Genomic DNA, 72089 nt, shown 5'->3' on the forward strand with positions numbered 1-72089 from the left:
CTGACAATGGATAGGATTCTTGTTTCCACCATGATGCAGCCTCAAAACGCAAGAACCAAGTGGCTGTCTTGACCCATCTGTCCTCTGAAAGATTTCCCTGTCACTATATCACTTGAAAGGTTTTCTCAACATGATCGAGCCAACGCTCAACTCCCTTGGACCCCCTCCTTGCCAAAGAAATCCTTTAGCTTCAAGTTATATACAATCTCCAAGGGGGTCCTCTAGGGAGGACGGAGTGAGGACTGAATAGCACTAGCAATAGCTGCACCAAGTTGTCTAATATCTGGAAAATTAGACTTAAAGAAAATACGTGGCTCTCTACGAAGTGGCACAGTTCTGACATAAGAGACCAAAATGATTAGGACTTAAGCAAAAATACAGGACTGCCTAATCTAGGCTCTGATACCAAACTGATGCACACCGACCGGAGTCGAGGCATGATGGCCATCATGTGAGGGTGATGTAGCCAAGTGCACAACAAAAGTGATAATGATAAGAAAAATGTGAATAAATAAAAACCAAAACTAAACTTATTTAACTAGAGATACTATGTAAGTATGTGAAGGTGATCAATTATAAGATACACGCATATCAGAGCATAGTTAAAAAGAAAGTGCAGTCAAACTAACTAAGTACTAATTATACAAACCGGGAGAACATCCCTACTTTTATTTATGGAACCGTGAGAACCACCGTGTAGTCCTCGTGAGCCACCAAAGATGATCAGCTACCTAGAACCTAGAGGGGCGCAAAACAGAAGGGTGAGTGGGCAAAAACAAAGCGTTGGAAAACATGTTTAGCTTTATGAACATAATAACCTCTCTCCGTAAAACCGTATAGTTTCTAGAATATACTACTACGTAGGTACGAAAAATCAATGCACAAGGCCAACGAAAACTAAAGTATGCCATGTCATAATATTTCGGCACTAACAGATGTAAGCCAGGAGTAAAACCAATATAAAGTAGTATGCTAGTCAAAGTCACCTAACGTGATCGGTATGACTGGGCCTATAGCTCATCAACATATGTCTGCACAAGAGTCAGAGTCACCTATTGTGACCTGTACAACAGGCTGGGTGTAAATAAATACGTTAAAGTGCTAAGATCAAGTGAAAGCTGTGCGATAGATCGCGGGTCACCTACAAGTTGGAACCACCTATTGTGGTCTGTACGACAGGCTAGCACCAAAACTTGGATCCAAGGTGAGCATGCGGTGCAGGAGGTGAACAATCACATGAAAGTTGTGCCCTGGCCTCGGGCGGGAGCACTAACACCGGGGTGCAGCATAATAAGCTCTAAATGCATAAATGCATAGCAACATGCAATGCAACAAGACCAATCACATGCTAACTCACATGAAGCTTACCTGAGCCTCCGCAACATCAATTAGTATAATTCACAATTCATACTAATGCAACAATATAGTAATAAGCGATATAGAGATGGCATACAAGGCATAAATTCATTTAAAAACGTTTTCTGGAAATCATAATATATATATATATATATATATATATAAAACAAATGCCCACTGACTGATAAGTAGCAAGATCGTAGCCCCCTTGCTTCGCTTGTCCACGCTCGTCCTCTGGGTACGTCTCACCTATATGTGATACAACTATTTTAATGTTAATTCGATAGCACATAAACAAGGCCTAGGATTAAGTCCTCATACATTGCTCAAATGGGATGTTTGAATATACCAACGTGATCTACTCGACAACACAAACATCCCCATATTTTTACAAAAAATTTTGGATGTCGAACGCACCGGCCACGCGTAGGTATGTGCCTGGCACACAAGACAGAAACCCTAACGCCGTTAGGGATATTCTGTTAAAATAGAAGAATATTCCGTTAAATTCTAACGATGTTACCTGACACCATTAGGATATTCCGTCAACTTTGACAGAATATTCTTCTTCTTCTTCTTCTCCGGTGGACCTAGTCAGACTCCGCCGTCTGGTTCGCCGGTTTCTGAAAATTTTTCAAAGCTTAATATCTACTTCATTTCTCAACCAAAATCCATGAAATCTATATGAATTTGAAGGTCTTGAAGAGTATAACACATTCATAATATTAGAAGTCCAAAATCCAACGAAAGATGGTCGGAAAATCCCTCGACAACTCCAGCCAAAACTGGAGTTCCTCGAAACCGTGTGATCCAATGTCAACGCAACCTCAAACCTACACTAGAGTGCTAGGGAAGTTGTGTGGGAACCTTTCCAAGTCCTAAAACCTCTTAATCTTAATGGGATCACGTCAAAGAAACTTTGCTCCTTGTCAGATCTCGCGAGTTAACGGGTTACAGCTCACCAACTCGGAAACTAAGGGTACCACTGGGTTTGTGAAGTCGAAAGGATAGTGATGGTGGTGATTTCCAATTCGATCCGTGTTGATTCGAGGTGTAAGTGAGTTGGGGGTGTCTCGGGTGCAAGAAGAAGAAGGAAAATGAAGTCTCGAGAAGGGGAGAGAGAAGGAAAAGTGAGTGTGTGTGTGTGTGTGGGGGGGGGGGGGGTGTTCTGATTGGCGAAGAGAGAGAGAGAGAGAGAGCTAATTTTATTTGGCACAAAAGAAGAAAAATAAATTATCTGATTGAGCTAAAAGAAATAGGAGCCCATATAATTGGTCCACAATTTGCCCATTTACACACCTAAATAATCGTAACTTTTTCGTTACATATCCGATTCAGCCCTAACTCGCGTCGACGTGCTCGTGACGTCAAGTACGATTTAATTATGACGGCGAGGAAATAATTTAAATCTACATATGTACATCCACGTCACTAAACCAATGAGGGCAATATCGTTACTTTACACACTAGGGAGAAAATATATATATATAATAATTTGGGATGGGTCACAGTTGGAATAGATAAGTTTATTCTTGAGTTCATCTCCTACCTCTAAGTTGGTCACAATTTTTTATTTCTTCTTTAAACATGCCTTAAAAATAGTGTCTTATCCATTATAATACAGTCATATATACCAAACAAGCCCTAAGTAATAAGAACTTATATTGGCATTTCAAAATGTTTCATACTGCACTCCTATGTTATTAAAGTATAAAAGAGAAATGACAACTACACACATTTTTTCTCTTTTACACACGTCTTTAGATTTGACATTTAGATTGAATAATTAAATGGAAACAACAAACTAGATTTAACATAAGTGAGCAAGAGAGGATGTGTGGTTATCATTTCTCCTTGTATACCATAACATTATGATACCTTCATGAACGTTGCCCGATATAACTTTGATAATACAATTTAAAATTAAATTGGTTTTTTTTTTTTTTTTTGAATTAGATATACAAATTCGTATAGGTGACTTTTTGTTGAATAATTATAGATTGCTGTTTTGTTTTTGAACAACTTATTATAAAATACTGTTTTGTGTTTGAATTTGATCAACTTCAGTATAAGTCATACTCACAAATATATCTAGAAATGTAATTAATAAATATTGCGTGCATGTCTTCTCTTTTCTAAAAATAGCTAAAGGAAGGGAAAAAGTCAAGAGAGGCATGCATATATCCATTTTGTAATAGTTTGAATGAAGTCAATTTTGCTCCATGCATATTGACAAAAATGAACTCCAAGTGGGAGGAAAGGATGGTTTACTTTTCCTTGTGTTCAACTCAACTACTCCCATGCTGAGCTTGAGCCAGTTGATAATTTCCCTCTTTTTCTGAACGATAATTTGGTTTTTTGCTTTCGTTTTCAATAAGTTGATATATAGTGTAATGATCAAGAAAGCAGAATGATTGACTAAATCCTTTGACAGCCCAAAAAATCATTGTTCGTATACGGCCAGTACCCAAAAAAAAAAAAAAAACCTTATTGATTTTTGCCAACGAAACATTCATCGGATAAGCTTTATAAACCAAAAAATATATAAATTTAAAAACTTAACCCGACGATTTAATTTGTCTGGCAAAGTGTAATTATTATTAAAAATATATATTAAAACATGTTTATATTTAATTAATTAATTTTTATTACATTAATCTCATTATATTAAACAAATTTATTTCATCAATAAAACCACAATGTTCGTACAATTATATTGAAATTGAAAAGAAATTTATTCTCAATGGGAAACTACTTCACCCATTTAACTGCTTCATCCTGAAAAACGTCCATTTCCATAATTTATAAATTCTGAAAATAACCATAGAGCCAGTGCTACTTGTCCATCCTATGCTTAAATTCAGTGGGCGGATATGTCAAAGCTTCTTCATGACTTTCAAAGGGTTGTGCAACTTGTACTTCCACTCCCTGAACCAATAATTTAACAATCGGGTTATGTATTGTACTTCCACTCCCTGAACCAATAATTTAACAATCGGGTTATGTATTGTACTTCCACTCCCTGAACCAATAATTTAACAATCGGGTTATGTAGTCTGACAAACCCGGCTCTGGCATGTTGATCTCGAAGTTATTTGAAAAAAAAAAAAAAAAAAAAAAAAAGTGTTAGTTATACAAATACATTATGTAAGATCCCACATCGACCAACGGAGAGGGGGTGATGTGCCTTATATGTACATGCTCCCCTCCCTGTAACACGAGGCCTTTTGGGAACTTATTGGCTCCAGATCCCATAAAATCTCCGAAGTTAAGCAAGTTTGGGCGAAAGCAGTACTAGGATGGCTGACCCCCCTGAGAAGTTCTCATGACGAAACCCAAAAGCAAAACCGTGAGGGATGGTAAGCCCAGAGCAGACAATATCGTGCTACGGCAGAGTCAAGCTAGAATGTGACAATTTGGTATCAAAGCCATTCTGCTGTTCGATGCGGATGTGCCAGCGAGGATGTCGGGTTCCCCTTAAGTGGGGTGGATTGTAAGATCCCACATTGACCAACGGAGAGAGGGTAATGTGCTTTTTATGTACATGCTCCCCTCCCTATAGCACCAAGCCTTTTGGGAACTCACTGACTCCGAATCCCATAAGATCTCCAAAGTTAAACGAGTTTGGGCAAGAGCAGTCCTAGGATGGGTGACCCCTTGGGAAGTTCTTGTGCTGAAACTCAAAAACAAATCCATGAGGGCGTGGCCCAAAACGGACAATATCGTGCTACAACGAAGTCGAGCTGGGATGTGACAATTTGGTATTAGAGTCACTATGTCATTCGGTGCGAATGTGTCAGCGAGGACGCTAGGTTCTCCTTAAGTGGGGCGGATTGTAAGATCCCACATCGACCAACGGAGAGATGGTGATGTGCCTTATATGTACATGCTCCCTTCCTTATAGCACCAAGCCTTTTGGGAACTCACTGGCTTCGGATCCCATAAGATCTCCAAAGTTAAGCGAGTTTGGGCGAAAGTAGTCCTAGGATGGGTGACCCCCGGGGAAGTTCTCGTGCCAAAACCCAAAAACAAAACCGTGAGGGATTGGTAAGCTCAAAGCGGACAATATCGTGTTACGGCAGAGTCGAGCTGGGATGTGACAATTTGGTATTAGAGCCACTATGCCATTCGGTGCAGATGTGCCGGCAAGGACGCCAGGTTCCCCTTAAGTGGGGTGGATTGTAAGATCGCACATTGACCAACGAAGAGATGGTGATGTGCCTTATATGTACATGCTCCCCTCCTTATAGCACCAAGCCTTTTGGGAACTCACTGGCTCCGGATCCTATAAGATCTTCAAAGTTAAGCAAGTCTGGGTGGGAGCAGTCCTAGGATGGGTGACCTCACTGGGAAGTTCTCGTGCCGAAACCCAAAAACAAATCCGTGAGGGCGTTGCCCAAAGTGGACAATATGGTGCTACGACAGAGTCGAGCTGGGATGTGACAATTTGGTATCAAAGTCACTCTACCGTTTGGTGCGGATGTGCCGACGGGGACACTAGGTTCCCCTTAAGTGGGGTGGATTGTAAGATCCCACATCGACCAACGGAGAGGGGGTGATGTGCCTTATATGTACATGCTCCCCTCCCTATAGCACTAGGCCTTTTGGAAACTCACTGGCTCTGGATCCCATAAGATCTCCAAAGTTAAGCGAGTTTGTGCAAGAGCAGCCCTAGGATGGGTGACCCCCCTGGGAGGTTCTCGTGCCAAAACCCAAAAACAAATCCGTGAGGATGTGACCCAAAGCGGACAATATCGTGCTACAGCAGAGTTGAGCTGGGATGTGACACATTAAGTAATTATCTAGGATAATTAAATTATTAGAAATATTAAACTAAAAAAAAAAACCACATGTATTGATAACTCTGCCATCAGCGCCTGCTTCACTTCGAAGGGGATATTCCTCCTTCTATCTATAGTCATGGGGCACCTCATGCGGATGAGGGCTCCTATCAAGTGATTCAATATTGCATGAACTGATACACATGTTCTTTAGTTGTATTCAACATTCATTCTTTCGTCATCCCTTATGCGGTAGTCATCAAGCGATCTAGGCACCTATGGAAAAAAAATTGTAAACATTATTATATTTTATACTAATTTATAATATATCTAAAAATTATAATTTAATATTTTTTAAAAGTTTGTATTAGTCCTTCCAACTAAGTATGGCAATTCAAACCGTTAAACTCGATAACAATATATAACCACCTAAACAGATTTGAGGATGAAAATTCGGTTATATTTAGGATTGGGGAAAACCATAAATATTATTCGGATATGGTTGTAAGGGTCCCCGATCTATATTCATTCCATATTTGACCCCAATAGTACATATTATAGATATAATATAATTTATATAACGAATATAGTGTGTGTGCGCGCGCGCGTTTTGGACTTTTAAAGTTTAGGTAGGTAGATACTAATGTATTGACAACTTTGTATATAAATACAGAGTTAGTATTAATGTTTTTCATTTTATTATTTATTGAAGTAAAATATACTTTCTTTAACGGGTAGTGGATTGTTTCATACTACCCATTAAATTTAACAGATCAAGTTCGGGTCAGGTAGCAAGTTCCTAGTGACGAATGAGGACCCGTCTCGCCTCCACGTTTTCCATATAGTCACAGAACATTATTGCATTTACACAGAGGAGTATGCTGAACATCCTCGTCCAAATCGAGAAGTTGCGATAATGTGCCGCACATCAAAATCATGGAACATCTATTTTAGAAGATTGCAACGGTAAAATTTATACAAATAAATAACGAAGAGAATTCAAAAAATAAAAAAAAAAATCAAAAAAAAAAACACATTGCAGGGAAACACGAAGATCGTGATGATGTGAAGCAGTAGAGCGAAATGCCATTTGCAAAAACACTCGGACGACTTGCAGATTCACGGAAACCCGTCAATCTAGTATTCCAATTTAGTCAATCCACATCCCGCTCCGAGAGAGACAAGGAGAGCCGTCGCTACCTAAAAGAGTAAAAGACTAACAGAGTAAATGCTGAACCTTTTGAGCTTGGTTGGAAATGTCAACAAATCACGTCACTTAAGCCTTGAGGTGCACTTTATTGTAGTGATCTGCAGCTTTGGACAATGACTGTATTGAAACCGGGAATCCTGGACCCATCTGCACATAATAATGGACTGGATTAGTTTCAATTTTACAAGACCGCATTTAACTAAAGTATACAAAAACAAGGGTTAAGAGCTCACCGTGCTACATATATGGAACGAGTTAATATACCCCGCATATTTGGAAGCTGCGAAAATGAAAATTGTGAATGATTTTAATAAACGTGAAAAGAATATGTATATATTTAAGCAAAAGAAAAAGTCCAATCCGATACTCAGTGAAAAGCTTGCAACAAAAATTCTCGTCAATTCATTAAAAGTGCACAATCTAGTAAACAGAGGGACGTCCTTCCACAACTATTATTTGCAGTGTCCTAAACATCTCTTCAATTTTCTTCTTAATGATACATAGGTGGGCATAACGGAAAATATTATATACAGCTAACACATTGAGCTAATTATCTTCCATCCAGGATTTCACAGAATATGCTATAATTAGATTTAATCAAGATCATAAGTGTACCCTGGAGTTAACACTGCAATTGCTTGCGCAGAATGTATAGGTTAACGGTTGAGCTAAGCCAAACTGAGCTCTAAGATTTTCTAGATTGAATAGGGAAGTTATGTGGATTCAAGTGGCTCAGAGGCTTAACCTAGCTGAACAAAGTTGAGCTCAGGTCTGGCTCAGCGGTGGGCGACAGATATAAGGCCATTCTCAGCTTGGCCTTAAAAGAAACGACTATAATACTACAAGGTGCTTCATGCGATCAAAGGGTGACAAACAAATTTTACCGCATAACCATGAAGGTGGGTCAAAGACTCAAATGCAACACAAAGATTTGTTATGCATAGTAGAGTTAACAAAACACAATTATGCAGAGTCATGCACCTGCACTTCATTTATGGAAATTGATCATTTACAACTCCTAGCAAAGTATTGCGCTTTCAACAACTTAGGTCATCAACGACATATATCAAAGCTAATACGACACCCTTTAACACGTGCACCATGATCCTCCTATAAGTGGAGAAATATATAGGTGAAGTGCACCATGCAAGTGAACTAAAAATCAGAGAGTTGGAGGAGAGGGTTCAAAACTAAGATCTCCTGGAACAATTCAATGAAATCTCAGATACCATGTTAGACAATCATTTTATGCCAAAAACTTATATTATTAGGGTAGAGCCCACCAATATGGATCAGGATAACACCATTCATCTGAAAAAAAATAAATAATCGATAGAATTCTATAAGATAATACTGCCACCTTGAGTGGCCTTTTAAAAGCATGAGGATTTTCATTTTTTGGGACCTGAACTGACTATCAAGTTTGGTTAATATATGAAACAAGAAAATCGAGCTGAACTGCTAGTTGAGTAGAGCCAAATATTTCATAAATGGTTCAGCAATCAACATGGCTAAAAAGGCTCAACCCTCAGCGATACTGAGAGGTGTATCTAATTGCACAGATGCCAGATAAAAAAACCAATGTGTAAAATTATAGGTGAACATCCAGATCAAACTTCACCTTTACTTAGTTTAGCCCAAAAACAACAATATAGGAAACACACGAGTCATTTGTGCCACTTACACTTTTTTAAACCTGTAGGCTTTGCCAGCAAAAGAGAACTCATAAATGCACCAATGTTCTCTTGCAGATACTCCCCCGTGAAGCTCACCTGAAAAGAAAGAAAGAAAGTGATATCCATGTCTCCAGCAAACAAACATTTGAAGAAATGAAAACGTTGTGTTTGTAATTATGGTACCTTTCCAAGTCCCACATGTACAATTGATGTTCTGTCCATTCTATACTCAATATGACCTTGTCTTACGTTCTGCAGTGCTCCAGTAATGTCATTGGTGACAGTACCTAGCTATACAATACATAGTATAACAAAAATTAGTAATTTTCCCATAGATCTGCAAACTGAATAAAAATTATAACAATATAAACTCACTTTACGGTCAGGCATCAAACCACGCTCTCTAAGAATTCTTGCAATCTGTCAAACATCAAATATCCACTTTTGATTAAAAACACAATAAAGTTGACTAATCCCACAAGTGAAGAATTACAACTCAAAAACCTTTGCCAGGCGCATAATCATTTCATTTGTAGCAAAACACTTGTCAACATTGAGCTTATGACTGCCTGCATGATAAAAGGCAGACGATAAATTGTTTGATTTCTTTGAACTCAATCAATGCAAGATTCACATAAACCCATATAAACACAAATTTAAAATACAAACTTCTTTTTTTTTTTTTTTTTTTTTTTTTTTTTTTTTTTTTTTTTTTGTTGCAAAACCACAACTCAAAAAAGTTAGAATGGCAATATCATTGCATAGTATATCTAGTGGACAGGAGTTTCTTTTTCAGCATATTATTTAATAGCAACAATGGTTAGCTCATTACTTGCAATTTCCTCAACCAGTTCAACACCGCCAACAATATCTGCTCCTGCAGCTCTAGCTTCTTCTGCATCTGAGCCTTCAGCAAAGAAAGCAACCCTGACAACCTGAAAAATGACATAATACAGTAACCAACTAGAAAGTTGATGAGAAAGATTGATTTACCAAAGTAAAGATAACTACCTTCCCACTACCATGCGGCAAAGTCATGTTACCACGAACCGCCTGCACTTCAATCAGGTAGTCCATGTAAATTGAATCTTTTAAACAGGAGTTTGGAATATTAAAAATAATTGTGCCATAAGAAATTTGAAGCATAAAGTAGAAAGCAGAAACAATATCTTCTTTATCACTCTTTTGAGAAGCATTCCATGACAACCCTACTGAAAACATGCAATTAATACACTAAAATGAGCAACGTTATGCTCACAAAGTACAGTAAAAAAAGTGACAATATTTCTCAGTCAAGGCTAACCATATTTGGGTGCATGGAAGGTGTGCATTGATAATTCTTCAAACAACAAATACAAGGAACTTACGAATAATGGTTACAGCTTAGTCACGTAATAACTTTTTTCAAAGAATAACATCTGGAGTCCAAACCATTGAGTTGATTCAAATCCTGAAATGCCAATGAAACATCTTGGGTCCAACCTTTATAAGCATTTGTTAATATTTCCTTTACGTCATTGTTTCAAGAATTCTGCCCTACAGTTAATACCCAACAGCCATCTCACACTCACTCACACAAATGATTTCACCTTATTCAAAACGGACATGACTAGCTAGAAACACATGTGGGCATCGTTTAAATCTAGATGCTGTTGGACTGTGAAATGAAATGAAAATCTAAACTCAGGACTTGCTATTATATATTCAAATATCTAAAGTAAAAGTCAACATATCTATATTGACACACAAAAACATATGCTTGAGATAAGAGAAGATTTTACTCAGATGAGTTGACAAATTACATTTCGCTTCGCATCAATACCCAATTGTACATGAGCTTCAACAGTTTCATCAAATTTGCACTGGGCATTAGCCTGTAAAACAACTAACCATGTGAAAAAGAGATTAGAAATGAGAAATACTTTGAAATAAAACATAACACTTCTAAGTAAACAATAACAAAACAAAGTCCTTTCGGGGGGGGGGGGGGGGGGGGGGGGGGGGGGGGGGGGGGGCATCCAACTATATTAAAAGAGCAAGAACACCGGTTAGCACAATATGCATGTGAAAAACAAGCATGATCTCTATATGCTCCTACTTAACTTAGTCTTAAAACTCGATCACAATCACAGCTCGTAAGATAAATTTAAAAAGATAAACTTCATTTTGCTTATTAATAACCTACATTTTGTTCTGCCAATCAACACATTACTACCTTTTAATCTCTGAGAAACAAAATCAAAACAGAGAAGGAAAGCGCATTGCAACCAAGCCAAATAAACAGTATATTAGTTCGATTAAGTAGAAGTAATTTGATATCCCAAATTCAAAATTATCTAACAAAACAGTAAAACTTAAATTCCTTTAACTTTCCCACATTTTCTCAGCAACCAAACAGCAATCAGTTTATCAGAGAGAGGAAACGTTACACTGACCTTGACTTGGCGAATTGCGTCCATGACCTCGAGAATAGATTTGCTCTCCTTCTTCTCAACCTTAATCAACGCGGGAAAAGGAACCACCACCTCCTCCTCAGGAACCCTAAAAAGCCTCCTCCTCATCCGACCATCGGCCTCGATCCTCCTCTTCTCTCTCTCCAAGTCCTTCACGCCATCCACATCCTTTTCAGCTCCGCCTTCGCCACCTCCGCTCTCCTCCGCGACCCTATCTTCCGGTAAGGGAGCAACTTTCACCGGGTACGATACCGGACATATAGATGGAACGTCCCTGATGAAACGCGCCTCTTCACGGGTCCAGGTGGCGCGAGTGTCCTGACTCGATGAGTTGGGCGAGTCACCGGGGCTTTGTGGAGGCGGCGGTAATGTTGGTGCTGCTTGGGGAGTCGCATCTGGATCGGGTAGGGATTGCTCTTTGGGTTTGAGAGTGTAAGAAACGGGTTCGACCGGCACGGGTTGGCGTCTAGGAGGCTGCGGAGGGTTCTGATTCGGGTTTGGGTCGGATTCGGAGCTTAGGGATCTGTGGTAGCTTAGAAATGGAGATGGGTGGAGACGGGAGTGAGGGTTTGAGAGGCAGTGACGGCGAGCGGAGGAGAGGAGGAGCTTCAGGGCGGCCATGGAAAGGGTTTACGAGGTTTAAGCCTTAAGCCAAACACCGTTTTCTTCAGAAAAATGTGCCCCGCTTTCAGTTTGCACGAGTAAGCTGTAACCAGTAAGTACAACCCAAAAATCAAAAAATGGTTAATGGCATTTTTCATTTATTTATTTATTTTTATTTATATAACGACATACTCAGTAACTAAACTAGTTGCGAATTTTCTATTTTTAAGATTCAAATACAAGAGTTATTCAGTAGTACAGTCTAGCGGTATTTTCTTTATTTAGAAGTAAGATGTTTTAAGTTCAAACTCATGCATGACGAATTTGATACTAAATTAGGTTGTTCATTGTATGATGAGTTAAACTCTCTCTCCTCCTAGTGTAAAAATTTCGATGTATTAAAATAAAAAACAAAAAAAAGATTCAAACATAAGATGGAATAATAATGGACTAGCGTTCAAATGCAAGTTTTAACCACATTATTGCTAACTCATTATTATTATGAGACTAAACTCACATCCTCCTTTTTAATGTACATACTATCACTTGTTCAAAAAAGAGAATGGACTAACGGTCAAGATTAATAAGATGTTTATGAATCAATAACATCCGCCTAGATTGAGAGACGTGTAAAAAATGTTTATAACATACACTTCGAATAAATTAGTTGACGCCGATTTTTTCAAAGATGAAAAAACAAGTTTTTTGAATTATTTAAAAATATGAAGAAAAAAAAACTGAGGTGGTGTACGCCCACTTTAATTTTTGAGGTTAAATTTATAAATTTGAAAAAAAAACAATTGCCAAGAAAACAATCCTTGTTGTGGCTTATTTTAATCTGTCAAGAGAAAGGGAGGTACAGAGAAAGATCAGAGAGATATATGTTTGTAGGGTTGTGTAAGGAATGTGTTTGTAGGTTTGTGTAGAGAATGTATTCAAAAATGATGAAACATTCATAATATCAAAATTGCCCTCTCCCATTAAATTTTCAAATAAATTCAGTTCTTTTTGTTTGAGATATATTATTATTTTTTTGAGATATATTATTATTTTATTTTTCTGTTCTTTTTGTTTTTTCAAATAATAAAAGAGAGGGAAAATATTATTCTCCTCCAAGAAATACAAGTCTTAATAGCGAAGAATAACAAGTATCAAATCTAATCTAGGGTTTACACAATCACAGTTTAATACAATGTTTATAACACTCTTCCTTGTGTGTGTAAATACTCAAGTAGATTCGGCATCATATAGAGTTGAGGAAGCTGACTCGTCGACGCTGATTCTGGGAACACGTTAGTCTCAAAGTAAAGAAGGAACTTGCAAATGGAACTAAGTCTCACAAAAATCCCAATGGCTAGAGCAAAGTCAGATGAATCGTTTGTGGGATGTCATCAAGGGTATGATCAAACCAAGGTGGGTGCCTCGTTAAAATCTCATTACGTAGCAAAAACTCAGTGGAAAAAATGCTCCTAATTGTAGGAAAAATAGTACATTAAGATCAAGCAAGTATACTTCAAGATACTCCCCCAGAGTTTGACATAATTCCAAAGAGAACTAACAATGTTATAACTCAGAAAGTTTACCCATACCTATTCCTTGAACAAGCTTCTAAAATGTTGCCTTCGGTAGTGGTTTGATGAAAAGAACTTCGGCGCAATGTGCTTGGTGTTGTCTCCTTTAATGTAACCCTTCTTGAGTTGTTCAATGCATGCTGCATTATCTTCATAGATAGTCGTCGAGAGGTCAACGACAGGGTAAAGATTGCAAGAGCTTCGAATATGACCCACAACTGGCCTCGCCCAGAAGCATTCCCGAGTAGCTTCGTGTAAGGCGAGTATTTCAACATGGTTAAACGAAGTGGCAATTAAGGCATGTTTAGTTTATCTCTAAGATATTGCAATGCCTTCAACAGTAAAGACATAACATGTTTAAGAGCGTGCTTTGTGTGGGTCAGATAAGTGACCTGCATCGGCATAACCAACAAGGCGAGAATCGACTCGAGAATCGAGGGGGGTTACGGCATCACTCGAGGATTCATAAGGATAGAACAAGCCCAAATTCGTAGTACCCTTAAGGTAAGGAAGATGTCTTTAACGCTAGTCTAATGTCTACGTGTCAGTGCATTACTGTATCTTGCCAAAAGATTAATAGTGAATCAAATGTCAGGTCTAGTGCATTAAGTTAAGTACAATAAAGTATCTATCGTACTTAGATAAGGAACTTCAGGTTCCAAAGTCTCTTCATCATCCTTATTCGAATGGAAGGGATCTCGTTTTGCATATAGCGATCGTACAACCATAGAAGTACTCGAAGGCTTCACTTTATCTTCGTTAAAGCGGCGCAACACCTTCTGGGTGTAGTTCGATTGATGTACTAAGATTCCATCCAAATGGTATTTTATCTCGAGACCAAGACGGTATCAAGTCTTTCTCAGATCTTTCATCTCAAATTTTGACTTCAGGTGTGCAGCAGTTCTCTTGATCTCTTGAGGAGTTCCAATGAGGTTCATGTCGTCGATATAAACGGCAACAATTGCAAAACCGAAATGTGACTTCTTAATGAACACGCAAGGGCATAGTTCGTTGTTCACATATCCCTGACTAGTCAAATACTCGCTCAAGTGGTTATACCACATTCTTCTAGATTGCTTCAAACTGTATAGTGAACGCCTCAGCTGAATTGAGAGCATGTTCCGAGGTTTGGAACTTTTTAATCCAGTCAAAGTAAGTCTTTCAGGAACTTTCATATAAATTTCCGTATCAAGATCCTCATAGAGATATGCAGTTACTACATCCATCAGCTACATACTCAGTTTTTCAGAAACTACCAAACTGATAAAGTCGTGAAAAGTAATCACATCCATAATGGATGAATAAGTTTCGTCATAGTCGATCTCGCAGCGATATGAGAAGCCTTGCGCAACAAGACAAGCTTTGTAACGCACAATTTCATTCTTCTCATTATGCTTCCGAAACAAAAACCCACTTATAGTCAACGAGCTTTATATGTGTAGGAGTAGAAGCTACAAGTCCAAACACCTTACTTTTCACAAATGAATCGATTTTGACTTAGATTGCTTGTTTCTAGTTTGACCACTCAGTTCTACGTCAACATTTATCAACGGAATAGAGTTTAATGTCATTGCACAACATAATCTCAGTAGCTATTGCATATGCTAATGCATCGTCAATTATCATCTCATTTCTACACCAGACATCATCCAAACTTGCATAATGGACTGAAATCTCATGATTCTTGGGAGGTGGATTCGCCTATTCAAGAACGGTTCCGTAATCTAGAATTTACCTCATGAGTTAGATAGAATGAGTAGGCGACAATTGGATTCATGGTAAGCTCAACAGCCTGTGCCGTGGGTTTCTTCTTCTAGAGGTTTGGATCCTTTGAACCAAGAGGTATGCCACGCTATTGTGTAGGGACAGAGGATTGGCTAGTCGCTAATGTAAATGGATTGGCCAAAGTGACATCCCGGGCTTCCAAGAGGGAAGTTCATCGTACATTTGCTACATCCATCTTTACAGGCACATTTGCAGCTAGAATATGTCATCTTGTCACTCGTACTAAATTTGTGAAAGCATTTGGCATGCTTTGAGCTACACTCTAAAGATCTAATATGCATTGCACTTCAGTTTCAGATTAAGCAGTGAATGATCTAAATGAGACAAAGTGTGAGTCGTCCACAATAATTTGTGTCATTCTACAGGAACGGTGACGTTCTTATTTCCTCTATCGATGGGAAAGTTGTCTCATAGAAGTGACAATCTGTGAAACGAGCAGTAAAAAGATCGTCTGTCAAAGGTTCTAAGTAACGAATAATTGAAAAAAAATCATATTCCGACGTAGATTCTCATCCTTCGTCGAGGCCCCATTTTTGTACGCAATGGCGGTGAAATAAGCATATAGACCGCACAACCAAAAACACGCAAATGCGATATGTCAGGTTCGTATCTGGTAACCAACTGAATGACGCTATATGGTTGGGTTGTAACAGGCCTCAAGCGAACCAACATGGTTGCGTGCAATATTGCATGGCCCTAAGCAGTGATCGGAAGCTTGGTACGAATGACCAACGATCAAGCAATCATTTGTAAGCTCTTAATGAATGCCTCTGCTAGGCCATTCTAGGTGTGACCATAAGGTACATGATGTTCAACTTCAACCCCGACCGACATGTAATAGTCATCAAAAGTTTTAGATGTGAATTCTCTAGCATTATCCAATTGAAATAGATTTGATCGGATAATTATGGTGGCGAGCCCTAAACTTGATAACTTGAGCCAATAGTTTGGAAAAGGTAGCGTTCCTTGTGGACAACAAGCACATGTGTGACCAACGTGTGGAAGCGTCAACCAATACCATAAAATATCTAAATGGTCCGCATAAAGGGTGAATTGGTCCACAAATGTCCCCTGAATTCTTTATAGAAAAATATGAGGATTCGAACGATTTTTTTTCATAAGAAGGCTTAATAATAAGTTTTCCTATAGAACAAGTTGGACATGCAATTCCTTGAATCGAACCTAAACTTTGGGTTAGTGGATGCCCGTGTGAAGATTTGAGGATACGACACATCGCTGTTCATCCAAGGTGTCCCAAACGATCATGTCAAAGTGTAACTTCGTGCCCAGTCCCTTAGGTAGGGCTGGCCATGTAGTGGCTCTCTATAGGGTGCATGGTTGTAGTATACACACCACTCAAGATACGTTCCATCTTCTCTAAAATACGCTTCTGGCCATATTTGTAGAAAGTGATGCACAAAAATTCAACTCCGTTTTCTATATAGGTTTCAGTGTGGTAATTATTGTCTTGAATGTCCTTGAAACTCAACAACGTTCTTCCGGAACATGGAGAATAAAGTGCCTCATCAATGATCACGATTGTACCATTGGACAACATTATACGTGTCTTATTACGTCCTTCAATCAGGTTGGATGGGCCTGAGAAGGTTGTCGAAGGTGCATTCGTGGGTACGAAGTTAGTGAAATAGATGTGTTCACACAAAACGATGTGTGTGGTTGCACTATCTACCAGACAACTAATTTTCCCGCTAGTCACACCTAAAAATAAAAATTAATTTGAATCAGTCACATGCAAAAAAGTTCTAAAAAACAAATATCTGTTCACAATAATTTGAGTATTCGAGGATGGTAATTAAAAAAACTTCATATCCAAAAATAAATTGCCAACAAATAATCCAAACATAAAAGGAAAATTGTTCAAACTTAAACAAAAAACAAAGGGGGTTCGCCCACTTAGTGGAATTCAGCCCTAGGGGTCTAAAATTCAAATAAAAATAATTTATGTCTAAGATTCTAATCTTCCATAAAGTTAATGGCCTTTTGAAATTCAAAAACATCCATCTTGGTACTCTCCGGTTCATCCACTTGCATAAAGTTTGATTCAAACTTCTTACGATGAGAATGATATTCATCTACAACCTTTAGGGAAGCACGACAAACACGGGACCAATGGTCATTTGAACCACAGCGATAACACATTTCTACATCCATGGTATCAGGTGCTTCGCCTTTATTCTTGAAGTTTGAGGCCTTGGGAGCGAGGTTAGAATGCTTATGAGCTCGGTTTCCTCCTTTAGATAAGCCTTGGCTTTGTTGACCTTGATAGGGTGGCTTTTAGCCGCCCCTACCATGCCTATGTTGGCATTTTGGGCGTTTGTTTATGCTATGATGTGTTTCAAGAACATCAGTCGCCTCAGTATGTCGAGCTTGATGATTTTTCATCAACAGCTGATTCTGCCTTTCAACGATAAGTAAAACAGAGATCAAATCTAAAAACTTAGTGAACTTTTAAACCTTATGTTGTTGCTGCAGAACAATATTGGTAGCAGAAAAAGTCGAATAGGTCTTCTCCAGAAGATTTTCTTCGATCAAGGTCTCGTTATAGAACTTGAGAAGTGATTGGATTCGACAAACTTCATAATTATATTCATTCACAGATGCTACCAATCATGTCTTGCTTCAGGCAAGAAGATGCCCTTTTGGTGATCGAAGTGATCAGCCAAAGCGACCCAAAGTGCTCGTGGATCTTCCTCAGCAAAGTACTCAGTTTGCAATGCATCATGAATGTGTCTTCGGATGAAAATCATATAAGTAGCTTTCTCAGCTTAGCCAACCTGGTCATCAGTCCCAACTTTAATAATGGGGCGCAAATTCTTTGCAGTGAGGTGGAGCTTCACATCTTAAACCCGCTTGAGGTAGTTTCTTCCGAAAATCTCTAAAGCGGTGAAGTCGAGTTTGTTCAAATTCAACATATCCCTATCACAAAATAAATGGACAAGAATGTGGTTAGACATATATTGGTTTAAAGTTACATGAAAAAGTTTCAGGTTTTCATGAGTGATGTTTTAAGGAAAGCTTCAGATTTTCAAACAAGGCATGTTTTTAGAAACTTCAGGTTTTGAAAGAATTATGAACTTTAAGTTCATATGTTCCTGTAGACAAACACAAATATACATACAGAAATATGCAACAAGAAAATATGCAAATAGATCTTCGGGGTCAATAATTAAAATGTAATTAATTATTTGGACTTCGGGCCAAAATTAAAGTGTGGGTCAAAAAGTTATAAAACCCAAATTGTCTAAAAAAATAGACAATTAAAACTCGGGGCCCAAAAATATGGACCAAAGCCACGGGTGGGTTGAGTAAATTTGAGGTCATGAAGTCTAGCCCAAAAATGGGCTAGAATAGGCACGGGTGGGTTGCAGGCCTAATAGACCAAAGGCCCAAATGGGCATGGATTCGGTGTGGGTGGGACATAGGCCTAGGCACGGAGGTCCTAGTATAAGGTTTGTTCCAGTGTAACGCAAACACACATACACTAGCAGAAGGCTGTGATTGTGTGTGGTGCGGTGCATGGGAGAAGGCAGGAGCCTAGAAGGGCTCAACTGTTTCTTGGGCCGGTGATCACTAAAGCCCAAAGGGTTGGTGATGTAGGTCAAGGCAATAAACACAAGCAAACCCAAAAGAAGGGTTAAGCGATATGGACCAAAGGAAACCGAGGCCCATTAAGGCTAAGGTTGGATCTACAGGCCACCCCAGCAACGTTGGGTGTGTGAATCCACCGGAGATAGTCAATGGCACCGCTTCAGGCGGTTTTTTGTGGTTGAGACAAGCCATGGTTCATCTAAGAACCAAGTTTTTAGCGACGAAGGTAAAGCCTTAACTTCAATGATGTAAGAATCGAAGGGATTCGAGTGAATCCTGTGGAAAAACTCAAGAAATTCTTGTGGAATTTTCGAAGATCGTTGTTGAAAACGATGAGTTTCGTCTTATGCACATGACTAACAGTTGTGGTTTCATAAAAAAAAAATCGACGGGAAGGTCTCAGCTTTAGGCCGAAGGTTTGGGTTAGGGACGATGGTGCCAAAACTCACTGTTTGGGTTCTGGGCTTGTAGCCTTGGGATTGAGCTGGGCTCACCAAACCGATGTAGGCTGTTGGCCTGGTGTTGGCGATCATGCACGGCAGTGCGCCTCGAAACTGGCGGTGCGACTTGAAACTTGCGGTGCTAAAACCCTAATTTGTTTCTTTAATTTTTTTTTCAATTTTAGATTATAAATTAATTCAATTTTTATGCATTTTCACATATAATTCAATGCATGGACATGTTTCGATGCAATTCATGACAATGTCAATTCACATAATTTAACAATTATGGATATAATGCATACACAATTTATGTAGAATCTAAAATTTTAAAAACGTAAAGTTGAGTCATGCATTATGGTGAATGTTCATGCTATCAGGGCTATAAAAATATCTAGATAAAAACTATTGTTTTGGAAGAACCTGATTGCTTAATGATATTGATGAACTGGTTTGATGCAGAAAACTTCCACATCAAATTCCTAAGCGCAACGGTAGGAGCATGCTAATAACGTGTTGTGGCTTATTTTAATTTGATAGGGAGAAAGGGAGGTGCTGCAGCAGAGAGAGATTAAAGAAAGATGTGTTTGTAGGGTTGTGTAAAGGATGTGTGATTCCCCATACGTAGTGCGTTTATTTATAGTAATAAGAGAGGGAAGAATCTTTCTCCTCCAATGAATACAAGTCTAATAGGAAGAATAACTAGTATCAAATATAACCTAGGATTTACACAATCACACTTTAAACAATGTTTATAACAACCCCAATTTTTTAATGGAATTTTAACATATGTGGTTTTGAAACCTCATAAGATTTTACACTGTTTTTCATACACAACAAAACTCAAAGAGTTGTATGTCTAAGTACCACTTGGTAGAGCTTTTAGAGTCAGATTTTAGCTTTTTGTCAATGTTGTGAGCTTTCTAAGTTTGTTGTTTGATAATCATTTCATTTTCACTTTTCACTTTTCACTTTTTTGAAAACTGAAATATTGTCCGGTAACTATTTCAAGTTTCTAAAAAAAAATGAAAACTAAAAACTACTCTATTGAGTTTTCATTTTTTTTTATGAAAACTGAAAGTAATTACCAAACAAAATTTTAGTTTTCAAAAAGGTGAAAAATAAAAACTGAAAAACAAAATTGTTATCAAACAATCCCTAAACTGTTTGATAAACTCTCAAATTAGATTTGAGAGCAATTTGTTTGGCACATTAATGAAATCTATAACCGGACAAAAACATCCTTATAATCTCTAAATGAGATGTTAAATTGTCCAAATCGTTGTTAACAGTAAAAAAAAGACAACAACAATGCTTTTCATCCGAAAAGGTAGATCTGATGTGGTATAACATGAATTTGACAACCCTTACCTTTGTTGTCAAAATTGACGGCAGCGTCAAAAATTTTTTGATTAATTACCAAATCGCAAATATCAGTCTACAAACCGCAAACCCAGGTCTGAAAATATTAGATTGAAGGCAAACCCAGCTTCTTGGTTCAGAGAAAATTCAACTTCGCCGCTACATCTTGGAAGCTTGGCGTTCTCACCAGTCAGTAATTTCTCATTTTCTTCTTCTTGAGCTTTGTCACAAATAGATTTTAGGATTTGGTTTGTATTTGAGTACTGAATATTTGACCATTGAATATTGTAATGCATTTGAATCAAAAGGAACAGGCTAAGCGATATTGTATCGATTCAATTTGCTTCGAATCCAATTTAAAAGAAAAGAAGAAAAAAAATACGACTTGAAGTTATATTGGTATGAAACTTATCGAGCTGATTTAAATTACTTTGCAGCTCAGAAGCCTCGGTATTTTATACCTTGGGTATTAATTCAGATACTCATTCTGGTGTACAACTAGGAAATTATGAAAAGAAAATAATGTAACCAAATTTAAAATTATAAAACATAAAGTATGAAAAGGAATAATATAATAATATAATATTTAATTTGATATATCAGGTGCACAACAAAACTTTGAAAGATGTCAAATTGCCACATAGGCCGTAAAATCTAAATTTTATGTTTAAAATTTGACAGGTCTTACAATTTTGTTGAAGTAATATCAAGCCATTGGACTCTCTCTCTCTCTTCTAAAGGTGGAACTCAGGCATGTTAGATGGTCAACCCAACTTTAACTCAACATTCACAATTCGAGTTAGGGTTAGGTTCAAGTTCATGCATGTTTATTCAAGTTCGGGTGTAAATTGAATTCGGAGTTACATGGGTTGTGTTTGAGTTTATCTCACTTTATTGAGTTCAATCTTATAACACCTTATTTTGTAAGATTTTTCAAATTTTGTACCAAATAACGTTAATATATATTAGTTAAAATTTAATTTTACACGTTAGTATCCACGCAAAAGTTTAAACCAAGTGTTAGGGTGGGAGACCACTTCTAATGTTTCAATTATGCAAAGTTGATAAAATTACAAGAGAATACTAAAGTTTCAATCCAAAGAAACTGAACGCAACATTATTATTCATTGTTCAAAACAATAATTAACAACAAACTTCAATATGTGCATGAGAGAATTCGAGTTGGATTTGGGTTAACATGGCGGGCTTTTAACTTCATAATGACCCACTCGATCAAGTTTAAAATCTAATCGGACATGGACAAATTCGGGTTGACCCAACCTAAGTTGCACCCAACTCTCCACTCACATGCCCCAACCCCAACCACTGTTGGTCATTCTCCACCCCTCCACCTCTTTTCCCCCCAAACCAATTTGATCTCAAAGCACCGAAATCTCCATGCCAAATTCCATCCCACCCTCTTTGAGATAAATTCAAAACCCTAATTTGTACGATCTCAAGTCCTTGATCTTACATTCATCAAACGCGTACATAAAGTAGGGCTGAAAGTTTCAGCACAGTTAAGCATTCAGGGACACGGAGAGTAAATTGAATGCTAACCAAAACATATTTGAGATTCACCTATTGGCCACTGTCAATCGTAAAACAATCAGAAGTAACTAGACTTGCCCAGTAGTAAGTCGAGCATGTCGTCAGGAGTAAGGAGAGTTGTTCCTCCAAGAACCAATTCAATATCCGGCCTTCCACTCTCGGATAATGCCTCTTGAGCTTCACGAACCTTATTACACATAAAAAACAACAGGTTAAGTTTCTTTTGCAAGTGAATATAAGTAATTTTTTCCCAAGGAACTACCAGTTTTCATGCGAAATGTTAACATACGGGGAAGAGAATCTGAGAAATGCATACCTCGACACTATTGATTCCTCCAATGACAAAAACCAGGATGATATTTTGGTCGGCTAAACTTGGTTTCGCCTGAAAATTGGGAAAAAAAAAAAAAAAGGTTGGTTATCAAGCATATATGGACCCATTGAACCAAAATCTGGACATGGGAACTTACCTGCCCAAGGCCAAATCTTCTGAAACCACTTTTAAAAAGTTGTCCCACAGTAGACGAGTGATACTCCAGACCAGGTATGTCGTTCTTCGCCAAAACCCTTGTTAGAAGCTTATATAGCAGTCCTCTGCTTGCATATGGATCTCCGCTGAAATTATTTTCTGAAGACAATGACCCGTCCTTCAATGGTATGTTCCTACTCTTCAAACTAGATAGCTTGTGAAGGAATTTGAAAAGATTATCCACCCTATCACGCAGCTCCAACTTCAGCTGCATGTCACTATACACTTGCTCTTTACTGTTATTTTTATTATCAACTTCTTCATCACCCCATTTACCCCACTGATCGTCATCAAAATCATCGATGTCTATTTGATCTGAAGACGTTTCTTTGCTTAAGTTGGTCTCGAGCTCTTCCATTAGACCATGAAGAAACTTGAGTTTTGCTATTGATGGGTTTTCAAGAATTGCTTCAACAATAGAATCCTTCAACAATTTCTCCTCTTGCCAAGAAAAAGGGCCATCAGACCCAGATGTCGGAAAATTCTCACCTGCTAATATATATCCAGAAATCATAAGGAGCAAAGCATCCTGAAAAGAAAGTAGTCCTTTTGAGGCCTCCGACTTCTTGTTCTTCTGTCCATGCAATCCCATCAGAGCCGTCTTATTGATAAGATCATCAATTTGAGCAGAAAGACTCTGGGTTGTGTCTCCAGCACTTACAACACTCAATATTCTCTCTGCACTCATAAATGCTTCCCATCTGGCCGAATTAGATTCGTCAAGGGCAACCAGAGCAGCTGCTGCTAATTGAATAATTCCCTTATTTCTCAGTAAAGATGACTGCGTTTTAGCTAGGGCTTTTACCATAAGTTGCAACTCTGACTTTGTAACAAAACCAGGACGCGATTTGACATTCACAGTTATATTTTCCCGACGAAGAGCTTCTTGAAGCCACTTCTTCACCAGTACGGCTCCATCTTTCGTTCTCCTGTCTAGTATAGCTTCCATGTATGGTGTTCCACGAAAACTTTCTGTAGAAACAAAAGACCCACTAAGAAGCTCATTCTCGAACTCAAGTGACTTCTCATTATGAACTTTGTTCTTTAGGTTCATCAAATCCAAAACCTGAGAGGCAGAGTTCCCAGAATCCCACCCGCACAGAAAAGCTTCAATGCTTTCTAAAAGCCTAAAGTTATCTGTGTTGTTATCTTCTTCACGTAGAACTAGGGCAAGTGGTATTTGAACATCAAGAGAAGCACGTTCCAGGTTAGAAGGGCCATGCTTGAGTTGGTTTTGTGAGCTTTTTAGGTGGGCGGAGGATGTTGTTTTTTCCCTGCGGGGCAGGGATGAAAACATACAATCAACAAGTGAATCTCCATGACAGCATGGAGTAAGAAGATCCAGTGTACGATCAATGAGTAATAGCCCTGCAGATCGTTTACGGCGACCTACATCATAAAGACTTGACATGTCTGTCATAATTTTCCCCACAGTTTTTGAGAGATCACCAAGTGAAAATATTTCCATCTTCAAGTCCATCTGCATAATTAAATAAAACACACCATAGTCAGGGTATACTAATCAAACAAAGCACTCTGAACGGACAACATAACAAATTAACCTTGGCGGTAATAACTACCAACACATTTCAAATTCTTCTTGTATTTTTTATTTCATATTCCTTCATATGTTCCCTTGCCTTGACATTATATCACCACACAACGTAGAACAATTGTATCCCAACTCCCATGCGACAGATCAAATACATTTACAGGAAATGGAACTGAACTTTGGCAAGAACCATTGTCGGAGTCTAAAGTGCTGCCTATATCATGGAAAACGACAGTGTAGAAATTTTGGGAATTTCTAAAGCTTTTAGATAACATAAATACAAGGGTTTTGGATTGTTCTACATGTACAACCTTGTAAACAGTAAGCTATCATTTCCAACTCTATGACAATATAAGTGCAATCTAGACTTTTGAAAATAATCAAATTTCAAATATGCTGAAAACTAAAGAAATGAATGCAAAGAACTAAAATTAGACTTGGGGGAAAGGGTAGCATGTAGAGCACCTTTGCAGCAAGATGATAAAGAAAATTTGCTGTAAGCGTTGCCCCGGCAGGAATATCGTCACCATCAGAAAGCAATCCAGTACTTAAGGGGGGCAACCCTGGACTAAGAGCATCCTCATGTTTAACTGATAGGTATGCATCACCAACTGATCCCTCTGAAGGTAAAACAAATACTCTTGGTGAAAAGGGGCACAAAATCATGGGGAAGTGATGCACAGAAACAACCAGTTTTTTCCCTACATCTTCTGTATCAGCTACTGACTTGTCTTCAATGAAATCCCTTGCACTTAAACTAGTTTCATGTTGAGATATGTCCTTTAAGTTGCTGCCTTCTGTCCGTCTGGAATTTTTCTTATCTTTCTTAACAAGCTCCTCATAATCTTGGACAAGCAAGGACTCATATTCATGAAATGCATCTGGTCCCAGAGGTGAATCAGGATACGCTGAATGAGCTATCTGCAATCAGTAAAGCATTCAACATTTAGGAAAGCTAAAGTAATAATACTGTGATGATGAAACATCCATCGAATTGTCCAGAGAATAAAGGATGGGAAGATAACTCAAATCACTGCTACTAATGCTGATGCTGGTATCAATAGTACTACCAACACCGCTCCCAAAAAGACAAAAAGAGGTTTTGACACTTTATTATCAAATGAACAACAAAATTTGGCTCAGATAAGGCAGCTGAAACTTTTGAAGACTAGAAAGGATGTAACTAAATTAACTATATCCACAATCTTCTAGTTCTGCAACACCTTCCTTCGGTTTTCAAAACTAATAATCTGCATACCTAATTTAACATTTCAGTGTTCTGCCTAAAAAGTAACGGAACAATTACAGATCACGAACTTAATTCTTGAAGGGCACATTTTCATAAAGGAGAATGAGATCAACTACACAAGCTTCTGACCATATCTACTCATCTGAGCATAGAAGTGAATTTGATAAAAGGAGGAGGGGAGAGAGAGGGGGGCGGAGTATGTAGCCAAGGGAGAAGAGATAAAAAAAAAAAAAAAACTGATTATCTAAAGAAAAGGGCGAACATTAAAATTCCATTTAGAAGTGGTAATTCCACAGAAGTACCTCTGAAACAGATGTGAACACAGTACAACAATCTACAGCTTGATGTGTGCTAAGACAACGTAAAATATATCGATGTGCATCACTTAGTAGACGAGAAGTGATCACCACAACTTTCGTTACAGGATGAGAATTTGCATTCCAATCAACCACCTGAAAAATAAGGCATATAGGCAGTTAAATACAAAAAGGATAAATGATAATTTAAATATAAATGTTAATCCACATCTCATAATCATAATTAAAACAAAATAGAGGACTAGAAGTTTGGGGCATCATGGAAAGACATTGAAGCACTTCCTCTAGAGTGCTACAGTTACTAGAGTTCTCGAGAATTTATGTCAAGGACAACAAAGCACTTTGTTAATGTTAATAGATTAGTATTCGAGCTACAATTACTAGAGTTCTAGAGAATTTATGCCTGTTAAAAATGGTTTTTATTTTTTTTGGCAGTCGAGCTGTTTTTAATAGATTAGTAGATAAGCAGATTTTGATGACAAAGGAGATATATGAACCGATAGGGTATCAGAGACGGACAAAGTCTAATGTGTCCTTGAGTTTAGGGTTGTGTTGTGACTCATGGGCATCAGTTTGGGGTGGCCATCGTTGTAATGTGATCAATATACCCACTGTAAAGAAAGAGGAAAACAAGAACATAACTAATTATTCTCACCGATTCTCCACTCCAATACACCAAAATGGTCTTTTAATGCTTTATCCAAACAAAACAAGACTATAATTTTTCCCAAGAACAGTTTCTTAGATAATATCATTTTCCATCAACACAAGAGAGTTTACATGAAACACACGAAGGCAAAAATTTTCTTATAGTGACCATCGGAAGAAAGTTTCTACTTCAAAAACCAAAAAAGATAATTCACCACACTTTTTAAGTTTTAATGTTATATGGCATCTCTGTCCAAATGTTGAACTTGTTCACATTTAACAAAATGTATGAAAAAACACAGCTCATAGTAACCCTGTAAAAACCAACTTACCGTATCAAGAGAAGAAATGTTTTCCAAACTACATACAGCACGTACTCCATGGTTCAGTAACAGGGGAAACGCTCCCGTGTACTGGAAGCTCTGTGTACATCCAGCATCTAAGTAAAGAACAGAACCTTCAATGTGGTCCGATATCTAAAATGAGAAGATGAAGAATTAACAATCTTATAAATCAAATATACATAAAATTCAACTGAACATCAACATGTCTAGTACGAGAGCAATTAATTCAAACTAATTCGACGGGAACCCCTCTACTCCAAAACTCAAGTATAATAAGAACTTGTACCATAATGATTCTACGTAGAGTAAGGAAATAAGGGGGGAAACGAAAGCTTCTTTGCTCAGCCATAAAAGTTAGATTCAAATGGACTATATATAGCAGAAATCACATTTTGGGCAGAATCCAATCTACTGATGGTCAATTTTTTCATTAAACTTCTAAGACATTCTCATTTTACAAGAATTCATAAAAAACAAACCCCCAAAAAAAATCGCTAATAAGTCAAAATGGGAAATCAAATACAGACAACTGATTGGTGAAGGACTAGGATAGTAGGATTTTAACAACTAGAGAGGATGAATCCCTGTCAATAATTCAAGCAAAATTTTGGAGTTGTGAGCCAAGAATTCATCCTCCAATCCCTAATTTTTTTTTTTTTTTTTCAAAAGAAGTCATATTTAAGCCCTAACATTAGATTTGCAGTTGCCAAAACTGGGTAGAATCTGAAAGCCTGACGAATACAGTAATTTGCAGTGAAAGAACATAATTCGATTTCGTACGAAAACGCAGTGAAGGAACATGATCCAATTGAAAATTCATATACAAACGATAATCACCTGGCTAATGGAATCGAGGCAAGATTTGGTGACATCAACGACAGCCATGTTTCGATTCAGTTCACATGAATAAGCAGAAAATCAGCTGAACAAGAGTCATAAGGCTTCCTTCCCTTCCAAGGCTTTGCGATTGAGTTGGGTAATCGGTGCCGTTATTATCACTGTAGGCCCTAATTCCCATTTCTCCTCTGTTTCATTTTTTTATTTCCTTTCAAAATTTCCTCTGTTTTATTTTTTCTTAGGTTAATTTCTACCTCGAAGTTTATTGGTTTTCAACATTTGATATATATGAAATTTTTTTCAATCCAGAATGATACCTAAAATTATAATTTTGGAACACTTTTATATATCTGTTAAATTTTCCATTAGAATCTCTGTTAACTAATGATGTGACACCTACATAGACAATGACTGAACGCCACGTAAATATTAAAAAACTTAAAAAAATTAAAAATTAAAAAAATTAAAAATTTTGAAAAAATTAAAAAAAAAATCTGGGCCAATCCTACCCACCCGACTTAGGCCTCCCTTGCATCCTTCTCTCTTCTCTCATCTCCCTTGCGCCCACCCCAAACCCAACCATGGCATCTCCTTTCCCCCACAACTCCAAAATCTGCAACTCTCTCTTAAAACCACCAGCCCTCATCGGAGGCAACCGCACATTTACCCAATTCTGCTCCCGCTAAACCAAAACCCCAATATGATTTCTTCAATTTTATGCAAATTCAATTTATTTTTTAGATATCGACTTCCAAAATTAGGAAAAACAAATAGATGGAAAAAGATTTGTTTTTTCCCCAATTTTTTTGTAGAGAAAAAGTTTTATATTTTTCATAGATGAAACCAAGGGTTTCTGGTGGGTCACGGGTATCGTGCGCATGGAAGTAAGAGTGGAACAAACTCCCGATGATGGAGCAGGAGAGGCTAAAAGCGAGGCAGGGAGTGATGACGATGGTGGAGGCAAATTCACCGGGGAGATAGTTTTGAGAAGCAGGTAAGTGATGGGTGGGGTGGGCAGCGGCCACGAAAAGAGAAATAAGGAAAAGTTAGCCAGCTTCCTTGGGATGGAGACGGCGTCTGCATGCTCTGTAAGGTGACTTCGCCCGACACCGAGAAGCTTACCTGTAAGACCTACGTGACCTCCTGGCACGCTGCCTTACTCTTGGCCAAGCCCAAGTCCCTGGCCGCCACTCTCCAGTGGGAGTGCCTCGACTGCACATCGATCTCCAGCGACACTCCTACGCATGTCTCTACCGTGAACACCGACGTGGATAGTGGTCTAGTGTCGGCGATCTGAAAGATCGAGAACGACGCGACCCTAACGGGGCAGGAGAAGGAGAAAAGGAGGCAAGAGGTGGGTGGGCGTAGAGGAAAGAAAAGATAAGGGATTGATGGCTGGGTGGAAGCGAGTGATGGTTAGGAATTGGCCAAGATTTTTAATTTTTATTAGTTTTTTTAATTAATTTTTTTTATTTTAATATCCACGTGGTGCCCAGTCATTGTCTATGTAAGCACCACGTCATCAGTTAACAAAAATTCTAACAGAAAACTTAACGGATGTATGAAAGTGTCCCAAAATTATAACTTTAGGTGTCACTCTGGGACGAAAAAAAACTTCATATATCAAATGTTGAAAACCAAGAAACTTCAAGGTAGTAAACTGAGATTAACCGTTTTTTATTTATTTAAGGAGGGTGTGGTCAAACTAATATTAGAAAGATTTTAAAGGATTTTAAGTGATGGGTTTGATAGAATTTAAGAAGATGGCTTAAATGTCAACATGGTACCTGTGTTTTACTTTGTCGGCTAATTTAGTCCCTGTGTTTGCAATTCAGCCAAATTGGTCTCTGTGTTTATATCTGATAGCCAATTCGAAACAATTCGTTAAATGCCTGTTAAAATTGACATGTGCTAAGCACGTGAGAGGACAAAAACGTAATTTTATTGTACACCCACTAAACAGATACAATGCATATCTTTAAGAACTGATGCTTTGTTTGTTCAGCTCACTTGAATACTATGCGATTTAGGGTTTCAACATCCATTAGGTCAGAAGTTGTGGGGTTGCCGATTGAGATTTTGGTCTACTGCAGAGAAGATGACAAGTAAATGAACTGAACAAAACAACCAAGGTGACGATCGTCTTTGGTTTTCAATATTGTTGGGGGGCTAGGGTTTGATTTGTTGGATTTGTTGTGTGCTTTTATAATCAATTGAGATGGTTTGGTAGACTGGTGTTTGGACCCAAAATTACACCATCGGCTCAAATAATCGAGGTCGTCGGATGATTAGAGATTTTTCTTAACATTACTATTGTTTTTTTTATCATAGTAATTATCTTGAAAATATCCTTAAAGTGTACAGAGTTGTAATACACGTAAAGCTCCATGCAGAAGAGGTTATGTAAAATGCCGTGCAACATTAGAGTCCTATCTTGCATGCAGGACCACATGGAACAATACCACAAGGATGCAATTAATATTGGATGATCAACATGTGGATATGCCTTTTGGATTAGTCAAAATGAGGTGATGTGATGGAATCAGGGTGGTTTTACAGATAATGCAAAACTATCAACCATGGTATTTTAGTTATCATGCATGCATGGTTGCACATGGACCAATATAGTGAAGAAAGAGAAGTTTTTGTTGGAATAGGATGCATTGATTTGGTCAGGCCACGTATGTGGGAAGATATATGTAATCTTTTCAAGGAAAATTAAGAGATAGCCTTTATCATATCTTGGAGATATTGGACGGCTAAGGTGATGGGACACAAGTTTGAGTCAAGTGATGTTCTACAAAGTTAGAGCAACAATTGGACTCTACAAAGTTATCAAGCCATGCCAAGCAAAAGATAGCTACTATAAATGCAGAGTCACATACAACATTTGATGACCCTTCTAATTCAACACACAAATTGCCCTGCGCAAACCTCTCAAACATCTTAAGATTTTTTATTTTCTTTTTCAGCCAACACACCTTCAGTTTGGATAAACAACACTGTAAAGGCAACCGGCGAACATCTTCAGTTTGGATAAACAGCACTGCGTCGAGGCCGACTGGTTACCTATCCAAGTCTCGGTCAAGAAGGGTTTCTAAATCCTTATTGGCAGAGGTCATCTTATTAGCATTAGCATTCTCGGCAAAGTAAGGTGTTACAAGCTACTACATTCGGCACATTGAACGCCGAGTGATTTTATGATAGGATACTCACAAGTGAGTTTCAGAGTTCGGCATTCTGACGGCCGAACCACATTTACCATCAAGACATACATCTCTTTTGAGTACCTGTGTCTGTATAGTTTGGAGCCGGTTCGACGTGTTTATACTCTTACGAATATAATCACCATGACCGAACTCGACGCCGATGATTCGTGAACTTCGTAAAACTAGCAGCCTTGTCTTCAGGCTCGAGAACCTAGAGGCCGAGACATATTCTTTCCTTGGTCGCAGTTGCAAGATCAAGAAGTCAGTAGTGTGTTCAACGCAACATCAACAAATTTTACTCCTCGGCTGAGCTCGACCGACGAGTTGGCACGCCTCGCATCAACCGAATGACGTAGTTAGCTCATTAGTTACTCGGCCTGCGCACCACGTAGGCTTTGTAATTTTTAGGGTCAACAGCTGGGTAAGAAAATAAGGATATCACTTTACTTTGATTTTTATTGGTTGCAACTTGTTGTATAAAATCATGACTACCAAAGTTAGCTCCTTTGAATTTAGATGCTTTTTTTTTTCTAATAACCATAGTATTGTGTAATCGGCATATGCCTTTCTTTAATAATAATGCATATTTCATTTTATGTGTGCAAATTTTCCTCAAGTTATTGAGGATTTAACCCAACCACCATTATCATAAGCTCAAATAAATTATGAAGAATTATTCAATGAATTCCCTACGGAATTGTTTAGTCAGGTTGATGAAAACATGTATTGCCCAAATGGTTTTATCGATGAATTCTTATTTCAAGAAGAGAGAAGTGCTTTGTATCATGGTGAGCCTCAATATCATTATGATGTACCGACACAAAACCGAGGAGTGTAAATATAATGGTGATGGTGAGCAAAAATCTGATATAGAGAATTTCCTTTATGAGGAAAGTGATAATAATGGTGACATTGGTGATTCTGATACAGACAGTTCCTTATATGATGAGGATAATGATGCAATGATTGAAGATGACAATTTCAATGACAATGTAGGTGCACAAGAGAGTTTCATTGGATGCAGTAAGAAACAAAAAAAACAAATGGGAATCAGATATACAGGTTAAGGATTTGAACATGGATGAGAAGTAGTATAACTCAGATGAATTACATTCGCCATTGAACTTTGATGAAGAAAGACATGGTCGTAGATGCAAAGAGTTTAATGTTGACTCTGATATAGAAAACCCACAATTTGATGTTGAGATGAAATTTCGAAGTAAAAAGATGTTAAAGCAGGCTATACAAAAATATGGAGTCCTAGGGTCATATGAATGTAAGATAGGGAGGAATAATACGATCAGGTTGTCTGCTAAGTGCAAGTAAGGTTGCAATTGGAGGTTATTTGCTTCTGTGATGCAGGGTGAAAATATTTTTCAAATCAAGAGCTAAACTCCTAGGCATTCATTGATAGGAGCATATTCATGCGACTTAAATGGCTTGTTCTCGTGCATTTACGTTATGTTTCTTTAGTTATTTTAGTCCTTTAAGCTATTTTCGTGTGTTTGTAGGTCCAAAGGGCTAAAGGAGCAAAAAGATGCATTTTGGAGCATTTTGGAGCAAAATTGGACTTGGAAGGGATAACTTATACTTGGAGCAAAAGGAATGGACGAAATTGAAGAGTTGATGTCACAAGGATTCCTACTTGAAGTAGCCACACACCTTCCACATTTCAGCCACATGCACTTGTTCCTCCATCATTGCACCAACAACAACATTGCACATGCACTCCCTTTAATTAATTAACCCACATGCACCCTTTATTCTTTCATCATTCCAGCCACTCCACATCCCTCACCAAGAAATCATTCAACACATGCATCCATAATCATTTCTCCACACCAAAACCGTGCACATGCATTCCCCTTGTGCAATTCCATCATTCCACACCTCCATGGCAGCCACCAACCAACCTAGCTGTCATGTTTCCCCTTTAATCATTCAAACATTCACCCACATGCATTTCTAACCCACATGCACCCTAGATTCTAATCAGCCATTCACATTTAATCATTCATTCCCATCAGATTTCTAGCATATTCACATGCATTCATCCTAGCTGTCATGTTTCCCCTTTCATCATTCCCTCACATTCTTTAAATCAGCCAACACATGCATCCACCTTTCTCCCATCAGATTTCAAACATTGCACATGCATTTCCACCCTTTAATCACATGCATAAATCAGCCACATGCATCTCCCATCACCATTCCAGATTTCCACCAAGTTCCTAGCTGTCATGTTCCCCCCATTTCACCTATAAATAAACCTTCATTGCAGCCACAAAGGGGGGGATCCATTCACCACAGAAATAAGGCCTTTGTGCCAGAAATTCACCCATTCCAAACACTCTTCCATAAACTCATCCATTGCAGAAATGTAGACCATAAAACCACCCCCTTTGTGCCGTGAGTCTCCCCTACAAATCCAAACACCATCCTTCCATTCCTCCACCACTACCCAAACCATTCACACCATCAAACTATCCTTAGACCTTGTGCTACAACGAAGAGGAAGAGAAGAGTGCCTAAACGTTCATACAATTCAATTTTGAGTTGTTGGAATGTTTAGGTGTTTCTTTGATTTCAATGTTAATTTCAATACTCTTTGTTTTGTACGTATGAGGAATGGAAGAGAAGAGTGCCTAAACGTTCATACAATTCAAGTTTGAGTTGTTGGAATGTTTAGGTGTTTCTTTGATTTCAAAGTTATGAGGAAATTCGAAATATATGTTTATGCTTGCATTTTGATTTGATTACTTCTAATTGCGTTTCATAAGTTGTGATTCAATTTGTTTAACCGTTTGATTGATAACTTATTTATGTATGTTTATTGAGAGTGCACGCTTAATTTTCATGCATGAATATGACGCTAGAATATAAGTGAGTTTCACCTAATAGTTACGAATTTATATTCACAAGTAGTGGAGGTTGCTTATAAACAATCGCGTTAAACGAATTCTTGGCATAAGTTTCATGCGTATTCCATAGTAACGAATGCCTCGTCAACACTTATAATTTTCATAGAGCGTAATGATTCTTGCTTGTATCTCTATTATGCAATCATGTAGGGGACTTATGGGGAATGTTTTGAATTGTTGTATGCGCTAACCCATCCAATTCAATAACGTTAGGAAGATTTGAAGGTTAATTAGTGCATCACGGTTAACTTGGGGTGTTGAGAATTCATGGTTTATTGAAATGCAATTGGAAATCATTTTATTATGCAAGTGTAACATGTGTGGAGAAGAACCTTCTAGCTAGCATTCATCCATTCATTTTCATCGCATTCATATTTACATTCTGTCTAGTTTATTAAACTTGTTTCGTTATTTCAATTTTCGTCAAATTAAAATCCCCCTTTACTTTATTGTCTAATTTAGTTAGAAAGTGTCTTAGTTTGTGTTTATAAGAGTTTTGAGTCATTTTGTTACACAAATTCGTCCAAATTTGTGTTTGTGCTCAAATCTGCCCAGAAAGTGGTTTTTAGGCAGATTTGAGTGTGTTTGTGTTGTTTTGAGTCTTTTGGTTTGTTTTAGTGTTTTAAAAGTTTAGTTTTGCATTCTTTGAGTCTAGTATAGTGTTTTATATTGTTATTTTACGTTTGAATCAAGCCATAATCTTAAATTCGTCCAACATTGGGTTTAAGGTCAGAAACTGCCTAGTTAGTGTTTTTAGGCAGTTTTGAGTCTTTTGAACTTGTTTTGAGTCCTTTGAGTCTTTGTGAACGTTTTTAACTTTGTTTTTATGTTTTTGAGTCAAATCCAAGTGATTAACAATCCCTCCTAATCCCCGGTCCAGAACGATCCCTACTTACATACTTACTACAATTGATAAAAAGAGGGTTTAATTTGTGTGCGTATAAATCACGCATCATTCATGTTCAAAAGGTTTCTATAACAAAAACATAACTTTAACTTTTCTTTTTGAAAGATATATGGGTAGGATTAAAGATGATCCTAAGATTAAGAAGACAAAACTTCAATTAGAGATATATAGAGACTTGGGAAATAAAGTCTCAACATACCAATGTTACAAAGCTAAGAGGAAGGCTATAACTATGATTGAGGGGACTTATGCTCAACAATATGAAAAGGTATGGGACTACTGCGAAGAGGTTAGAAAGACAAATATAGGCAGCACTATGATGATGAAGGTGGATCCTCCTTATTTCCAAAGACTTTTTGCGTGCTTAGATGCATGCAAACATGGGTTTGGATCTGGTTGCAGACCTTTGATCGGTGTAGATGGCTGCCACCTTAAGGGAATATTCCAAGGTAAATAATTAATTTGTAGTTTTATTTGACATCAACTCATGTAGATGTGGTATTAATTTAATATAACATCTATATATCTATACATGCATATTAATTCAATACCTTGGCAGGACAATTACTTGTGGCAGTGGGAATTGATGCAAGTGATAACATGTATCCCAATGCTTATGCGGTTGTTGAATTGGAGACTAAAGAGTCATGGTGTTGGTTTCTTCAACTTTTGATTAAAGACCTTGGTCCAGTTAGTGAACATGGGTGGACCTTTATTTTAGATCAACAAAGAAAAAACGTTATATCATTTATTGACGTTAAGAGTTGTATATATAAAGTTATATGAAAAACTTTTATGTTGCTTGATTGATTACCAATGATGTACAATGTATACCACCTGGCAAAGTTGTTTATAAAATGAAAGCAACTACAAGATCAAAGAAAAAGAATATTTGATGGTAATTTGAGTTGTTTTAGTTTTTCTTTGGCAGTAGCGATTCTATTAAGTTTTATCTATGTGACGAGAAAGACCATGTAGTACTTGTTTTTGGTGGAGTTCAAAGCAACTTCATTTTATAGCATGAGTTTTATTTTTTACGTTTATAAAAGCATGGAATTAGTTTTCTTTGTGATCTTGCTAGAGTTAAATATGAAATTGCTTTTTGTTTTCGTTTGTGCAGATAGGAATATACTTGTGATCAAGTTTATGTGCAAATTTAATTGGAACAAATGTAGTCTCATTTATACTGAAAGCGAACAAGAAGTCAACAATAATCTCATATTTTAAATTTAAATGAATGACTTTCTCTATTTATGTACTTGTGACCAAGTTTAGTGGGTGTACAACAAAATTACATTTTTGTCCTCTCATGTGCCAATCACATGTCAATTTTAATTGTCTTTTAACTGATTATCTTGAATTGGCTAACAGATATAAACATAAGCCAAATTAAAAAAATAGTGACTAAATTAGCCGATAGAGTAAAACACAGGGATCATGTTGACATTTAAGCCTAAGAAGATTTAAGACTTCTACAAAATCCTTATGGATTTTAAAGAATTTGAATGGATTTGGTTTGTAGATTTGATGAATTTTGGTGGATTTTCATATAATTTTTTTATTAAAAAAAAAAAAGAAAGAAAATCTTTTCCCTTGCCATACTGCACTTGATAGCCACTTTATCCCCTCCTTATTTTGTGTCCCCTTTCACACCATCACAGCTCCATTTCTCTCTCAATTGAGCACTGCTACGCCACCAGCAACCCTCATCAATGACTAGCCTTTTGATCATTTGATTTCTTATTTATTTAGTAGATATTCTATTTCACAGGCAATTGAAGCAACCTTCGAAAAATCATCCTCATCAGCCTCGTCGCCAAAATTTGTTTCATTAGCAATTCTGGCAGCATTTGGAGGAACACCGAACCCATTCTCATCAACATCTGGAGATTTAGATGAAAAACTGGTTATGCACCAACACCGACATCTGGAGACGCATATGCAAAGAATACATGGCCACATTGATCGCTACCCAAATCTTTTTCTGCATTGAATTCATGTTCTAGGCATCGTCCCAAAGATTTAACAGTCATTGAATTTTGAGGCCTATGATAGAAAGAAAATGAAACAAACTTCCCATTTGCAAAGTCTCTGCTGTTGGTACCTCAAATTTCTAAGCACCATCACTATTCAATGTAGAGCATGCGTTTGAGCTACTGACATTAGGGAATTTATTAGGATAAGTCCTTTTTCTTATGATGGAATGAGTATTTTTGAAATTCTTATTAGATGAATGTGGCCATGTATTCTCTGCATATACGTCTTCAGTAGCATTTGGTGTTCGTCGGTTTGTCACTATGTGTTTGGATGGGATTGGTAGACATTTGAGGATTGCCCATATGGAATAAGATTTGAAATCCTAGGAATTGAGGTTGGATTCTTTTTGGTCTTGGTTATATATACTTCTTACTCTCAAATCCCATAAAATCCACCACTTATTGAAATCCTACAAAATCTTAATTTTTTTAATACACTTAGATTTGGATGGACTTTAAAATCTCTAATAAAATCTCAATGGACTACACCTAGATTTGCATGGATTTTAAAATCCTTTAAAATCTTTTAGTTGACTATACTAGGATTTTATAGTCTTTTAAAATCCTCTCAAATCCGAGTTTGATTACACCCCTCCTAAAAATTTGGGGGATTCTCTATTATTTTTTATGTAACAAACGATGTTATTTACACTAAGGCCTCATCCAACTCTTAGAGTAAAACTCAAACTTTAGGTTCTAAACTTACTCCAACTTGCTCCAACCCTTGGGGCAAATATGAGTTTTGACCAAAACTTATTTCTAGGGCAAATTTAGCCCAGGATTCCCCCAGGTTAGTAAGGTTGGCCTACCATATATGTATACTTTTTTCTTTTTATATTTATAAATTCATTGAATCTAACAGCTAAGATCTAATATGATCAAATCCAACATAAAAAAAAATCGATTGGTCCAAATGGATTAGATTGGTGATTGAATCTATTTCTATATATACATATATATTTGTCATTGATTGTTGAGAAATATCCAACATTTGTTTAATTTTCAACATGGTGTTAGAATATGAAATTCTGTTTTTTCCACACATCTTTCTTGTTTTCTCTAAAGATCATCTCTGCAAAAGATGAATTAAAACTAAGGTTGTTTAGTTAATCTATTATAGCAAATACACATACAATTCATAATGCTTTACCAATTACGTTAATATGTTTTTATATAATTGTTTGGGCCCAAAATAATATTGTTGGGCCGAGTGTAGGTTTATGCTCTACCCAAAGCTGTTTCAAATATACTATGGGCTGCTTGGTGATCCCGGGCCATTCAGAAGGGATAGTCGAGTCCTATTGCAAGAAAGAGTAGTTTGGATAAGAAGAGGGGTCGAAGAAGTCCTAGTGCAATTTGGATTCTCGATCAACAATGAATATAGCCTAAAAAAGGATATGAGTTCAAAGTCCTAATAGGGGTAGGATTGGTCGAAATAGAGTCGGAACAGAACAAGAAGTCCCAATCCAGATATGATTTTGACTCGATCTTAAAGAGGGTTTGGTGCTATAAATACAAGATATCATGCAACAATTAAGGGACCACCAATTCAACACACAATTGCCCTGCACAAAACCTCTCAACATCTTGAGATTTTTCATTTTCTTTTCTCCGCCGACACATCTTCAGTTTGGATAAACAACACTGTGAAGGCAACCGGCGAACACCTTCAGTTTGGATAAACAGTACTGTTGTCGTAGAATCAGCCGACCGATGAGCACCTTCAGTTTGGATAAACAGCACTACATCGAGGCCGACTGGTTACCTATCCAAGTCTCGGTCAAGAAGGGTTTCCGAATTCTTATTGGCAGAGGTTATCTTATTACCCTTCTCGGCGAAGTAAGATGTTACGAGTTACGACATTTGGCGCATTGAACGCCGAGTGATTTTATGATTGGATACTCATGAGTGAGTTTCAGAGTTCGGCATTCTGACAGCCGAACCACATTCACCATCAAGACATACATCACCTTTGAATACTTTTGTCCATACAGTCTAGTGTTGATTCAACGTGCTTATACTTTCACGAATATAATCACCGTGACTGAATCCGACGCCGACGATTCGTGAACTTCGCAGAACTAGCAGCCTTGTCTTTAGGCTCGAGAATCTAAAGGTCGAGATTTGTTCATTCCTCGGCCGCTGTCTTAAGATAAAGAAGTCAGCAATGCGCTCAACGTAACATCAACAAATTTTACTCCTCGGCCGACGAGTTGGCACGCCCCGCATTCAACCGAAAGACGTAGTTAGTTTATTAGTTACTCGGCCTGCACGCGATGTAGGCTTTGCAATTTTTAAGGTCAATATTTTGGCACGCCCAGTGGGACCTTGTGCTAGACCTTCGGAGTTCATGACCATTGAGACACGGTCTGTAAAGAAGAAAACAATCATCGGAAAGTCAACAACTAACTTACCAGTGCAAGGCCCTAGACAAGATTTATCTCAGGCACAAAATCTTATCATTGTTGCACCACCCAAGGCTACAAATGCAACACGCCGAGAAAAGGAAATTTGTCTCGGCGGACAGCCTCACAACCCAGAAATTCCCAACCAAACAGCAGGCATTTTCGTCGAAGGAATAGTGGAAGATTGCGACGAAGATAATGGGGAAGGTTCTGATCTGCCAACTAGGTCGTTTCCTCGAAGACGACTTGATGAACAATCTCGATAGGTCGAGCAGTCGATTGGCCAGAAAATGAATGATTTACTAGACGCAATACGAAGCAATAGTGATACACAGACAAAGATGCTTGAACTATTGGTCAGTAAAGCCTTCGAGGATGGCCATGTCGGCCAACCTCGACAGCCTTCTTTTAAGAATGTTCCATTACAAGCCGAGAAAGGATCCGCTCAGCTACAACCAATTGACTTGGAGAAAAGAGGCGGATCAAGCCGTAGAGCTGACGGACCTGACCAGGGAGTAGAAGCAGCATCTGTCAATATGACCGAGGTCCAAAGAATGATCGACTCAGCCTTAAAATAAAGGCCCGAAGTTCCCAAAATTCATCCATCCGTACCCGGCTTATGTGGAAAAGTTCAAATACCCTAAAGGCTTCAAGATCCCCGACTTCAGTCTGTTCGTCGGAGAATCATCCTTATCCTCGTTAGAACATGTAGCTCGGTTCACGGCGCAATGTGGGGATGTCAATAGCGACTTCCATAAACTACGGCTATTCAACTTTTCACTGACAGGTTCAGCTTTTGCTTGGTACATTAATCTCCCACCAAACTCTGTCCAGAGTTGGGAGGAATTGGTCAAGAATTTCCATGAACAATTCTATCGACCAAGGATGGAAATGTCCGTTTCATCGTTGGCTAGGATGGCTCAAGCTTTAGACGAATCGCCAATGGAATACTTAACAAGGTTCAAGTCGGCCAGGAATTGGTGCCGAGTACCTCTTCCTGAAGTTGAATTCGTTAGAATTGCCTTAAACGGCCTGGACGTGGAATACAAAAAGAAATTCCTGGGGGAAAATATTCGAGATATGTACGAACTTGCTCAGCACATTGAGCAGTACGATTATTTGCTCCGAGAGGTAAAAATATCAAAGTCCATATCCCAAGGAACAATATACAAGAATCCTGCAGTCAGCTACGTATTAGCCGAAAGCGAGGACCCCTAATACGCCAATGTGGACGCGGCTGAAATAGTGATAGATAAACCATACGTTTGCAAGGCATTAGCTCAAGTAAGTCCCAAAGATGTCAAGACCCGCTCGGCCTCCGAGGAGATGATTAAAACATCAAAAGTTTTCACCTTCGATATCACCAAAGCCGATGCAATTTTCGACCAATTGTTGGTAGCAAAAATCATCAAACTTCGGCCAGGACAAAACATCCCTAAGGCCGAAGAATTGAAGGGCAAAACATATTGCAAGTACCATAATTGAAACAAGCATGCTACCAATAATTGCGTTGTGTTCCATGACGCGATTCAAAGTTGGATTGAAAAGGGTAAGTTAAAATTCCCGGAGAAACAAATTGCGGTCGACGTCAATCCCTTCCCCTCGACGACAATTGGTATGGTGAATACTCATCTCCCTAAAAACAAAGGAAAAGGGAAGGCCGAATTCGTCCCAGTGCAACATGTCCGTAAGTAGAATGGTCAACCGAGACTGAAGATTGATTTATTTTCAAATGCACCATCCACGGAGTCTTCAGGGCCGGCCATCGTTGAACCCATGTCAGGTTATAGTTCCGAAGAAACTGATGAATCAATGGTTTTATGCGACCACTGTAAAACACGAATTGAACCTAAAAAAAGAGCATCTCTGGCGCCAACTTCATGTCCGCCATCCACAGTCGCAGCAAAATCTCTGAAAGAACTCGGTGCTGGCCCACGACGGCAAGTGTTTGAGAGACTCGGCCCACAGGAATAAGCAAAAGACCCAGCCCCAGTCAGACGATGTCTTGACTTTGACGCGTCATTTTGTAATGAAGACTATTACTCACGCAACTCAGGCAGCTCAAGTTCATCAGTAAGTTGAAAAACCTTTAAGCCACCAAATCTACATGACCAACGTTGGTACAATTACAATTCTCCAACTAGCCTGTATACGGCGTTATTTAAGTCTCAAAAACGTCGTCGCCAACGGATAGATTGCATGGCTCAACGACAAGAAGCACAGGCTAATTCGACTACCCGGTGGTAGCCAAAAGAGGCAGTAGGAAGTGGCGACGATCAACCTACCCCGACCATCATGGCCGAATTACTTCAAGAGAAAAAGGCAGTTGATTGCAACTTTAAGACCACCATTGAGGAGTCCGAGAAACGCATCAAGCTCTTTCTTCGGCCCAGAGAGATGAGAGCTCGTCTCGAGCATTTTAGATAAGAGGCTGAAAGTAAACTTCCCCCGCTACCACCGTAGGAACCGTTAGTAAAAGTACGGCACAATCTACACCCTTCATTCCTCGGTGAATCCCTGGAGTACATGCAGGAATTTCATAAGAAATATTCCGCCAATGACTTATACGGACTACCCAAGGCATGTCAGGAAGCCTTCGGCCTAGCACTAATTTGCCCTGATGCTGAGCAAATAATCTAGAAACCTTCCGATCCAGCAATGAAAGCTAGGTTCCAGCATATACGTGAGGCTCGAGTCCTCGGCTTTGAGGTCAACCTATACACAGATATAAACACCGTCGAGTTACCCTTTTCACTCGAAGACTTCAGTATTTGCGATATCATTTCTAAGTTTTCTCGGCCTATCTCTTTTCGGCCTTATGGCCGATAAGGAAAATCGTGTGGTGCGTTTAGACGCATACTTGGACATAAAGAACACTCGACTCGCCTACGAAGAATGAGCCCGTAAAGCACTACAAGAACAAAATTAATCTTCGGCACTAAACACGCTCGAGGAAGATGACTAGAATAAAATAGATTCAATCTACGCGCTTCAGGAGCAGGTATATACCGAAGCGCTAAATAATCCAATTGAAGACACTCCCACGATTGATACTACATCTATTACTCTAGAAGATGACGACCAAGACTGAAAGGTTCATTCGGTCCTCGAACGTATGAAGATCAATATGGTCCATGTTCTACCGGCCGAGTTTCAACCGAGAACCCATCGGTCAAATTTTTTGGATGTGGACGTGGTTGCCGAAGAAGCAACACAAGTGGATTTCATCATTATTGAAGAAGATGGGGAAATCAGTAAAGGCGACAACCTTAAGGCAGCCATGGCCAAATTGTTTCCCCACTCCCCTTCTGTTAATCTCCAACATCTAAAGCCATTATACGTCACGGCTCATATTGAAGGATATCCCATTTCCAAAGTGTTTGTCGACTGTGGAGCCACAGTCAACATTATGCCGATTTCCATCATGAAGACATTACGCCGTTCCAATGACGAGCTTATACCGTCAGGGATAATGATGAGTAGCTTCATCGGCGACAAGTCTCAAACCAAAGGAGTGTTCCAGTTAGAAGTCAGCGTTGCAGGTCGTAACCACATGACGACATTCTTTATAATTGACTCAAAGACTGACTACAATGCATTGCTCGACTGCGATTGAATCCATCAAACAAGTTGCATTCCTTCATCGCTATATCAAGTTCTTATCTTTTAGGATAGCAAATCGGTCGTAGTTCATCTAGCCGATAATTAGCCGTTTGAAACCAACATGATCCAGGCTCGCTACTATGACAATCACGTCGGCTACATCACCCTCCAAGGTTTTAACAAGGATGGACGGCTAACCAGAATTTCAGTTCAGAAAGCTATCGAGGTAGACGCCGATACTATACTGGAGGATTCGGTGAGACTCGGCTTGGCATATCTAATTGCCAACGCCGATGAGTGACATCGCCAAACAAGAAAGGCGTCGAGCTGCTGTTTTATCCACCATGGAACGTCTGTTGGCTCATTGGTATGCCATTGCCAAGCAACCACAATCAGGCACAAACTTAATAGAATTTTTGGCCGAAGCGGATAACGACCCTATTTTATCGTTCAACAAAGTTCAGGCCGCACCGGCTGAATTCGAAAACAATCGGCCTCAGGTCAATGACCCATTGGAAAAAATAAATGTTGGTACAGCCGATGAGCCTCGACCATTGTTTATCAATGCGTTATTGCCACCCCCATGAAGGTCGAGCTTTGTAAACTGCTCCATGAATTTAAAGATTGTTTCACGTGGAATTACCATGAGATGCCAGGCCTTGACCAAAACCTCGTCGAACATGAGTTAGTCATTAAAGAGGGGTGTAAGCCTTTCTGACAACCCCCACGCCGATTCTCAACAGAAGTACAGCTCGGCATAAAGGATGAATTAGTTCAGCTTTTGAAAGCAGGGTCTATTCTGACCGCTCGGTACATTAAAGGGTTGGCCAATATCGTCCCGGTGTTAAAGAAAAGTAGAGCCCTCCGCATTTGCATCGATTTCCCTAATTTAAATCTAGCCACTCCCAAGGATGAATACACAATGCCAATCTCGGATTTACTAATTGATGTCGCCGTCAATCATGAAATGTTGTCCTTCATGGATGGCCATGCCAGTTATAACTAGATCTTTATCGCTGAAGCCAATGTTCACAAGACCGCATTCCGTTGCCTGGGGGCACTCGGTACCTACGAATGGGTCGTCATGCCATTCGGCCTCAAGAACGACGGCGCCACATACTAGCGAGCTATGAATACGATATTCTGTGATTTGATCGGTACAGTCGTGGAAGTTTATATCGATGATATGGTTGTGAAATCAAAACGCCGCCGAACGCACTTGGATGATCTTCAACAAGCATTCCTTCGTATGCGTCAACATAATCTCAAAATGAACCCGGCCAAATATGCCTTCGGTGTATCGGTCGGTAATTTTTTGGGCTTTCTGGTGCACCATCATGGCATTGAGGTTGACAAAAAAAAGGCTCGCGCAATCATTAACGCTCCACCCCCAACGACCAAGAAGCAACTCTAGTCGTTGCTCGGAAGATAAATTTTCTCCTTTGTTTCATAGGTAAGTCGGCAGGCAAGATGAAAGCATTCTCTACACTCCTCAAACTTAAGGACTTCGACAAGTTTGAGTGGCGTGAAGAACATCAAACGGCTTTCACGCAAATCAAGGTCTCCTTTACCACGCCACCAGTAGTAGTATCGCCTCGTCGTGGTAAGCTTCTCAAGCTGTACATTTCGGCAGCTGACGAGTCCATCGGTTGCCTCCTCGCGCAAGATAACGATACTAGGCGTGAACAAACTATCTTTTATCTCAGCCGAAATCTGAATTCATCAGAGATCAATTATTCACCCGTCGAGAAACTTTGCTTAGCTTTGTTTTTTTCCGCGTCAAAACTTCGGCACTACATGCTCCCATCAGTTACACAAGTCATTGCCCAAACAAATGTTATTCGTTACATGCTTACTTGGCCTATCATCAAAGGCCGAATTGGGAAATGAACAATAGCTTTATCAGAGTTCGTACCCCAAAAGGCCGTCAAAGGATAAGCCCTTGCTGATTTTTTGGCCCAGCACCCCTCTCCTTATGACTTTGGGGGCAACGAAGTCGACATCGGCTTAGTCAACACCCGCGAAAACCACTGGACGATGCATTTTGACGACTTTAGCACCTCAACCTCGGCTGGTGTTCGTATCGCCATTCAATCCCCTAATCACTGCCGCTAGTATTTCTCTTTCAAATATACTATGGGCTGCTTGGTGATCCCAGGCCATTCAGAAGGGATGGTTGAGTCTTATCGCAAGAAAGAGTAGTTCGGAAAAGCAAAGGGGTCGAAAAAGTCCTAGTGCAGTTTGGATTCTCAACCAACAATGAATATAGCCTCAAAAAAGGGGTGAGTTCAAAGTCCTAATAGGGGTAGGATTGGTCAAAATAGAGTCAGAACAGAACAAGAAGTCCCAATCCAGATATGATTTTGACTCAATCTCTAGGAGGGTTTGGTGCTATAAATATAAGATATCATGCAACAATTGAGGGACCGTTAATTCAACACACAATTGCCCTGCGCAAAACCTCTCAACATCTTGAGATTTTTCATTTTCTTTTCTCCGCCGACACATCTTCAGTTTGGATAAACAGCACTGTGAAGGCAACCGGCGAACACCTTCAGTTTGGATAAACAGCACTGTTGCCGTAGAATCAGCCAATCGAGGAGCACCTTCAGTTTGGATAAACAGCACTGTTGCCGTAGAATCAGCCGATCGAGGAGCACCTTCAGTTTGGATAAACAGCACTGCGTCGAGGCCGACTGGTTACCTATCTAAGTCTTGGTCAAGAAGGGTTTTCGAATCCTTATTGGCAGATGTCATCTTATTACCCTTCTCGGCGAAGTAAGGTGTTACGAGTTACGACATTCGGCGCATTGAACGCCGAGTGATTTTATGATTGGATACTCACGAGTGAGTTTCAGAGTTTGGCATTCTGACGGCCGAACCACATTCACCATCAAGACATACATCACCTTTGAATACTTGTGTCTATACAATCTAGTGTCGATTCGACGTTCTTATACTTTCACGAATATAATCACCGTGACTGAATCCGACGCCGACGATTCATGAACTTCGCAGAACTAGCAGCCTTGTCTTCAAGCTCGAGAATCCAAAGGTTGAGATTTGTTCATTCCTCGGCTGCAGTCGCAAGATAAAGAAGTCAGCAACGCGCTCAACGCAACATCAACAAATTTTACTCCTCGGTCGACGAGTTGGCACGCCCCGCATTCAACCGAATGACGTAGTTAGCTAATTAGTTACTCGGCCTGCGCGCCACGTAGGCTTTGTAATTTTTAAGGTCAACAATAGTTCATGACTGAATGGCCTTAGATTTAATTGCTTTTTTGCGGAACTGATCTCTGTAGAGTGATTTATAATATGATTGGTTCTGATCATAAAACAAAGTTCTATGAACCAACAACGAATATTTTTTAATAGGAACTCATACTCATTTTTTAAGTAGCCAAGTATTATTCTTCTAGAATTAGCATGTAAGATCCATATATATGTCACATAATTAAACTACCATAATTGTCAACGAATAATGTATAGCACTAAAACTCTACATTTTGACAAATAAAGACCTTAATTATTAGATTTTTTGTAGCATAGGATTTCAGGGTCAATTCCAAAATTTACTTATTCGCTAGGATTGCCAAAGGCAAAAGAATAATGTCGAATTGATTAACCATTCATTGGATGAAATCATCTTCTTTTTTTGTGGTTTGGACAAAAAAATAGAGCAAAAGAATTTTTAGTTTTTAGTTTTAACTTTTAATTTTTGCGTCAAGTAAAGAGAAATATCTTTAAATATAGTACTAAGCGGCAATAAAAACATTTTCTTATTAAAACATCTTTTTCTCGGCTTCTTTTTACTTTTATTTTTTATTCGTAGTTATTATTATTATTATTATTATTATTTTTTGAAAGTAAAAACGAGAAATCTCCACAAGTAATTTTTTATAAGTAATGATATTCATATCATATTTTTATACCATATTTCTATACTACATCATTGAAAAATTTGCAAAACCTAAGGAAATAAAGGAGAAAGACTCATCGTATACCACAATCATCATTTAATTAATTAGTTTTTTTTAATTATTAGTTTATTAAACAATGAACTAAATTTAAAAATCTAATTAATTCAAATTATGTGACTGTCCACATCAAATATTACATAAGATGGTATGAAAATATGATAAAAAAACAAAAACAAAAACAAATGTAAAATGCAAGAAGAAAATAAACGAGTCAGAACTCGGGGACTGGTGAGTCCTCATCTGACGGCGGAGCCAACACCCACTCTCCACTGTTCTCATCAAGCACCATCCCTTTGTTCTTCTCCACCCACCAGCTCGCCGGCACAAAACACTCCTTCTTCAGAAAATTACTCGACTTGTTCACCAACGCCACGCTCCTCTTCACCCTCAGCTTAAACTCCCCCTCCTCCCCATTCCACCCCGCCACCACATGCAGCATCCCCTGCAAATTGTGCCAGTCCCCCGTATCCTTCGACTCCTTCAAGAACGGCGACTTCCTCGAATCTATCACCAGTTCCGTCCCCACGTCCACGTACCCCAGTAGTGGACTCGGGTAAAGAGGTATGAGATCGATGGTGTTCTTTGTGTGCAGAATCTTCAGATTTGGGTACTTCTCGATCCTTGCTTTGAATGCTTTGTTTCCGACTTGTGGACTCCCGAATACGAAAGCAGCAACTGGGATATCAGAAACCCCGTTTTCCACCAGATCGAAAGCGCTTAAAATTGCTAGACTTGCTCCAAGGCTGTGGCCGGTGATCGATATGCTGAGGTTTTCGTTCTTGTATTTTTTCCGGAGATCTTTGATTTTAGCCCGGAGTTGGTCTCTGGCGCTTAATTTCGTGAATAGCGATTTGGGGTCGTTGGAAGTGTACATAGAAAGCCAACCCCTCATGACTTTGGGCACTTTCTCATTGTCGTCGTCGTCACTACTGCTGGTACTACTACGTCCACCATCAGTTTGATCTTTTGCCGATGTGGGATCAGGCCGCAACAGAGACGCCGCGGACTCGAGCTCAACTCCTAACACGTTAACCCATTCGTAGTTTGTGGTGGTGCCGCGCCATCCTACGTAAATTTCACGTCGTCCAATGGCTTGGCTGACTTGGTCGGAAGTTACGGCGATGTAGCCGATCCAGTTAGACTCGCGGTCCCACGACTCGCGAGACAGAGAGTGGAGAAGCAAGGCTTCGGGGACGCTGACTTGTGCGGTGGCGTAAAGGAAGCAGTAGACTTGGTAGTTGGCGGCGTCTTGGAGCATGACCTTGTCGAAGAAGGAGTGCTTTCCGTAGCGGCTGGATCCGCAGTACTTCGAGTTTTGGTCGTTGTTGAAGGCGTCGTAGGTGGCCTGGCAGAAGTCGCCGCACCGGAGGATGAGGGTTAGGAGATTGAGGTCTAGAGGGTCCAAGAGGCCGTCCCAGTTGTTTGAGCCGAGAAGTTGCGCCCATGCTGAATGATCAACTGCTTGATCGGTGGCCATGGTCGTCGTGGGCGGGAGAGGGAGGCTTACTGTTTCTGTATGTTTAGCATTGTGGTTGCCCATTGTTTTAAGTTTGGAATTGTAGCAGATTAGGATATCTACCATTTGAATGGATGGATTGTTGGACTGTGAAGGGGATAAGAAGTGGCTGGTTTTGGTTGTGCGATGTGATCGAACACTTTACCATTTTTTGTAGTCTTTCGGTGGGATTGCGAAACACGAGGGAAACATGAGTCGATAAAAGTGGGGTTCGCTTTCCCCACATTAATTATATTTTGACAATTGTGTGCATAGAATGAAGAATGAAAAAGAAGGCAATTAGTTGATGTTCTTTGTCGGAAAAAATTTTCAATCTGACTGAAACACAGAATGATACAGTACATGTTACTATACAAATTATGCGATATATATGTAAAAAGTTAATAACATAAAAAATGAAATTTCTCACCACTTATATTAAAATACATGGTGTATCATTCGTGTTCCGATTACAATGAAAAATTTATAGTGGGCTAATGCTTTGTAGCTTCAAAAACAAGGAGGTCTCGTTTGATCGTTCGAACTGTACTGACTATTTCAGTCAAATAGGATAAATAGTCATCGAATAGTACTGACTAAATTAATCAGACATTAGGTACAATATCATACTATGGACCGTATTATTTATATTGTGTTTGCTATACAGGGGATTAGATCCCATCCGTATCCACTTTATGGGGGTACTAGGGATCCCCATATCTTAGTCATTCATCGTGTATCATGCGATCAGAAATCATTTGACTTTTTTTATTTAAAATTAAACACAAGTAGTAGCTGACGAAAACTAGCCGCATGATATATGATGAATAGCTAGGATGTGAGGATCCCTAGCATCCCCACAAAGTGGATTTGGAGAGGATCCTCTTCCGGTATACAACATTGCTTGAATATAATTAATACAAAAATTTCTGGAAAAAATCCAAAAATTACAGAAATTTGAGGTAAAATCCAACTTTTAGGATCTTATAAAACAAATCCACACACAGATCAACAAAAAACAATCCACACATCGATCAAACATCTAGCACAAATTTCAATTCCAAATCAATCCCCACAAATGCGAACCCAGGCTCAAAACATCTTCGTCCTCATTAGGTAAAGTCAAGCTCCCTTCCTCTTCCTCGTCCCCATCATCCTTTGCAAAGCCCACCGAATTACCATCCCGCTCCATTAATTTTGCTTTCAATTGTCCAGAAGAATTCGAATTTTCATCTTCTTCTTTCAACCCATGGAAAATTTGATTGGAATTGTTGTTGTTAGAGATCGAAGGCGAACGAAGGAGGTGAGAGGTGTGTGTGTAAAAGAGGAGGGCGAAACAGAGAGAGAAATAAAAGAAGACGGCAAATAAGGATCTCAGACAAGAGAGAATAGGCGTTGTGAGTCTGCGAGAGAGGGACGATGTCACGCCCCAATCCCGACATAAGTCCAGGATCGACAAATGACGTCACCAAAACCCGTATCTAACATACCTCGCCTCCTAAATATGTACCAAGCACAACTCATGCCTCTAATTGCGTAGTAATTTTTCGTACACTTTATGGTTGCATCTAACCTCCTCGTTAGACTGCCTACGTACCCTCAATAGGGATCAAGCCATTTGTAGTTCGTTGTTTCACTACACTTGAATATTCATCATATAAACTACGTTGTCTCAATGTAATGCCACGATTCAAGACATCCAACACCTCAAGGAACAATCTGCGAAGCGCAATAATAATCTATAGCCATCTCATATTTCATCCACACATAAACATTCCAACACCATCCAATTATCACATCAATCAATAATGCATACAATACACTGAAATGCAGGGCTAAAGCGACACAGTTTGGTCGAAGCCTACATCTTTGAAACCGTCTCAAATGAATCAAACCAAGGAACCAATGAGTTAAATGATGCGATTTCAGATCACTCAATGAAATTCATCAACATCGGGTTCCGAACCACTCAATGGAACTAAGACACCAAAAGGGATTCCGAACCACTCAACGGAATCCAAACCAAGATACGATTTCGGACCACTCAATGGAATCGCAGAGTACAATGCATGTCGAACCATTAAATGAAAACCAAGCTGGATACGATTCCGGACCACTCAACGAAATTGTGGATCACAAGGGATTCCGAACCTCTGAATAGAATCCAGACGGAGCAGGGAACTGGACCACTCAATGGAACCCTAGCGGATACTCAGTTCCGAATCACTCAACAGAATCGAGCGGAGGGCCAAGGAACATATCAACAACTCGAAGAAACAAACGTGAATCAAGTGCTCAAAATACAAACGCTCAACGAAAAAAGAATGAAACAATGATACTATATGTGAAACAAGTCTCGAAGCAAGAAACCCCATGACATTGGGTTAACGGCCCACTACTAGCCCTCACATTTCGTTACATCATGTCAATCATACAAATCAAACCACACATTCCACAACAAGTTCAATACATAAATCAAATCACATAAAATAAACAAGCATATCACCATATAATGCCATCATTACGTAAATTAAGGTGTACGTCAATCGAGGAAACACGTCATCACGAGGAGCCCATCGTACATATATCAAGGTACCATAATGAAACTAGGTCACAATAATCAAATCACATCATACGTATATTAAATCTGAGATCAAGATATCAATTTAGTGTAAAATAGCATCAGCGGCCCACTAGCCACGTGCTGCCCTTACTTGCCGGAATATTCAACTATTTCTAAAAATTACCAAATTTTACAGGCAAGTATATCTCAGTGAGAGGAGCAATTTTCATACTTGGGCCGTAGCCTAGTTCGGCCGAAAAGTGGCCTGAAATCATCAAGAACTGCTAGAAAACCCTAAAATGCTGAACTTCGATTCGTCCATTCCGTCCCTCCGCTGCACCAAATGTTGATTGGGCTTTTTTCCTGGACTCCAAAGATACCTGAGGGTGGTGATGGTTGATGGAAGAGCTTACAGAAATGACGAATTCCGCCACCGTGGCTTCGGTACACCCTCGTCGGTTCTTCATTGAATTACCACCAAATTTCCTTGAATTTTTGGTCAAAATGGAAGAGGGAGGGCCATGGAGTTGCTTAGTTTTTTTTTTTTTTGGGGGGGGGGGGGGGGTGTGAAGCTCGTAATTCACCTAAAAAATGGACAGAAAATCGTCAGGAATGTCGACGGAACCTGGGTCAGGTCGAAGTAGAAAATCGGGTAAGGAATTCAGTAAGTCTCTCCTCTCTCCCTTCCCCTCCTTTCTTTTCCTTCCCATTCACCCCTTCATTTTCCTCTCTCTTCCTCATTAGCCGAGACCTCTCCCCTCTCGTCATTTTCTTTTCTTTTCCTCCATCCATCTCTATCCTTTCTTTCCTCAACTCTCCATCCTAGCCACCCATGTGGCATTTCCCCCACTACTCCAAAATTGGTGGAGCCTTCTAGATGAGGGCCAATTTACAATAATACCCCTAACTTTAAATATTAATAACTATCTCGTTATAACTTCATTTCACAAACAGCTTGCGCCTACGCATTCATGAGCTCGAGCTCTATTTAAAAATATAAATTGTGACTTCGAAAGGTTTGCGGATTTTAATAATTAATTTCCAAACTTCAAACTTTGTAACTAGTTTAATTAAAATATAAATTCAAATGAATTAATATAAATTCTTAAAAAAAAAATATAAAATCTCAATAATACAAATACGTATATTATAACAGTGAAATCCAGGAACGGAATTTCACAGATGAGGTGAGCAGGCCTTGTGAGAGAGGGAGGAATGCTGCAAGCCTGCTAAAGAGCCATAGAGTGAATGAGAGAGAGGCCTACCTGACTAATAATACATAGGTTTAGGAGAGGATAAATAGTTGAGTGTGAAAGGTATAAAATAAGTGGGGCCGGAGTGCTTATTTAATACAAAACTCACCAAACACCCGCTTCGTATTATTGGTACTATCCAATCGTCTTTTACGGCGTGCCAAATGAGGTCGGAGGGTAAATCTACAGTGAATGCCTCACACATTGGGATTTGTTCGCCACTCTTTTAAACAAATGATTTTATCTACACTAAGAGGGTGTGAGAGTAGGCTAAACCTCAAAATAGGCTAGCTATAATTTGGTTCAAATTCGCCCTTGACAAGAATCGAACGTAAGACCCTCACTTATAAGTGAAAAGAAATATCACTAGACTGTAGATTTATCACTGTTAAGTGATAGTGATACTACTGCCTCTTAGTCACTGTTAAATGAGTTTAAATTTCAAGACTTTTGTAGTGGATAAATATAACTCTTAAAATTTAAACTAATCCAATAGTAATAAGTAGAGTGATGAACAAAAATGCAGCCTCATTCATATGACACTACTTACATGAAACACAAATGTCTATTTGACTTGGTGTACTCTTTTAGGTCATAGCTATTAACTACACATGAAGGATTTGATAAGATTCATAAAAAATGAAGAATTAGAGAAAGTTTAGAGAGATAAAGTTTACTTGGTACATGAACAACCAATCATCTAATCATGTGGAACACTTAATACTCCTCCCCAATTTCAAGTGGGCGTCCCATTTTCCCCTTATTCTCCAAGTATGATTTCAATCGTGCTCTTCAAGTGTTTATTGAATGTGAAGTGTGGGCTCAATCAAGTGATTATCAATATGTATTCGGTAAGAAAGAGAACCTCTCTAAATGAATATCAAGTTTGCGCTTCAATGAAGAAGAAAAAAAAAAATAGATCAGTCGTGCATGTGAGTTAATTCTTGTTAATGCATGTGGGGTCAACACATCAATTGACAACCAACCACCTTATAGCTCATGTTAGTCGCCATCTTTTACTATTACTTGTATGGGGCTCGTAATCTGATTAAGAATATGTATGTTTGTATACTCAAAGAGGAATGTTACTTTTACATTCCTCCTACCCTAAATATCATTTGTATAAAAATAAAAAATAGAAAATAAACTTCTGAATATCATGTAGCCTTCTTACTAACATTTCATGTTGCACAGAACACATAAAATATCTGAACACCTAAAATGGAAAATAAATCTCAGTAAGCCCTGAGCAAAATATACACTTGGTTTATAAGAACTCACATTAGATAAGATATAAAGCTATTTATTACCAAACAAAATTCATGATTGAATAAGGAGAAAGTTCATAACATGAATATACAAATAGTTAAGTGATAAGATGCCATGCCAAAATTATACATGCATAACATGCATGTATTATCAAACAAAAATGAACCAAAAACAACGCAAATTGAATCCCGTCACTCACTAATGCTATGCTACAAATAAAGAACAAAGAGATATAAAAATGTACTTTTCATGTATTTCTCATCTGCATTTCGAACATAGAATAATTACTATTCCTTGAAAAAAAATAAAAACTAAAAATTAAAAACAAAATGATCATCAAACAACCTAGTTTGTAATTCTGATGAGAATGTAATCGTAGAATGTAGTTCATTTACTCTAGCAAAATATTCTTCATAGCCACCGCTCTTCCCACACCTAGTTTGTAATGTTCTGCTATTAGCATACAACGTTGGAAATAAAATGAATTTTTTTTTTTTTGAACAAAAGTTTAGGGAAGATTGATTACACACCACTAGCGCCAAAAAGACTTACGCGCGACATCAACTTTCAGCTGCCATCTGTATAAATTTATGTATGAATTTACAGATCACGCACCAACGAGGACTGCTGTAGTGGGACTCGAACCTTGATGGGGCGACACACAAGATAGGGACCTTACCAACTGAGGCAACCCTCGTTGGCAAAACGTTTTTTTTTTTTATTTACTTGTAACTTATATAATGATGTTTGATAATCATTTTTTTTTTAAGTTTTATATACAAATTCGATTCTCGCCAAAGACGAATTTGAACTACATTATTGCTAACCCATTGTGAGACTAAGCCCACCCTCCTCCCCCTTAGTGTAAATAATATTGTTTGTTCAAAAAAAAAAATGCAAATAAAAAACCTTTCCATTTTAGTTCCTACATCAATATAAAATGCTATTAATCGAGTGTAACTTAGGCTACCCAAAAATATTTAATATGAATCACAATCTTAATTAGGTAATTTGCTTAAGTGGCGCCTAGTGATCGAGTTTTTATTGTAAAAATATACAATGGTGGGTTTTTTGTAAAAAAAATTGAGTTTGAATGGGTAATGACACACCCCGACCGAGATCGGAGCGTGCTGGCCGTCACACAAAGGTGACGTAGCCATGTGCACGTGCGGAAGCTAAAGTAGTAATATGAAAGTACGAATAATAAAAAAAAACTAGCATACAAGTACTAGAATGAGTGCTAGTTAGTGCGATACAAATTCAGAGCAGGTCTATAGCAGTCCAATTAAAACAACAACGGTAGTACGCCCGAAGGCGACCCTACAATGGGGAGTGTCTGTCAGAACGCCGAAAAGCTCTCAAGGGAAACCACCGCAACGGCTAAGCAACTAGAACCTGGAGGGGCGCAAAACAAAAACGTGAGTGGGCAAAAACAAAGCTCTTTGAAAACCATTTCATAAAATACTTTCTAACCCCTCGCCGTAAAACCTGTATACTTCCCAGAAAATAAACATATGTACGTATGTGTAAACATGCAAAACATGCTCAAGGGTATACCAATCATGCTCAAGATATGCCATGCCAAAATCTCAAAGTGATATGCAAGTGCCCAGGTATAATCATAATCAATATCATGTAATCAGGCAGCCGGAGTCACCTACGTGACCTGTACGGCTACATCTAGAGCTCAAATCTCAATCTCAATATCTAAACCTGCCCACGAGTCGGAACCACCTAAAGTGGTCTGTACGACAAGCCTGGGTGTAACATATATATACGCTCTAGTGCTACGATCACGTGAAGGCTGTGCGAATAATCGCGGGTCACCTACGAGTCGGAACCACCTATCGTGGTCTGTACGACAGGCCTATGCACCTAGCTTGGATCCAAGCTGAGCGTATGGTGCGGGAGGTGAACAACACGTGAAGGACTGTGCCCTACTCTGGGCGGGAGCACTAACACCGGGGGTGCAGGTTATGAGCTCTCTAAGCATCTCTAACCACTATTTAATGCAATCGTTAAATAACGCTTACCTGGTACTTACCTATGCCTCCACAGCACCCACATATAAATATGTATATGCATGCCACTACTAATGAATGTGATGATGCATAAACGTTAATAATAACATGCATGGCATAAGGCAAATAACCCTTTTAAATCAATTTCTGGGAATATAAATGTATATAGGTATATACGGAAAACAAAAGCCCACTCACTGGTATGTAGAAGGGTCGTAGCCCCCCTGTCTCGCGTGTGCACGCTCGTCCTCTGGGTACGTGTCACCTAAATGCGAAACAACTATAAAAACGTTAACTTTAAAGCACATAACCCGTTTCTCGTAATAACTTCTCATACATTGCTCAAAATGGACAAATGAATATACCAACGTGCTCTACACAACCTCAGGATCACAACCATATTTTTAAAATAATTTTTGGACCCCGCACGCGCCCCCACGCGCCAGCACAGGCACGGACCTACGCGCCCCCCACGCGCGGCCACGTGCCAGGCACACTGACGGTGTCAACAGACGCCGTCAGGAATATTCCGTTAAACTGACGGAATATTCCGTCAAATCTAACCGGATACCGTCACTGCCGTTAGGAATATTCCGTCAAACTTGACGGAATATTCCCCTTTCTTCTCCGGCCTACCCTCGCCGGACTCCGGTCGCCGGAAACTGGGAAAAACTTTAAACTAACTATTCTCCTTCGTTTCTCAACCGTTTTCTATGATTCTTGGACCAAAAGAAAGCCCTAAACTAGTAGAATCACGTTGGACCACTTTTAAAGGCTAAAAGTTACGCGATCATACCTGTCTCAAAACTCAAAAACCGGCCAACTTCGAACTAGGCCTTCCCGACGTCCAAATTCGTCCAACGAGCTACTCCGACGCTCCTTAGGACCTCACCAACACACCTACAAGCTTCAAATGTCCAAAAACTAAGTAAATTAATGTTGCATGAACAGTGCTCAAAACGGACCTCGCGATATCGACGTGAAAACGTCGAAGTTCTTACCTGAAAATGCTATGGTCGTGCTCGCCTCGACCTCACGAGTCGAATGGTGTCCTTAGTTTCCTCGATCTGTCACGGTTTGAGGGGTATATGTGTTGGTCCGTACGTTTTTAGGAAGAAGAAGAAGGGTAGAGGACTCGGGAGAGAGAGAAGGATAGTGTCTGTGTGTGTGTGGGAGTGTGTGAGGTTCCAAACACATGCCACAACACAACAAACAACCAAAACGTGACGAAAGCACACTAGGGGTAAAATTGTAATTTCATACGTACATTTCGGTATTTCCGGGACGGGATGTCACAGGTAAAGTCATATTTTCTATTTTGATTATTTATATTACAATTGATAATTTAGTAACACATATTTAGGCAGTTGTAAATAGGAAACTTTAACGAAAATGGGCATTCTAATGAGGAGGAAATGACACTTTACCCTTTATTATATGTTTGTTCACTTCTAGATCGATATATAATATATAATTAGTTTTGACAATTTCTATGTAAACATTAAGCCTATAAATGGGCATTCTAATGAGAAGGAAATGAAACTTTGATATCTCTTTTCTCAATCTCTCTAGTGTTTCTCTTTCTCCCTATATTTTATTTTCAACACATTATCATCATGATGACGCTTTAGATTTTAACTTTTAAGTATGGAGATGCCTTATTCGAGTCCTAAACAAACTGAAATTGTCAAGGATCAAAATAAGTCTTGTATAAATATGAATTATCGCATGGATTAGAATGTCTACTTGATCAGATAAATATGAATGAATCTCATAATGGGACTAGGTTTATAGTCCTTGTGAGAGTCAAAGACACTGAGACTAGATGAAGTTTCGGCTAATAGGGGATAAACTATTCAAGTGAATGCCGAGTAAACATAGTTCCATTAGGACACTGCCTTTGCAAGTTTGTTTATAATGGAAGCCTCATAGAAGAGGCTTTGCAACATTGATAGCCCCCCAACACAACAAATAACTTAAACGGTCTACGCGAAAACTCTCGCTTTACCCAAAATCTTTCTCACGCTCTTGAGAAAAACACTAACTATCCTAACCCTTTTGCCAACACATCTTTAGTTCAGATTAGTGAACAACATTGTGTTAGCAATTGCGACATCTTCAATTTGAATAAGTGAACAACACAAAACTTGTAGAATCAGGTGATTTAAGAGCATCTTCTGTTCAGACAATTGAACATCACTGCTTTTGGTTGGTTGGTTATCTATCCAAGTCTCGGAAAGTGAAGAGTTTCTAACTTTTTTAGTGAAAGAAGTCACTTCATTAGCCTCCTAGCGTAGTGAAGTGTTCTATGATTGGTTACTCTCAGGAGCATTTTTTAGTTTGACATTCAGACGGTCGAACCTCGTTCATCATAAAAATGCTAATCTTCTTTGAGTACTTGTGTCTCTACAACCTGATACCGATTCGACGCACCTATTTTCTCACGAATATAGTCGAGGCAGTCGAACTTGTTGGAAGAATCCTGAACTTCGTAGTGATCTAAGCAACCTTGTCTTCGAGTTCTAAAACCCAAGGTTGAGACGAGTTTCTTCCTCAGTCGTAATTGCTTAAGTGCATAAATTAGCAGCGCATTTGCCACCACCACCACATCTATTCTACTCGTCTGACCAAGCTTGGTTGCCAGTTGGTACGCTCGCATTTACATAAAAAAAAGACGTAGTTAACTATAGTTATTCGGCATGCATGCCATGTAGTCTTTGTAATGTCTAGGGTCACTTATATGTGTAATCGTCATGTTCTTAATGAGTTTTATGCTCTCTTTTTTAAAGATATGATATATTTTTAAACACATCAACACATTTTTATTTATTTTTTATTTAAAAGAAAACATGGCTTGTGACTTGTGAGTGCAAATTAAGAAGCAGCTATTGATAAAGAAGAGAGGAAGTATGTCCAAAGGAAGAGGGGGCAAAGCTTTGAGAGACAATCAGACCTTTAAAGAAGCTGTTGTTGGAGTAGGAAGGGGAAAAGATATCAACAGTCAGCCAAGGGCATAATTGGGAAGTGATTGCTGATTCTGATGATGATTCTCTCGGGGTAATCTATCATTTAGAAAAATGTAGAAAAGTTAATAAATTTTATGCTAGGTAGGAAATGTTTAGGCGTGAGGATAAAATTGCTGATGAAGAAGATAACTTGTGGGTTAATAGTCTTTTCCTTGACCCCTCCCTTTAGGTCAAAGGTAGAAACTGATAAAATAGATAATGATTTAGATGATATTCTAATTGATAAACAGGATGTGATGCTGATTGAAGCAGCATGAAATATGTCTGGACCTTCAAGAATGGCGGAGGAGATGAAAACAAATGCTAAAGGAAAAGGAAAGGAGGTGGTTAGTCCTACTGTGGGTTTACTGAGTCCAAGGAAGAGGCTGAAAGAAGAAAGTAACAAGTTAGCTGGGAATGTGTCGAACCTGGAAGAGATTGATTAATGGAGTGGATGTTATGGAATTGCAGAGGTCTTGGTAGACTGGGTTTTAAGAGTCAGTTTAAGCACCTGTGTTTAATAAATAAGCTAGATTTATTCTGTTTAGTGGAACCTAGGTAGGATTTATCTGAGTATGGCTTGAACTTTTTTAGTCAGTTTTTTAATATGAATTTTGCTTCCCCAATGGTGGGGCAAGCTGGTGGTGTTATCATTTTGTGGAATTCCTCTGCAATTCAATTGAATGTTTTGTTTGCTTCACACAAATTTGTCCATTGCCATATCACTAACAAAAAAACTAAGATTGATTGGTTTACTACCTTTGTGTATGCTTCGCCTTAGAAGAAGTATCAGAGGAACGATTGGGATAATATTATTCTTCATAACCTGGGAATAAACCTTGGTGTTTAATTGAGGACTTCAATGCTATTACTAATTTAAAAGAAAAAGCTGGGGGGAATCAGTACATTACTACCTATATGTATCAATTTGTTGATTTTCTTAACAGTGGGGGTCTAACTACCATCCATGCTACCGGAGCCCCTTATACGTGGACTAATGGTTATCGAAAGCAATTCAAGTTTGAAGATGTGTGGTTAAACCATCCTGAGTTCACGAATATTGTCAAAGAAAGCTGGAGATGTAATTTCTCTGGGAACCCTAATGATTGGTTTAGAATGTGGGCTAACACATTTAAGTATAAAATTACGAATTGGAGTAAAAGTAGCTTTGGAATCATTAATAATCAAATTAAATATTCCCAGGAGGAACTTAAACAAGTTCAAGATCTTCGTATGAAACATCTGGATAATATAAACTGCACTGAGTAGGAACATCAGCTAAAGGAAACCTTGCTAAAACTCTTTAATGAGGAAGAAATTATGTGGGCGCAAAGAGCTAAAGAAAACTGGCTCAAGCTTGGGGATCAAAATACAAAATATTTTCAAAAGACTCTTACTAAATTTCATAAGTTAGATTGAAATTATTTTCATTAGAATTATGAATTGCATTTCATCTTGTTCGTTTTCCATTCTAATCAATGGTTTGCCCAATGGCTACTTTTATTCGTCAAGAGGAATTAGACAAGGTGACCCTATATCACTCTACATTTTTATCATTTGTATGGAGCCTCTGATAAGATGTTTTAATATATTAGCTAATAATCCTTGTAATCATGTTGGCATTCTTTCTTCCCTGTTTGGTTTTAGAGTTGCTAATCTAATGTTTGCTGATGATTGTCTTATTTTTAGCAGAGCGTCCACGAAGGCTGCAAGGAAGATTGTGTTCCTCTTACATCGGTTTGTTGAGGTCTAAGGTCAGAAAATAAATTTTCATAAGTCGTCTCTCTATTTCTCAAATAATACTCCTGCCAACTTAAGAAATGATTTAGTCAACATTTTGCAAATACAACATAAAACTACTATTGGAAAATATCTAGGTGTCCATAATATTATATGCTAGAAGGATCCGATTAATGCTAAAGAGCTTATCCTCATAATTCAAAATAACTCGCAGGTTGGAAAGCAAACTCTCTATCCAGGGCTGGAAGACTTACTCTTATTAAGTCGAGTCTAGCCGGGATGCCTAACTATATAATGGCTTGCTTTAAATGTCCTACTAAAATTACTCAGACTGTTGATAGGGAGAGTAGAAAATTTCTCTGGAATAAAAAATCTAACTTCTCTCCGGTAGCTTGGGAAGAGATTTGAACCCCTTTGTCAGAAGGTGGCCTTGGGATCAGAAAAGCTGAAAAGTTTAATCTTGCCTTCTTAGCCAAGCTTGTTTGGAGAATTGTTAATGATAATGAAAGCTGGTGGGTTAGGATTGTTAAAGCAAAATATTTAAGACATGAAATAATTTGGAATGCAAAGTGTAGGCAAAAACATTCAGTAGCTTGGAAAGGTATTTTAGCAGCAAGACATATTGTAAAGTTGAGAATGAGATGGACAATGGGAAATGGTGAAAACATAGAGTTTTGGACCCATAACTGGGTTTTTCCTTTCCCTCTATCCAATATCATTGCCATCCAAGATCAGCATCTCATTGACTGGAACCTTAAAGTTAGTGATGTTAAAGTAGATAAGAACTAGAATGTTGGCATTCTTAATCAATTATTACCGATAAACGTTGTTAGAAAATTCTAGTCATTCCCCTCCCAATTTATGAGGTTGCAAATAAGCTTGTTTGGGGCCCCAATCCCAATGGTGAGTTCTCGGTTAAATCGGCTTATATATTGCAAGTCAATGGTAATCAGGACCATATGTTTGAAGGGCTTCTAAACAAAATCTAGAAACTAAACATTCCTCACAAAGTTAAATTCTTTGGTTGGTTGTTGGGGAGAAATAAGCTAACAACTAATGTAAAGCTTCATAAATTCAATAACACCATTTTTACATTATGTCTGTTATGTAATAATGGTGAGGAGGACATAGGTTATGGATTTAAAGATTGTTCTTATGCTCAGGAGCTGTGGATGATTGACAGCAGTTTACCTGCGATTTCCTTAGTTCCCTCGGTTAATGATTGGCTTAATAACCTGGATTTCATTGACCAAGAAGACTTATTTGCTCTTAGTAAAGTTTTGTTTGCCTGGTGGCAAATGTGGAATGACAAAAATGATTTTGTCTTTAGGTAGATAAAGCCTAATACTATTCGCAACTATAAGACTTTTTCTTCTATAGCTAAGAATTTCCTTCTTGTCAACTCTAAAGTTAGATTGGATAACCAAAACATAATAAATAAACTTATCAGGTGGCATCCCCCTGATGTGGAGTATCATAAAATAAATTTTGATGGCTCTGTTATTGGTTCCTCTGCTACTGTAGGATTCATCATTAGAAACCATCATGGGCATCCTCTTCTGGCTAGGGCAAGGAAGTTGGGGTAGAACACAATTACTGTTGCCAAGGCTTTTAGCTGCTAGAGATGCTCTTCAATTGGCAAAGTCTAGGAATTTAAAGAAGATCAAGATTGAAGGGGACTCTAAGATTGTCATTGAGGCCATCTTGGGAAAGTGTAGCATTCCGTGGCGTATTAGAGCTATCATTGAAGATATCAAATGACTGGTCTTTTTTTTTCGAGTCCATTTTTTGGAATCATATTTATAGGGAAGCTAATTTTGTTGCAGATGCCATTACTTCTTATGGGCATGGCTTAGAGAATCTTTGTATTTGGGTGGGCTGTACTCCCTCAGTTGCTTCTGACGCCTTGTTGTTTGACTTTAGGGTTTTTGGTTGTTCCTGGGTTTTTCCCTCTCTTAATGCATTTTTGCTTTCCTCGGGAAAAAAAAAAAAAAACAAGAAGCTAGTACCAGTGTACCACTAAAGAAAAAAGAACATGGGAGGGTGGTTTTGTGAATATTTGGCAGATGGAGGCTAAATTGGTAAAAGAGAGAGAGACACACGGAACCCCAAAAGGGCCGTAAAAGGTGATGACGTCGGCGAAGATCTTCTTTCGGCTTCTTCCTCGTCTTCTTCGTTTACGCTAGTGCTACAGAAGCCATCCCTCCCTCCCTCCCTCATCGTCCACCTTTCACGTTTTCCGCAATTTCGCTCTCCCAATTCAGGTACCGTACCTTCAATCCATATCTCTCTCCTCCCTTTTAGATCTCAGTTATGGCTTTTAAGGGTTGGATCCAACATGGATTCTTAATCTTTTTAGATTATCCTAAATCGTGACTTCTCTGATTTCATTTGATAAATTTTCATGTTATTCACTTTCAAATTAGTTGAGAAATGGGTCTTACTTGTATATGCATGAATTTTGTATTTTTTTTTTCACTTTGCCCATTTGTTGGGTTGCTTAGAATTGATCAAAACATTCAATTTGACTAACACTTGCTTCATATGTATTGTTTTTGTTGTTGGGTAGGTGCTCATAGATAGGATTAGCTGAGACGGAATCGAACTACTGCTATGGAGTTTCATTATTGCTTCTCTGGTTGCAAAATGAGAGTTTTGATATGCTGATTTAAAGGCAACAAGGTTTTTCCCAATTGGGATTTGAATTGGGATTGCAATCAATAAGTTTCCTTGCGAAGACGTTATCGGCTTAACGATTTTGTGGCTCTAGTCCGTTCAGTTAAGTTGGTACCGTCTTTGCATCATGCCATATTATATTCAGAGACTGTATAATGTTTGCAAATCATCATTTACGCCGACTGGAGCTATGTCAGAAGAAGCCCTTGAAAGAGTTCGCCTCAAACTAGGTATGGAGAAGTGGTCCTTTAATATCCTGATATATCAACCGAACATTTTTTTAGTTGTGCTTCTCTTTTGCTGCTTCTTATTGTGCTGTGCTAATTATATGCCATGCCTAGTTGGAATGTTTGAGACAGACAGCAATGCTGTTTTAAAGCGAATTGTTTGTTTTCAGCCAGAAATATTGATTTGAGAACCTCAAAGAAACAAATATGCCGGGTTTCCGGGACAGTTTTGGAGTTTCTATTCTACCGCCCAATTGAAGTGCTCCCCACTAAGTTATAAAGTGGAAAGGAGTTGTCGCTGAGTTTAGTTAACTTGCTAATCTAAGAAACCGAAGACTACAAATCAGCAATACCCTTAAAACACATGAATCAGTAGCTAAACATCTAGAAAATGTAAAAAACCTGGGATTTATAGTTTGTTAAACTAATCCAAAGTTCACACTCAGAAGCTAATGGGGAAAAAGAATGAAAGCACTTTAGAACATATATGCTGCGAACTTAATTAAAAGATTTGATCTATAAGTTAGTTCGATTCCTCAACCTGCTGCATACACTCCTTCCACCTGACAGGGACAATACTATACATATGAACTTTTCAGAATGACCTGGTTGCTCTCCTTGTGAAGTTCATTACATACTCCTAATTCCCAATAGAAAAAAGAACCTTATAACCTGTTTTAAAATTATATTTAGAACCTAATCAAGCTAATCCTATAATGAGAACTCATTGAAGTAAATATATATACTTTAGGCAAGCTTTTCAAATTTGCTATACTATCAGGCAACTTCTCTTTTTAGCACTATGTCAAGATGCTTCTGTTAACGCATTCGTGGAGTTTAGTAAATTGGATCATCCGTTCGTCAGATATACCCATTCCTTGTTGACTTCATGAGTTGATTTGCATTTTCTTGTCGCTTGCAGTTGATTGATTTTCTTTGATTAGAATCTGAAATTGTTTTAACTTGATGTTGAATATATCTTCAAGAGGAATGTCCAATAGGTCAGTAATCTATGGTTAAATTATCTGGTATAAGGAATCCAGGTCTCTCATATAGCACATCCATATTTAACATATAATCATTATCACTAGTTCACTTCCTCTGGAACAATTTAAAGGTTTCTGATCTTCCATGATTCTTTATGCAAATATATATTTTTTTTTATTTTTTATTTTTTATAATTTTAAAGAACATCCACAATTGTTACGTGTCTATTCATTCTTTTGTTGAATGGAAATTTATTCATAGGGTGCAGCAGATAGTGAATTTCTTTTCGCATACAAGTGTAGTTGAAGTCAAATGTATCCTTCAGTGAGAAATAGATTGAATGAGTAGTGGAAAACTATAATCAAACAAATTTGTTTACATATATCGGTTCCTCAATCCTTCAACAGTTTTGGTTTTGGTGGATGCAGCAGATATCGTGTAGGGTTTTGGAGATGTGAGGTCGGGAAAGATGGTGGTGGCTGGGTTTGGTTTTTACTTTTTATTCAGTTTTTTTATTTTTAATTTTCCTTTTCTTTATGGTTTTGAAACTTTAAATCGTTTTGGAAATGTTGTTTTTCTATATAATCCACATGGCACAGTGTCAGCCCATTAACATATTTTAACGGAATCTAACGGTAAGGACAAAATTGATGATCACGTGGACAGATGAGGGACGAAATTGATGAATTTGGAACATAAGGGACCAAACTGATGAGTTGGCAAAACATGAGGGACCATTTGTTGTCATGTTACCTCCCTTTTCTTTATGGTTTTTGAAACTTTAAATCCTTTTGAAAATGTTGTTTTTTTATATAATCCACTTGGCACAGGGTCAGCCCATTAACAGATTTTAAAGGAATCTAACGGTAAGGACGAAATTGATGACCAAGTCAACAGAAGAAGGACAAAATTGATGAGTTTGGAACATAAAGGACCAAACTGATGAGTTGAAAGAACATAAAGGCCCATTTGTTACCATGTTGCCTCCCTCTATTTCTATGTATATGTTTCCTTGTGCCCCGCTAACTTGAAGCTGTAATTGGTTAGTTAAGAAAATAGGACCTATGAGCTGCCAAACTACCAAAATTGTTTGTTTGTTCGGGTTGATGCATGTATTTATGTGTGATCATATAGGTTCATGTTGCAATTCATTTTGAAACTTGCCCATGTATTTGTTAAACTCCTTAATTGTACAGGTCTTATCTCAAATTTGTGTATCCTATATCATTGAGTTCATGCTTAATGGCCTGACCATAATCTGTATGATGTATTTCCACCCTAAATCCTTATCTTAACATGTCCACTGTCCATGCTATATGAATGCTTTCAAGGTGGGATGCTCTTGCTACCAAGATGGAAACCTAGTTAGTAATTTGTTGGAACACTATCACCAATTTGTCTTCTTGCGAGTTTGATTGGTAATATGTAATTGTAACTAGGAATTTTTAACAACTTGAAGCTCTTTTTTTAGCACTTTTGTCTGATTAGACGCAATGCGGAAAATTATGGCTCAAAAGTTATGTTTGGCTCTAGATTTGATCCAATTCCTCTCTAATGTACCAGAAATTTTGGGGTTATGTATGCCTTTGGTGCTATATGAAAGTCATATTTGACTTTGAATATAACTCTAGAATTAACAGTGGAAGCCCCACTTTTGCAAGATACAGATAACTCTAAAACTGACTATTCCCTCTCTAATGTATAATATTTCAAAGTTAAATGCCAAGTTTTACTCCGTATGCATTGAAGATATTGTATCTTGCACCACCTTATTTGGAGTAAAATATGGCTTTAACTTTTAACTGTTGCCTTTTTTAGATTGGAGATAGCCTTACGTCATACATAAGTGGTGGTTTAAATACTTAAATGTATATTGCTCTACTTTTAGGCTTGAGTTCATCTTTGTGAGTTTCATATGCCGTTCTTGACTTGGCTTTATGCCTCTAAAACATACTAAGTAGACCACTTCAAATGGAAAAATGATCTCAACTCTATTGTTTATTGTTTTCTAATAAATGTGGGACCAGTGGCCAGGCTTGTAATGTCCCCTGGCCTGAAGGCCTCACTTGACCAGTTTGTACTGCTGTTGGGCTTGGGCTGGCTGCCACAGTCCAACCTTATCATATTACTATAAATTTAAGATAATTTTATTTATGGGACCTGTCAATCACACTCCAAAAAAGTCATCCAGTTCTCATACTAAGATAAGTTAGTTTAATACAAACCATTTAATTCTCAAACATGCCCTGCGTGTGCAGCGTTCGGAAGTTGCAATAAGGAGAGAAAAAGTGGACTCTGGGGATTAAATGGTTGGTAGAACATGGAGTTTAATTACTATGTAAAAGGTTTTGTCGACATTTTTTACATTAAAATCGACGGGATTTTCTTAATAGTAGTGTAGATAAATAGTTATTGATGATTAATTTTAAATTAAAACGTGATAGGTCGGGTATGGTCTGATTTTATGTACATAGCACATTTCCTCCTTTGTCAGGGGTTGGGCTTGACCTTGGCCCTCTGTAAAATGTGTTGGCCTTCCCCTTCCAAAAGGTGATGAAGCTTATTGGCCATCAGCGGCCCCAACTCATTTAACCAGCCCACTGAGGCATTAAATTTTTTATGCCTATGTGGAAATCTTGAGCCATTAGTACCGCAAAATCTCTTTTATAAGTAACATGTTTCCCTGGTGATGAAGGGTTACCTTTTACTAGAGATAAATGCTTTGATTACTGTAAGAGCTTAAGACAAATTTTTAACTAGTGTTGGATATTTTCAGACACCTAAGTACAATAGTTTATTCCTTAGGTTCATCTTTGATACTGTCTCTAGCTTCTTCACAAGTTGGAAAGGTTTCTGCATGAGCCTTAATGAGTCTAGTGTAACCATGGCTCAGGAATCTCATATGGCAAGCTTGTCATAAGCCTACCATTTTCTCATGTTATAGAAACCTATATTTCTGAGGCACCTCATTTTTTTTTCTAACCGCACAGAGTAGTGTGAAATCTTATTGTGAACCCCGCATTCATTCTATTTTATCAATTTTTAACCCTGTATGATGTTTTTATTTCAGAGAAAATTAAGCCTGCAGATGTAGGTCTCGAACAGGAGGCACAAGTGGTGCGTAATTGGTCAGGTGCTATGCCTGAGCGTAATGGGAATCAGCAGTCACTGCCACCAATCAAATACCTGCATTTGCATGAGTGTAATAGCTTTTCTGTGAGTACAGGACTGCAAGTCATCAGTTATTGATTATAAATTGTTTGGGTTCCGTTTCGATTGTGAGATTTCAAATTTAGAAATTGTAGTTCATTTAGAGTTAAACTTCATGAGAATAATTATAACGAATGCATAAAAGTTTGTATTTCTGTGGGATGAAATAGATATGCATGGATTTCAAATGATTTATTGTTTATAATTCATAATTTTATGTTAATTTTAGTTGTTTCAAATACTTTGCACTTAGTATTGTACATTCTCCTAACAAAAATAAGCTTTTTTGGTCATATTTTTAAGGAAAAACAAGCTTATTATTAACTGCAAGTCCATTTTTATAAATCTCTTCAACCAATGTTAGAGTTTTAAGATAATATCATAAGTCCGGCATAGTCAGTGTTCACATAGAAATTTAGAATTGGAGATCCAAGTATCAAAAGAAAATAGACTACGAAACTGATTTACTGGTATTGAATAATTGCTTATACTTTTGGCAGATAGGAATTTTTTGCATGCCGCCTTCCTCTATCATACCCCTTCATAATCATCCTGGAATGACTGTGTTGAGCAAGCTTATATATGGTACAATACGTGTTAATTCATATGACTGGGTTGATTTTCCTGGCCCTGCGGATCCATCAGAAGGTGTGATTTCCACAGTATTTCTCATCTACTGTACAATGTTAGTTAATGTACCGTTTCCTTTACCTAATACCTCATTTTCATGCTTTCAAAAAATCAACAGCATCCTGTTTGTGAGTGTTTATATCTAGCCTGTTGTATGCTTCCACATTTAGGTATTCTTTTAACTGTTTTTGTTGGTTGATTGTGCGGGGATCAGTTTCATATCTTGATACTAATATATTGACATATGAATCATGATGAGTATATTTAAGATCCTAATTATTTGAACATAAATATACAAATAAACATGCCATGGAAACAAGCAGCTGAGAAGACAGCTTGTAAACACCAGCAGCTTGCAGTTTTTCTTTGTTGCTTAGATTTGAATGCCTACTATATGTAGTTTTAGTAAGAGTGTCGTTACAAGAAACTGGTTGTTTGTGCCTCTGATCTCTTCTGTCGATAACTATGGGATCTTTTTATCTTTTAATTTCCCACTAATCTGGTATTTGATTTTCGCCAACTAGCCAAACTGTTTCTGTATGGCATAGAGCCTAGAGGATCTTAGAGGAGCCTAGAGGAGAGGCAAGGAGTCTTTATTTTTGTTAGATTATCCATATTTTATCCTTATTATTCTTTAGGTAGTAAAAGAGGGACACAAAATATTACATTTTTCAAGTTCAGGAAATTACACATTCCCCCCCAGCTTGATATTGACCTAGTCTCATCATGCAGATAATGATGGACTTTTCATAGTGTATACTATCTGTAACCTAGACATGTCACGGTTTGCATTAAGAGGGGTTGGAAAACACGTGCAGGCGGTCCATTTTTTCGTTATGATGAAATGACTCCAAAGTTTAGCGATTTGATTTCCATTAGTTAGCTTTGACTGTTTCAAATGCTATTACAGAAAGGTATGAATGAGTTTGCTGCTTTACTTTCTCTTCCCTATTTCAACATCTGTGTTGTTTGGGAATGTTCAAATTGATTCCTTTGTGATTGTGAGTTAGGGGGATGTGTCATATTGTTAACCGGGGAGATATGACTGGTCAGCTTGGTGTTGGATGATAATGTTTGTTTTTTTTTTTTTTTTTTTTTTTTTTTTTATGATTTAATTGTTTAGAATACAGATCTCACCTAAGAAATGTTGAGGGATTAACGACATGGTTAGTTCCTGATCTATTCATATTCTGGAAAATTATCCCTTACGGTGTTTGATTAAATTCTTCTGTAATTTACATAGATATTGTATTTTGCTCTGTCATTTATGCAAACATAAAAACTTTCAAAGATTTAAAGCCTTAAGATTAAGGTAAGGGCCTGTTTGATTAGTTCATTTTTAGTTTAGTTCCATTTTCTTGCTAGAGATAGAGAGAAAGTAGATGGAAGGACAGAGGAACCAAGAATGCGGAGAGTGTGGTGGGAGGGAGGGGGGATAAATGCACATGGGATGGCATACAAAGCGAAATCCAAAAACTAAAAAGTGAAAACCTGTATAAAATTGTTTTCAGTTTTTAGATTTTAGTTTTCATGTTCTACGCCATTACACGTCCATTTTTTCCACATCCTTCCCACCACCCTTCCACTATCCTTATTCATCCCTCTTTTCTTCCTTGTGTTTCTCTTTATTTCTAACCAATAAGTGAACTACGAAGTAAAAATGAAATGGTTATCAAAAAGGCCATAAAACTGGAAATTTTGAATGTAACTTTTGAAATAAGAAATTACTAGTTGGGTTTATTGTTTCATCCCTATTGGCCAATGTTGTGTGCCTGTCAGGAGGATGGGATTTAAGAGGTTATTGCTTAATGCGGTTAGAGATTTTTACATGAGATGACGAGGCTCACGTGAAGTCTTTTTAATTTTTTTTGTTTTTCATTTCAATCTTTCTATCATAATTTGAAAGTCTGGGGTACCACCCAACCCTAGGTACAACTGTTAGCTTACATTGTGGGAAGCTGGTTATTATGATTTCATTAATTTTTCTAGTTTCTTTTAACTAAAAACTGAGAGTTTTTGCAGCAAGACCTGCAAAGCTGGTCAAAGATACTGACATGACCGCGCCTTGTCCGCCAACAGTTCTTTATCCGACAACAGGAGGCAATATCCATAGTTTTAGAGCTATAACTCCCTGCGCCATATTTGACATCCTAGCTCCGCCGTACTCGTCTGAAGATGGACGGCACTGCAGTTACTACCGGAAGTCCTCAAGAAAAGATCTGCCTGGTAATGAAATTCGTCTACGTTGTTGAGATGATAGAGTTTCTGGTTTTGAGTTAAGGATATCTGGTAACAGGCAAGTACATTTTTGTCGAGGTTGCTGATATTGATAAGTATTTTTTGTTTGTTGTTTGCAATGAAGGCGATCTTGAGCTTGATGGAGTTATAGAGCCTCAAGTGACTTGGTTAGAAGAGTTTCAACCTCCCGAAAACTTTGTGATTCGCCGAGGGCTGTACAAGGGCCCTGTCATTAGAACGTGAGAATTCTTGTTCATACATTTCTGTCAAATTTGCTTCTTTTTTGTCGAGATAGGAACCATTGAGGGGAACAAGAGTGGCAATAATTTTGGGTTCTGTAAGTTGCGCATTTGACTTGTACATAATAAATACACCCTTGTAGTCCGATTTACTGACTTCCCATTGAACTGGAAGAGTTGTTAATGCAAGCTGTGCAAAAATGAAATCATGGGTTGGCTTCTGTGGGGCGCTCCTCTTTGAATCATTGAGGCTAGGGCGGCTTGATCTTTGCTGGAATCAAATTCATCATTCACGAAATTGCAACCTAATGCCCTTTATAACTGGAGAAATTTCACTAGACTCCTAAGTAGGGATGGCAATTCAAACCGTTAGGTTCAGTAATCGTGGATAATCGTCCAAATGAAACGGATTTGAGTATGAAAATTCGAGCATATTTTGGATATGGGGAAAATATGTGAATGTTATTCAGTTATGATTTTGGATATGCTTATAAGGGTCCTTGATCCGAATCCAACCTGAATAGTATGTACAATGCATAATATAATTTTATATAATATAAGAGAACTGTTATTAACACTTTAAAAAGCTCATTAACTCGAGAATACAAAAGTTGCATTGTGTGGGAAAGGTCAAAAGCTTGAATCAAAATCGATGAGAATTCAATGATGTTTATGGGAGATAACAAGATCAGCCAACATCATCAATGTTTTATGATATTTGGCTTATCATGAACAACTCCAAAAGAAATTGGCATATCATATTTGGCTTATCATGAACAACTTCAAAAGAAATTGTTATATTTTTTATGATTGGACATGGATATTTAATAATGACATTAGTATCCACTAAATTATAGTGCACCAATTGAACAAATATATTTTTTGTATTGACAAAGATGGATATAACCGTTAATGATGAGGAATCCATCACCCGGTGGGTATAATCCCCGATGGTTAATTTGCAGTTATGAATTTGATTAATTTTCGTGGTTATGGATGGATATGACATTTCCTTGCCCAATCTAAAACTATCGCCATCCCTACTCCTAAGCGACTATTATACTATATTATTTTCGAAGAAATGAAAAATTGACATCAAAGTCGGAGACAAAAAATTATAAACAGGTAAGGTCCCATATGATCTTGAAGCCAGTGTTGGTTAGTGATTCTTTGCAAGGTTTGCCTTTATAGTCACAAGATCAGTCAACTGATTCACGTGTGGAGCGAGTTACAGTTTACCGAGACAATTTGAAAGCTACTGAACAAGAAGAAAATATTGTTCAAACACAAGCCGTGGCACCCACTAATCCCACACCAGTTGTTCAAAGTGTGGCACAAAGGAAAACAAGGAAATCTGCAAGACCTAAAATGTCTGCTATATCAGATGACTACTTGGTGTACTTGCAGGAAGTTGAATATGATATACGTGGTGATGATGATTCCAATACATAAAGCAGCAATGGAAAGTTCACAGGCTACTCTTTGGCAAGCTGCAATGGAAGATGAATTCAAGTCAATGGCTTAAAATAAGGTTGGGACTTGGGTGGAATCTACTGCTCATATGAAGCCCATGGGTTGTAAATAGGTGTTTAAAACAAA

General features: G+C 38.3%; 4 protein-coding genes across 4 annotated transcripts; 1 reads left to right on the top strand and 3 right to left on the bottom strand.

The window, feature by feature from the left end:
- Nucleotides 1–6903: 6903 nt before the first annotated feature.
- Nucleotides 6904–12191, bottom strand: LOC137739794 (uncharacterized). Its single transcript, XM_068479506.1, has 10 exons — nucleotides 11459–12191; nucleotides 10826–10897; nucleotides 10035–10076; nucleotides 9856–9958; nucleotides 9528–9592; nucleotides 9399–9443; nucleotides 9207–9314; nucleotides 9032–9119; nucleotides 7581–7627; nucleotides 6904–7494 (listed from the first exon to the last, which is right to left on the bottom strand). Exons 1-10 carry the CDS (start codon nucleotides 12095–12097, stop codon nucleotides 7414–7416), a joined length of 1290 nt encoding a protein of 429 aa, XP_068335607.1. The 5' UTR covers nucleotides 12098–12191; the 3' UTR covers nucleotides 6904–7413.
- Nucleotides 12192–21866: 9675 nt separating this feature from the next.
- Nucleotides 21867–28144, bottom strand: LOC137740021 (sec1 family domain-containing protein MIP3). Its single transcript, XM_068479806.1, has 7 exons — nucleotides 27874–28144; nucleotides 27025–27168; nucleotides 26030–26179; nucleotides 24944–25399; nucleotides 22868–24406; nucleotides 22714–22782; nucleotides 21867–22584 (listed from the first exon to the last, which is right to left on the bottom strand). Exons 1-7 carry the CDS (start codon nucleotides 27919–27921, stop codon nucleotides 22456–22458), a joined length of 2535 nt encoding a protein of 844 aa, XP_068335907.1. The 5' UTR covers nucleotides 27922–28144; the 3' UTR covers nucleotides 21867–22455.
- Nucleotides 28145–47029: 18885 nt separating this feature from the next.
- Nucleotides 47030–48621, bottom strand: LOC137739939 (phospholipase A1-IIdelta). The gene has a single exon (XM_068479694.1). The coding sequence runs from the start codon at nucleotides 48517–48519 to the stop codon at nucleotides 47149–47151; it is 1371 nt and encodes a 456-aa protein (XP_068335795.1). The 5' UTR covers nucleotides 48520–48621; the 3' UTR covers nucleotides 47030–47148.
- A 13803-nt stretch (nucleotides 48622–62424) lies between these two features.
- On the top strand, nucleotides 62425–70637 carry LOC137740002 (plant cysteine oxidase 4-like). Its single transcript, XM_068479784.1, has 6 exons — nucleotides 62425–62547; nucleotides 62853–63189; nucleotides 67244–67389; nucleotides 67884–68031; nucleotides 70036–70239; nucleotides 70376–70637. Exons 2-6 carry the CDS (start codon nucleotides 63087–63089, stop codon nucleotides 70492–70494), a joined length of 720 nt encoding a protein of 239 aa, XP_068335885.1. The 5' UTR covers nucleotides 62425–62547; nucleotides 62853–63086; the 3' UTR covers nucleotides 70495–70637.
- Nucleotides 70638–72089: the final 1452 nt, after the last annotated feature.

This window comes from Pyrus communis, chromosome 7 (genome assembly GCF_963583255.1).
Source record: "Pyrus communis chromosome 7, drPyrComm1.1, whole genome shotgun sequence".
NCBI classification, from domain to species: domain Eukaryota; kingdom Viridiplantae; phylum Streptophyta; class Magnoliopsida; order Rosales; family Rosaceae; genus Pyrus; species Pyrus communis.

Coding starts and splice junctions, on each gene's coding strand:
- LOC137740021 (XM_068479806.1), bottom strand. CDS start 27,921: ATGGCTGTCGTTGATGTCACCAAATCTTGCCTCGATTCCATTAGCCAG. Junction 25,400..26,029: donor TGTTCACATCTGTTTCAGAG/GTACTTCTGTGG, acceptor TACTGATTGCAG/ATAGCTCATTCAGCGTATCC. Junction 24,407..24,943: donor TTTATCATCTTGCTGCAAAG/GTGCTCTACATG, acceptor TTAATTATGCAG/ATGGACTTGAAGATGGAAAT.
- LOC137740002 (XM_068479784.1), top strand. CDS start 63,087: ATGCCATATTATATTCAGAGACTGTATAATGTTTGCAAATCATCATTT. Junction 67,390..67,883: donor ATGAGTGTAATAGCTTTTCT/GTGAGTACAGGA, acceptor TACTTTTGGCAG/ATAGGAATTTTTTGCATGCC. Junction 70,240..70,375: donor CTCAAGAAAAGATCTGCCTG/GTAATGAAATTC, acceptor TTTGCAATGAAG/GCGATCTTGAGCTTGATGGA.
- LOC137739939 (XM_068479694.1), bottom strand. CDS start 48,519: ATGGTAGATATCCTAATCTGCTACAATTCCAAACTTAAAACAATGGGC.
- LOC137739794 (XM_068479506.1), bottom strand. CDS start 12,097: ATGGCCGCCCTGAAGCTCCTCCTCTCCTCCGCTCGCCGTCACTGCCTC. Junction 9,959..10,034: donor TGCCGCATGGTAGTGGGAAG/GTAGTTATCTTT, acceptor GTCATTTTTCAG/GTTGTCAGGGTTGCTTTCTT. Junction 7,628..9,031: donor GCCTACAGGTTTAAAAAAGT/GTAAGTGGCACA, acceptor TCATTTTCGCAG/CTTCCAAATATGCGGGGTAT.